Here is a 72089-nt window from a genome sequence, read left to right on the forward strand (position 1 = left end):
AACGGTCTTCCAGGTTAGGAACTGTAAAGAAGCCTGATTAAGGGGTTCATAGGGAGCTTTAATAAGCGATCCAAGAACACAAGCCAAATTCCATTTGGGGGTAAGAGAACGAGACACAGGACGTTTAAGTTCCATGGCTCGGATCAGTTCCGAAATGGCTGGGTCAGCACAGACTTGTGCTGACTTACGAAAAGCCAAGGTATGCGAAAGCACAGATCTGTATCCTTTGATGGAGCTAAGAGAAAGTTTCTTATCATCAAAGAGATAGATTAGAAAATACGCTATGCGTCTAGCAGAGGGATTGAGGGGATCAATTTTCCCTCGAACACACCAATTAGAGAAGAGTTTCCAGCGAGCATCATAGACTGCTCTGGTGGACTTTCTTCTTGCAGAGGCAACGAGCGCTGAAGCCCTGACAGAAAAGCGTTTCTTCTGCAGGGATTGCCTGATAACGGCCAGACGTGTAAGTAGAACATGTCTGGATCCAAGTGAAGTCTGCCTCTCTGAGATAGGAGATCTGACCTGTGCGGGAGTTCCCTGGGAAATTCGCACATGAGACCGAGAATGTCGTTGAACCAGGATCTCCTGGGCCACCAAGGGGCTATCAGGAGGATCCGGCAAGAGCTCACACTGATTTTCCCTAAGATTTGGGGAATTAGAATGGGTGGGGGATAAGCGTAAGCGTCCAGTTGATCCCAATCGAACGAAAGCGCGTCTACCGCCCACGCTGCTGGTTCGTACACTGGACTCACATACAGAGGAAGTCTGTGGTTGTCTCTGGTCGCAAACAGGTCGACCAGTGGATAACCGAATGTGAGAAATATCTGATTGGCCACTTCCTAATGAAGTGTCCACTCCGATGGAAGTAACTGGTAATTGCGAGACAAACCGTCCGCCAGGGCGTTGAGACGACCTGGTATGTGTTTGGACAAGAGAGAGACGTTAAGGCTCTTGCAAAGAACAAGTAATTGCATTGTTTCCAGATACAGGGAGTGAGAGTGTGTCCCGCCCTGTTTCTGGATGTAAGCCACGACTGATGTGTTGTCTGTCGATACCATCACACAGGAGTCCCGAAGATGTGATTGGAATTGAGAAACAGCTAGAAAGACTGCTCGCATTTCAAGATTGTTTATGTGCAGGAGAGACTCCTGAGGAGACCACAATCCTGATAATGTCAGGCTGCGGGGTTCCAGGTGAGCGCCCCAACCTTCCATGCTCGCATCCGTTATGAGATGTAAAGACGGTTGCGGGGGAAGAAGCGGTACTCCTGCCAACAGGGTCTCCTCGTCTAGCCACCATAGAAGGTGGGGGACTAAGGACGGAAGGATGGGAATCTGTGTTAGCAGATTGTCTGGAGACCATCGAGCTGAGAGATAGTGCTGAAGAGGACGTAGGAAGAGACGTCCCAACTGCACGAAGTCTGCTACAGAGCTCAGGATACCGTTGAGTGAGAGAAAATCTTGAGCTGTGATATGAGATTAGGACAGCACCCATCTGACCTTCAAAAGGAGGTCTGATATACGTTGCGGTGAGACCCTGACCCGATTGATGTGGGTCAGAAAATTCATTACCACGAATATGAAATCCTGAGAGGGAATGAGGTCTGACTTGGCTACATTGAGAAGGAGTCCTAAAGAGAGGAGCTCCTTCCAAGAGCACTCTAGGTGTAGCAGAAGCAGTTGACGTGTAATCGGAGGTGGGCGCTCACTGCGGCCATGAGTTTGGTGAAAACTCGTGGAGTTGTGGCCAATCCAAAGGGCATCGCCCGAAACTGGTAGACCTGGCCTCGAAAGGAGAAGCGCAGGTACTTCCGGTAGTTGGGATAGATAGGAACATGGAAGTATGCATCTTCCAGGTCCAAGGAACCCCCCCCCCCCAGTGCATGGGTTTGATGGAGCGCCGAATGAAGGCAGGAGTCTCCATCTTGAAAGTAGGTTTGACTAGAAACGTGTTGAACACTTTTAAGTCTATGACTGGTCTCCAGGAGCCGCTTTTCTTTTGAACAAGGAAAAGGCGACTGTAAAATCCTGGAGAACAAGGGTCGTGAACCCTTTCTACCGCCTGTTTTTCCAGGAGTCCGAGAATGGAGTCTGGAAGTTGTGGATGCGGAGATACCAGATCTATTGGGACCCGAGAGAGTGGGGGCTTTTTTTTTTAATTGAAAAGTGAGGCCTTCTGTGACAAGAAAATGAACCCACCAGAGCTCCAGATATTTTTTTCAGCCGAGCGGTATTTCACTCATGAATTTTTTAATTGATGAGTAAAAATCAAAATCCGATAATTTTAAGGAGTATTTATGTTCAAAGGACCAGAATTAATAATAAATTGTACATGTAGTGTTAACTTGCTATTACAAGCAGTTGTGTACACAATAAAGCAATAACTTTTGTTTTATTTAATAAACTGTCAATAATAGGACGTACAATTTTTTCTGGTGTTACTAATGACGATGTCGACTTAATAGAGATCGACCATTTATAACTGGCTCGCCATTATTTTTTGTTTTATTTACATGACAGTAAAATTAAAACACAGACACATGCAGACGCTGCGGAACATGTCACAAAAAGAAAAGCGCTTTCGGGACAGGGACTGCCGGTCAGGGCGGCACAGATCGTGACGGTCATATGAAAAACAAGCAAGCAGCAAGTTTTCTCATTACATAATGATTCTAGTGGATTCATTGATTGCAAACCGGATTTTAATATATGTAACAGTTTAAACACGTGCTTAGTCACGTTATCTGAATGGTAAGCGGTTGGTATCAGTAAAACTTGTTTATTATATATGTTTATTTCGGCTGCCATTTAAACAGTGCTTTATAACGTTCCATTTTATTTATATTTCCTCTCTGATAGGCGTTTCTTGTTTGATTTAATTATTTTTATTTTTTTAGCAGTCACATAAACAACCAAGCTATGTAATATGGAATTTTTACACCCATTATTGCTGCTTCTTCCTGTATTCGCGCGATGATTATCTGAGATATTAACTCCATGATTCTATATTCTCAAATCTTTTCTATAAAGAAGGAATGTAGTTGACAATTGTTAATAGTTTTATTTGATCGTTCGTCAAAAAGTTGTAATTCTGTTACTCTTGTATCTTCAATGCAATTGAGTAATTAAATAGTAATTAAATTGAATGCGATTTAATTCCCTTTTATTATTGTTTAATTTGAGTTACAATGCTATGACGTTAAATTTTATTTACACTTAAATGTATTATGAATATTGCTGGGCTAAGTGTGAGGTTGAGCGCTCTATAACCAGGTTTAAACCCCCAATGCTTTGCATTGACCGTTCCAAGGCGGTGACCCCAGCTTTATTCATATTTTGTGTTTATGTTGGTTTGTATTGTTCTGTATTGTGCTGTTTTGTACTGTTTGGGCAATTGGTCACTTGCCTTAAATAAAGGACCAACTAATTGTTTTAATGAAAATTCAATACTGCTCCAGCAGCTGGAGTTTAACTTCTTTATATTGAAGGAAAAAAAAGGCCACACAAGAGATGAACTGATAGCAAAACTTACATGCTTGAAGTTGGGCGATTCGGTTTGTTTTTTTTTCGAATGTGATGTCAAATGTTTTCACCATTAGCGTATATCGATTCTCCACAATGCAGCGGAGAGTCCGGTGTGTCAACATCAGCCTTTATCGTGGGCCAAAATGAAATGATACCGTTCTGACTGAGGAGTAAATCAGGTCGGGAACCACATTCTGTACATAGAAGGTGATTTCACTACGTTTTTACTGGTGTGGACACAATGACGGGAATCAGTCATGATTACATGAACTTATTTTCATGTATAAACGGCTAATACGCATTGAAATTGCATACGATGCGTAATCCGAATTTAGCCAGGAGTTTTTTTACTCAACAAAATTTTAAGCCATGCGTATTTTCTGTTTTTTCATGCGTATTTTACGCAAATACGCATCTTATCTGGACCTCTGGAACCCACGCGTCCAAAGTTATTTGGAGCCATCGATTTGCGAAGTGCATAAGTCTGGCTCCGACTGGTACCTCCGGCATCAGAGGTTGTGGCGGTAGAAAGGGGTATGACCTAGGGCTGACCTTTTGGAGGTCCACCCTTGCCGGAAGAAGGATTAAATGACTTCTTGTCCGCATTGGGTTTGCCCTTACTCCAATTTTGGTTTACAGAAGGCTTCCGATAGGAAGATGTTCTGTTCTGAAAAGGAGGCCTATTTGTGGGCTGACGTAGAGCAGACGGACGCTTAGTAGGGAAACTGTCCCTTTTAGCGTTGTCAAATAATGATGAGAAATTGGGTGAAATATTTGGGTTTTCTTTATGTACGAAATATTGACAAGTATATCAGTAGCGAGTATGCATTAACAACAAAGGGGTTACAATGCTGTTGACACAAGCCTTAGGCTGTATTTGCATTATTTATTATTTGTACCACAACGCTCATTAACGTGTGCATACTTGAATAGTGACTTCTCCAGATTGTAATTCAGCCAATTAGAAATAAAGACACATAGAACACTGACCAATGGGATTCATAACTGAGTTTCACGGGCCAGATGTTAGAGGGAAACAAGACAGTTAGCGTTTAGACTTGGAGGTGTACGGATCGAGAAAGATACGATCATGTAGCTATCAGACTGTATTTGTATAACCGAAAATATTAAGTATGTTAGACATTAAACTGGACTAGAAACTGATACATGGTGTTGTTGAATATTTTATCCTACGTCGATATAATAGAGAGGGACCGACTTGTCCCATGCGCGACACGAGAAAATGGTAGTTAATGCAAATCTCGTCATCTTGGCAATTCGCGCATGACGAGATATCGAATGATAGGCTACACACCGGTAATTTAAGAGTAATGAACATTGTTAGTAACTATGTGTCGTCTATGAACTATGAACGACTACGTGACACAGGACGTTAAATGGTGCTCGTGAACCAAGGATTCGAACAAAGAAATACTACCACTTACGATTACGAAGCCATGAAAAACAACGCGAAGAAACTCCGTTTCGGCAACTTCTGTAACCAGTAACAACAACCGTGAGCCGGGAACAACGACATCAGACCGCACACATTCTGCAACTTCCGGTGAGTGACTGTTTTATTTCCTAACGCTTGTATCAAAATGGCAAATCAAATAATCCCTGAATTATTTCAAAATTTAAATGAACAAATTAAAGATGTTAAAACGGCCATAAGCACTCAGACTATTTCACAGGTTGTACAATCATTTGAGGGAAATTCAAAAGAATTTAAAAATTGGATTAAAAATGTAGAAAAATATGGAACACTTACCAATTTAGATGAGAATAAATTAAAATTTGTTGCTTACCAATCTAGTAAAGGGCTTGTTAGTGATTACATACATCGTTTTTTGACTGATGATCCGACAGGGACGTGGACAGATTTAAAGGAACAGCTTAAATTAAGATTCGCGGAAATTCAAGACCCACAATACGCTTTCTCATTATTAAAGACGACTAAACAAAAGACCGACGAAAATGTTCAAATATACGCTGAGCGACTTTTATCTCTTGCGACTGACGCATACGAAAATATTGAAGGAAATTTAGACTATAAAGAAAAACAGTTAGTAGAAATTTTTATTGACGGATTATCGCACGATTATTTGAGACTTAAATTAATGCGCGAAAATCATGCAACCCTATCGAATGCTTTAAAAAGCGCTATACATGAGCAAAGTGTCAGAGCTAGGTTTGAGTTACGATCGCAAATAAATGGACTTGATAACATTACGACCGATAATATTCAGACAGATATCGATTATATTAGGTCATCTATTGTTTGCACATATTGCAAGAAACACGGTCATTCTATTGAAATCTGTCGCCGTAGGCAACGCGAGATAAGTGCATATACGGTAGGGCGGAACGGTCATACGATAAATCAAAACGATAAAAGGCGCAAGAAAGAATATGACAAAAATTGGAAAGATAAAATTGATTGTTGGAATTGTGGTAAATTAGGACACTTTAGTAGAGAATGTACTCAAAGGAAAACGTACATTAATCGAAAAAACTAGGAAATTCTTACCAAAAAGGGGTCTATGGTAAGAATGAAAAAGTCGAGACATATAATATCGCTTTGTGTGGTAGTCCAAATTCTTGTGTTATTTCAACAGGTGGTTATCAATTTAGGAGCTTGGTAGACTCGGGCGCTCAAGTCAGCATCGTGAGTAAACGTACTTATGATATGTTAAAACAAAAACCCGCACTGATATTTCAAAAAGTAAATCTAAAGTCGGTAAATGGAAATTCATTACATGTCCACGGAAGTGTAAAATTGAGATTCAAAATAGGGAGCATATATAAAGAGCACATGTTTTTTGTAGTAAGTAACGTTAATAGAAATGTTATTTTAGGAAGAGACTTTTTACAAGATAATGGTGTCCGTTTATACTTTGATTTAGGATGTTTGAGGATTGATAACTGTTATGTACCTCTAGAAGAAGATGTACATCTTTCAACGATAGCGAGATTAACTAGGCATACTGTGTTAAAACCACAAACTGCATATAGACTCTTTGCTCAAGCTAAAAGAAACTGCATACGTTCAAATACGAATTATGAATTCAATGGAATAAGCAATTCTTTCTTTGATAATGAACCCTGTTTAACAATTGTTAATTCAGTCGTCAAGACAACGCGTGATAGACAATTTCCCATTTTAATTATAAACAATACGCACAAAACAATAAGGCTTAGACGACACTGTGCCATAGGGCGAATAAAATCGGTAAATGATAATGAAATATGCTCAGTACAAGAAGTTATTAAAAATAATCAGCCGAAATCAGGTTTATCTAAAGATGAAATCTTATCAGATTTACGTGTAGATGAAAATCAAAAAGAAAATATTCTACCGATACTCTTAAAACACAGAACTCTCTTCGCAAGAAATAATTTAGAATTAACACAAACTTCAGCAATAGAATTTACCATAGACACAGGGGATCATCCACCCATTAAATTAAGGCCGTATCGAACACCATTAAACAATAAGGTATTCATAGATAAAGCCATCGACGAAATGCTAGACGCAAACATAATAAGTCCGTCAAGAAGTCCGTGGAGCTTCCCTATTGTTTTAGTAGATAAAAAGAAAAATAACCATGACTCAAACAAAGATAATAAAGACGAGAAAAGGTTTTGTGTTGATTTTAGACAATTAAACAAAATTACAAAACATATTGCCTATCCATTACCATTAATAGATGATATATTGGCGTTATTAGGTAAAAGTAAATATTTCACCAGTTTAGATTTGATATCGGGATATTGGCAAATACCTATAAAGGAAGAAGACAGAGAAAAAACGGCTTTTGCTTCGGGATTCAGGGGTCTATTTCAATTTAATGTTATGCCCTTCGGTGCCTCCTCCGCCGGTGCTATATTTCAAGAATTGGCTAATAAAGTACTCAAAGGTTGTGAGAGCTTCGCTGTGGCGTATCTAGACGATATTCTAATATTTTCACCTGACTTGCAATCTCATTTATCACACGTAGATACAGTACTACAGAGTCTCAGTAAACATAACCTAAAGCTAAAACTATCAAAATGTCAATTCTTACAAAGAGAGACTAGATACCTAGGCTTCATCATAGATCAAAATGGTATAAGGCCGGATCCGTTAAAAGTAGAAGCGATCCGACAATTCCCCAGGCCAAAGTGCGTGCGCGATGTACGATCTATCTTAGGTGCAGCGGGATTTTATAGGAGATTCTGTCCGTCGTATTCAGAAGTAGTCGAGCCTCTCATTAATCTCACGAGAAAGAATGTCCCATTTAAATGGTCAAAACAATGCGAAGATAGTTTCCTACAATTAAAAGACTCATTTACGCAAATCCCTTATCTTTCATACCCTGATCCAAAAAAAGGTTATATTCTGTATACGGATGCATCTGATAAATGCGTCGGAGCCTGTTTGACTCAAAAATGCGACAGTAACGAGACCGGGGATTATGTGGACGAAAAGCCGATATTTTTCATATCGCACAGATTAAGCCCCACGCAATGCAAATATAGTACCATTGAAAAAGAATGTTACAGCATATTTTACAGTCTAAGTAAATTGCACCATTATTTACACAATGCTGAATTTGTTATAAAGAGTGATCACAAGCCGCTTAAGTATTTATTGGAAAGTCCGATGCAAAACAAGAAAATACAATTATGGGCCTTAAGTATAGCGGGTTACAACTGCAAAATTGAATATATACCGGGAAAAAAGAATATTATTGCTGACTTTCTAAGCCGACCTCCAAAAACCAAAATAAAGAATAATCAATGCGATCAAACAGAACTAGAATTAGATATTAACGATAAACATTTTACAATCAATTCGCAAATAAATAAACAAGACCAAACACGCGAAATTAACGTAATCGACTCTACAAACATTGACCACAAGCAAATAATCGATAATATTATTACCCCGCAGCCAATCCCAGTCGACGACACAGCGTCGAACAATAATATATCAGGGCTTAATATGCAAATAGAACAAGGAAAAGACCCTCATATATCTGAGATTAAAGCGAGATTAAGATTAGGGAAACAGAACAAGAGTGAAGATGATAGATATTTAACGGTTGATGACATACTGTACTACATATCAAACGTAGATGAGGAACCTACTCTCAGGCTGTTTGTACCTAAACACCTGACTGATTCAGTTGTCAAGCAATACCATGATGAAAACGGACATCCTGGGTCTCAAAGGCTTTTTCAGACACTAAAAGAGAAATATTACTGGCCTAAAATGTTCAAAGAATTGAATGATTATGTATCTAAGTGCATTATATGTCAAAGTAGAAACTTAAAAGCAATCAAAGCTCCCATTTCGTCGCATATTTCAATACCGCCCTTTCCGTTTTCAGTTGTTTCCATAGATATATGCGGTCCATATCCGAAAACGCTTTCCGGAAATAGATATATAATATGTTTCGTAGATCAATTCTCAGGATACATAGAAGCTTTCGCTTCGCCTGATAAGTCGTCTGATAGCGTAATACACCTGTTAATGAACGAGATTTATTGCCGTCATAGTTGTCCTATAAGAATTATAACTGATAACGGAAAAGAATTCACAAGCACAGCTTTCACTGAAACATTAAAATCAATGAACATTGACCACGTAAAGACGACAATATATCATCCCGCGTCTAATGGCATGAACGAGCGTTCTCATGGGACTATGAACAATATACTATCAAAACGGGTTCAAGAAAATGTACAACAATGGGACGTACATTTAAACATGTCTTTAGCGGCAATGAGATTTTGTACATCCGAGACTTCGAAGCACACACCGTTCTTCTTACTTTTTAATAGAGACCCTATTCTTCCAATAGACAACTTGTTAAAGCCTAGACGTAAATATCACGGTGAAGATTATCATAAAATAATATTAGAAGAACAACACAAATCATTTAAAAAGGTATGTGCCCAAATTCAAAAATCGAAACGTAGACAAGCTGATTATGCGAATAAAAATACGAAAGATATTAAGTTCGAAATCAATGACCCCGTTTACTACAAAAACTTTCAACGTACGAATAAATTAGACAGTAAATGGAGGCCATATTATCGTATAATCGAACAAAAGTCGCCGTTAACATACGTAATAAAGAATCAGTTAGACAACTCAACTATTAAAGTTCACGCTGATCAAATAAGGCACGCAAATATCGATGAATGGCCAATGATAGATAAACCACTAGCGCGCCCGATTAGAAAAGCAAATTTAGCCTTTGCGGACGACACATTATCTTCTGATAGCGATTCAAATACGTCAGTACATGGGTTACCTGTAATTACGCAACAGACCCGACAGATTAGAGATAACACGGATGACGAGGAAAACATACCGCTCGCTGAATTGCAAAAACATTTGAGAAACAAACAATTCACGGATATACAGTCAAGCTCCAGTGAATCAGATACGATGCATTACAATAACGGTAATTCACAAAACTCACCTGTACGTAGGTTTGAAAATGATTCTTCAGACGATCAGATGCAAATTGACGCGGTAGCGTTAAAACACAAAAAACGAAAATTGACAAAAAAGACTTCACGTTCAAATAACGCAATGAAGAAAGCAATTTTCACGTGCTTTCAGACAATGGCTGAACACATGTAAATGAATGGACTACAAAATAAAGCGAGATAGATGTCGAGACTTAAAGACCCCAAAAATTGTGTATATAGAGAAATATGTTTTGAATGTATATGTAGTATATATGTAAAACAGGATTATAGAGGACGGTATCGTCCGATTTTGATAATGTATCGTCATTAGTATTGATTTACGGGTTTAGAATGAAATAAAAATGTCATATTTAAGTCAACGGGTGATATAATAAATATATTTCAGTAATATGTAACAAACAGAAAATATAAGAATCGTGACTCGCAAAATGCACATAAACAATTAATAGGTACATTAAAAAAAAAAAAACGCGACATTCCGATGCGTAAAATATAAGAATCGTGACTCGCAAAATGCATACAATCAATTAGTAAGTACATTATCTGTCTATCAACGACAAGATACACACGTTTGACGCCCATTACTTGATGACAGGCGTGGGTCACGAATTAGACGAGTACGTAACGAAATTGGTATAAATAACCCTCAAAATAGGCGGACTCACTAAGTACGTTCGATTACATGACAAGCTTATGACAACGCACTTGACAACGACATTAACCAACGCTAGCTTATGCCCTACAGCGCTCAGGTAAACAACATTTTAGGCATAAATAAATACAGTTTGTAAATATCATTAAAAGCAAAGCAGTGTACCTTTTATTAGTATAATGTAAAAGATACAACTATATTGCTATGATTCATTACATTGATGCTGATCGAACATGTAGTTTATTCTTTTTCGTTTCTTTATAAGAATAACTACATTAAGACAAGGGATTTTGTTTGTAAATTTTTGTTCTCAAAGTAAATAAAACATAATAAAGCGCAATACATTTCATTGAATAGACAAACGCGTATAGTTTAAATAAAACATCATAAATTTGCGTCATGAGAATCGCGTTCCTTTAGCACATTAATTTTATTTGGGTATATCTTATCATAGGTGTGAATAGTAATCTGAATGCTTATATAGCAAATTCCATTAATATGTAAATAAAAGGCCCGTTTATCATTTCATGTAATTGACCCTATAAGATTTGCCAATGCGATACAAGTTAAGGAGAAAAGCAGCGCTCCTGACATCGTTGGCGTGGTTTGCCTGCAGCAACATGCGTTCATAACGCATTTGAGATCGTGATCAGATCTTAACACCCCGACAAAGAAGAAGAAAATGTCATCGACATACCGATATCTTCGACGACGATATATCCGTCGAGAATCAGATGACGTAACAGACGACTTCAATTATGATCCAACATTGTCGACATGGATCCAAATTGTGAACCAGCATCAGTACCATACAACGAGTGGACTGTTAATGGACATTTCACGCGTCGTCGAAAATGATTTTTAAAGATACGATGATATGATATGAAAGGACTTGATGATGAAAATCGCGCGTACTTTGTACATATATTAGGTGAACATTTTATCGTCTATGAACTTATATATATATGTGTGTGTTACCTTTATTACATGTACATAAACACTAATTATAATACTACAGTCATGAATGCAGACATTCTCCAGAACTATATATAATAAACGTTTGAAGTATTCTAAATCGTGCAACAGCCGAGGACCAACAGCTTCTCCGACCGACCATCATCGTCTTCAATCGACTGCATGTTACCATCTACAACCAGATGTCACATACCGGACGTCTCATCTCTTCACCTAGACGCCACATCGCCTCCAGCAAAGATGTCAAAAATGGACACTATTCGTATTTGATTTCCCAAACCAGTGACACATTCCACTTCATTGTGATTGACATTGACTATTTAAATATTCCGACGTTTTATTATTTCAGCAGAAACATTCGATAAAAATTTCATTAATAATATGCAGATTTTCATCATATATATGTTTTAGTCACTGATGTTTTCATGTTTGCGTGTTTGATTTTCTACATCGTATGTATTAATATGTTTTCGTTTACTTCCATGCTTACATTCTTAAAGATTTTTCTGTATCCTAAAATACATAAAAATCAAATTGAGAGGATAAGTTGTGTCAAATAATGATGAGAAATTGGGTGAAATATTTGGGTTTTCTTTATGTACGAAATATTGACAAGTATATCAGTAGCGAGTATGCATTAACAACAAAGGGGTTACAATGCTGTTGACACAAGCCTTAGGCTGTATTTGCATTATTTATTATTTGTACCACAACGCTCATTAACGTGTGCATACTTGAATAGTGACTTCTCCAGATTGTAATTCAGCCAATTAGAAATAAAGACACATAGAACACTGACCAATGGGATTCATAACTGAGTTTCACGGGCCAGATGTTAGAGGGAAACAAGACAGTTAGCGTTTAGACTTGGAGGTGTACGGATCGAGAAAGATACGATCATGTAGCTATCAGACTGTATTTGTATAACCGAAAATATTAAGTATGTTAGACATTAAACTGGACTAGAAACTGATACATGGTGTTGTTGAATATTTTATCCTACGTCGATATAATAGAGAGGGACCGACTTGTCCCATGCGCGACACGAGAAAATGGTAGTTAATGCAAATCTCGTCATCTTGGCAATTCGCGCATGACGAGATATCGAATGATAGGCTACACACCGGTAATTTAAGAGTAATGAACATTGTTAGTAACTATGTGTCGTCTATGAACTATGAACGACTACGTGACAGCGTTCTTGGCCGGTGGGGCTCCTGGGGGCTTAGAAGCAGGGCGCTTAAAAACCACAGGGCGCAGGCCAGAGTTGCTCCTAGCTAAGGAGGCATGTATCTGATCTTCACGATCAGCAGTAAGTGCCGACTGTATCCTCCCTCCGAAAAGAGAATCTGCTGTTAGTGGAGCAGTTCGAAGGGAGTTTACGCCTGTTTCCAAAAGGAAATTATTGGGCAAAGAAGAGAAGATGAGGTCTCTCCGAAGCCTTAACATCTCAGACATAGACGACGCAGCATTGTGAGATAAACACTGCGTAGTACGTGAAAGATGTATCAACAAGGCCCGGAGCTCCTCTGGGATTGAATCAGAGAGCTCCCAAACCAAGTCTAAGGCTGTGGCTGCCATGAGATCTAGCTGGTTAGCCAGACCTATGGAACGGCGTTCTCTCAGCTCCCAATTTTCCAACAGGGAAAGAGGGACTGCTGTATGGGTAGATGATGAAGGCATTGTAAGTGACAGCTTACTAATGGCAGCATCAGGAACCGGAAGTTTGGAAAGGTCCAAACCGGTAGCAGGGTCGGGTACCGGGGCCTTATAACTTTTCCCGCCGTCCATCTGTTTAGGCTCCGTCAGCTCCTTAGGGGCTTTCCATGGAGATGGCGAAGGCTTATTGGCTGGTTCAAGTGACTGGAAAACAGCCATTGTGGAAGAGCCAATAGGAAGGCGTAGATCCACTCGGGAAGTAGCCTTACTTATCCTGCCGGGCTCTCGTCTGCGTGCTACCTGTTCTGTAACGGTAACCGCAGATCCTGTGAGAGACAAGGAAGGGCGGGGGCAGAAGTCCTCATCTAAGGTATTGAACATTAGTTCGTATACCTGATTGATGAAGGCCAAATAATAAAGTTCGGCCTCAGAAGACTCCAAACCCGCCTCAATCGAACCGTCTGCGGGAGCATTGGATTGATTGAAACCGGTGGATATAGAAGTAGGAATAATAGATTCATTCGCTTCTATCATGAGAGAATCGTTTTCCGGCACCATCAAAGATATAGCTGGTGAGTTAGGTCTCTCAGAGATCAAGTCAGCAGACTCACTTTGAATACCAGAGGTCGCTGGTAAAGGATCAGTCGAAAAAGGGACAAAGATTCCCGGCGACTGTTGGATCCACAAAGTATTGGGATTTGATGGTGTAGCGGCAGCCCGGGGTATACTTCTATGCAATGTGGAAGAGACCCGTGGGGCTGAAAACGCAGCCGAAGTGGTTAGATTAACCCCTGTACCTTGAGCCTGATATGTATGCAAACTAGTGTTTGAATACAAATTATGCTCAGTGGTTGTAGGAACGGCTGAAGTGTGTGTTGAGGCCAAAATAGAGGCCGACACACGTGGAAGGGTGTCAATAGATTCCTCAGAGAAGGATCGACTAGGGGACCTAGGAGTCCGAGAGCGCCTAATAGAGGAAGGTCTATGTCCCTTATCCCTTCGATGCCGAGACACTGTTCGGCGGCGCTGGGAATGATGTTTCCTGATCGAACGTCTCCCCGAGCGCTGGCGTGATCGCTCTTTACGAGGCAATCTACGCCGAGAAACACTCGGTGATCGTGAACGACGTCCCCTCCGATAATGATGAGGGCTATTTGAAGTAGACGATGAGTCATACGACGACGAGCCCGAGGTGGAGGAGTAACCGGAAACATCAGACACTACACGTTTACGTCTGTGACTCACAGGAGAAACGCGGCTGCGTCTACCTTTGTGGAGTACTGACAAGGTAGTGTCAACATCTACGGTGACCGGAACGGTCTGTGGCACAGACCGGTACCCGGTGACCGGATCGGTCATTACATGACCGGTGACCGGACCGGTCAATGACCGGACCGGTCATAGCATGACCGGTGAGCTATGACCGGTGACCGGACCGGTCAATGACCGGTGACCGGACCGGTCATAGCATGACCGGTGACCGGACCGGTCAGTGACCGATGACCGGTGACCGGTCATAGCATGACCGGTGACCAGACCGGTCAATGTTGACCGGTGACCGGTGAAGTCTCCGGACCGGTCAACTGGTCATTCCCGATGAACGGACCGGGCAAATTTTGTCCGGTGTCGTCACGGGGTAAGGACCGATGCCTGGCAGCTACTGGTGGCATATTGTCAAGATCGTGTGGTGAAAAGTCCCGACACACGGAACTTTTCCTACTTTGATCTGAACTATTCTTGTTGCGTCGACGACTCTTGAAGGGTCGACGCTTGATGGCCCAGGTATCTGCAGACCAATGCTCACAGAAAGGGCAGCAGTTATCCTGGGTACATCCTGAACACGACAGGCAGCTACCATGGTTGTCCCATGCAGCCCTTATGTGTCCACATGAGCCACGTGTTTGAGGGGTACTTTGCCTTGAACAAACAAACAAATACACAAAACAATACAGAAATACACGGATATATATACGGAGAAAGTTTTAACGCAATACAAAAACTTCTCTATTCTGTTAAACAGAAGAATCCAGCGAAACAGAAGCAACAATTAAGTCAATAACAAAAATGTCGGCCTTTGTATATCGCATCCGGAATAAGAGTGAATTCTGGGTAATGTCCCGTTTTGGTTGTACGGCTACACCGCACTATGTGACCGTTCTGACCTACCTGACGGGTTTATGAAAAGTGTGGGATTCCTCGGACAGAATATTCCGGATGAATTACGATCCTTTCGGAGTAAATAGCATATGATATCAGGTAACGTAATTAAGCTATTAAAATGACTGTTAATCAAATAACATTTGTTGATCAATTTGAGGAAATAATAATATAGCAGGAATATTTAACTTTGAAAATTAACTCTGCTATCACGAAATCAGGAATGGATATTTGAAAAGGCATGAAACCAAGAGAGGAGAGAGGGGTTCACATACCAGATACATAGAAAGAACGGTGATGAGATTCCTGGACACTTTTACCGCCAGCTGCTGCCACCGCGACCACCACCACGACCATAACCTGCAATGAAATCATGGTATTTATAACAGAAGTTTACTATTTAAGATCAACAAAGCTGTACTCTTTTACTTAATTTTAAGCATAAATCATCAGCATTGAAATATTATTTTTAAGAATTTTAGAGCTCACACATTTACATATTTTTGCACAGCACTCTTCATTACAGTGGCCTACTTAGGACACAATTTACTTAGTTGTAAAACATCGAGATAATGGAAAATCTTTATTTGACACTTAACCAAATATGTGCAAATAAACTTAACATGGGACAAATCTCAATATAAATCAAATAACTATTCATGCAGACATCAATTTTCCAAACATCATAAATTACCAAATAACAGGGAAAAATGCTCAAAGTTTAAAAAGTCTACCCACCCTGGCCATATGATCCAGATCCTCTCTGTGAGTAACCTGATCCCCTCATTGGCCCCCATCCATAGGCCCCTTGATCACCATACCCTGAAACACAGGTAGCAAACACGGTGGTGAAAGAAACTGGCCCATGACTGGGAAATGAAAGAGAGGGGAATGTAGATGTCATGTTTGCATAGTATTGATACAAACTGGCCACTTTATTCACATAACTTGGATATTAATGGGAAATTAATGTGAAACAAACTGATGCTAATCTTGCATTACTGGAAAATGAATGAAAAGGGAAAAGATAGAATTCAGCTTTTTTCCTCGAAGCACATTGAAAGGTACCAAAAATGTGTTGAACTTAATAGTGAAACAAACTGGCCACATAATTCACTTGACTGGATAAAAACTAAAAAACTTCCCTAAAATGTTTATTTGCACAACACAATCAAGAGTGAGATGACATTTATAAACATAATTGCATGCCTTGACACCTTTTAACAGTTAAACAAATTCACAACGTCATAAACATAAAGAAAATGTGGAACTATGCTCATTCAATTTTGCCATTTAATACCAAATTATAAACCCACTTCTCTCATCAATGACACAAGTTGGCAACAACATTATTTTAACAGTCTTTTATAACCATTATAGCAGGGGTTTTCTTAAAACCAGCCCCTCCATGTACTGAGGAAAAGAGCACAGGTTTTAAGAGGGTTATAATTGCATATTAAGCTTAATGGACTTCAAAGACCTAAAAGCAAAGGTGAAGAAAACAGGTATTGCAAAACTAGTGATAAGAGTGCACATTTCATGAGGAACCACTTTCATTTAAAAGAAATGCATATATATTATATTCCCACTTGTCTATCATTTAGAAAGATTTAATAAATGTTTATAAAAATAATCCATTCAAATAAGACTATTATGTTTAGCATTCCCACTTGTCTATTATTTAGAAAGATTTAATAAAATGTTTATAAAAATAATCCATTCAAATAAGAGTAGACTATTATGTTTAGTATCTTTAATGCATCAGACAGCAACACTCACACATAAGTGTTATTTAAGCACAAATAAAAAAAATCATTTAAAAACCCTACAGTAAGCACATAAACTTGCTAAAGAGAAGTGCGGATAAAATATATTCATTTAAAAAACTCTTAACAAGGAAGAAATGGAAACTGCAGATTACAAAAATGGGAATTTACATTAAAATTATTTTTTCGCACAAAAATCTGAAATATTCCATCACTGCATTTCTCATTGGCTTTTAAAGCCCTTTCTTGGCAAAAAAACATGGAAACAAGGCAAACAATAACCTACCTTGTCCAAACCCAGAACCACCGTAACCTGCAATACAGCATAAAAGCTGTCTGTGAGTTACCTAGGCTACATCAGCGTTACCTATAGCCAAAATAGCGAATGAATTATCTAATTGGCTGCTCAAATGCTTTTTTTTAATAGCAGAATATAACACTTAGAGAGAAAACACTGTATATTTTAAGTATTTTGGCTATAAAATTCAGATTTCATGGCGACAAATAAAGAAAGTCAGGTTATTTGTTAGCAACACTCCAACAATTGACAGACTATGTCTATTTGATCTATCAGTTCATTTCAAGAATTAGAAAACTGCTTATTATGACGTCTGCAAGTCGCCAAATGATAACTAATGCCACTAGAATCTTACATTTTAAATACTTGCATATTCATTCTTGATTTCTGCCCTTAATTAAGAAAAGTCATTTTTGCAAGACTCAATGTCCAAATTCAACATAATTTTTATTGATTTCAATAATGTCCCAAAAACTTAATTTTTTCCTATATACTCTGCATATATTGCAATGATTCATTCTGCTATTTCCCCACTGAAGCCCAACGCCTTACCTCCACCCCTGCCGCCACCACCACCTCCACGAACTCCCCAGCCGCCGCCTGCAAAGCATCGGAGACAAAAAAAATGTGGCAGTCGAATTCTCAAGGAATTTTGAGTTTTTTTTTTCCAACTGTCTCGTGGACTGTTCACAGGACCCAACCCTCTAATTGTTGTGTGCAAAATGCGAATTAACAATAACAAAATACTTTATATCTTATAAACATTACACTTCTTGGTAAATCATGTTACTACTAGAAATGATCATAAGATAACTCCCAACAAAATTTCAAATTTAATGACCCATTCCCAAGAAAAAGAGGAAAACCCTAGACTTCTACTATTTTTAAGTATCTTTCCAGAGTATGATAAATGCAGCCACATGTTTATAGTCAATTTCTTTTCCATCATGAACTGGTATATATTTGTCCTTCACAAAAGCTCAATTGATATTTTCATGTGTTTACCTCAACCACCAGCCTGCTGGTTCTTTTCTTCGGCTTTCTTTACCTGTACCAAGTGGTCATTCACCTCAAACTCGTATTTCACTGAAACAGATTTTCATATCTTATAATTAATTCGAGATTGTTGAAGTTTTTTTGTTAAACTACTAGTTGAGAGTTCAATATAATACAGTAAAAAAATTCCTAGTAACACCACAAAAACTTAACTAGAGCATATTGACTAGATGCAATTATTGTTCTTCCAAGCTAAGCCATTTGATAACTGATGTTTGTATTGAAAATTAAATATTTGGATTTGTTTTCAAACAGCTAAAAAGGTTAAAATACTGACTATCACTCGTGTTCTCGCACATTGATTCATTATTTTGACACTTTTTATACTGTATTTTTGAACACGTGACTTTTAAGTGTACTGCTTTATCCCTTTATCCCTTATCACATTATCTTTCACGCTAATTCAACAGAAACTATTTTCTTTAAAAATGCGCTATACTTACAGACGCATTTGTCTGTGGCATCAGTGTCCACAAAGGTGATAAAGCAGAAGGGTTTCTGTTTGCCCGTGTCCTTGTCTGTGACCATGTTGACCTTCTCCACCTCACCCTCCTGACTGAACAGGTTCATGTAGTCATCCTCTGTGTCTCCGTCCTTCACTCCACCCACAAACAGCTTCTTGGTCGCCTTGGATGACTCTGTCGTGCCGTCAGACTGTGAAACACAAAACTCAGTGAATGCAAGGAATTTCAAAACATTGTGTCAAAGCTCTTGCTGGAAGTTTCCATGGGTTTAATTGGTGTAGTTTCATACTATTCAACACTTGCACTTGATCATTCAAGGCAGAAACTATGGAACAGAATAAATTGACAAAGATGGGACATGCTTGCATACAAAAAAATGATAAGATTCTGCTTTGAAAAAAAAAATGTGGTTGAACAAATGATCACCATTAAACACACAAGTGCTTACCTTTCTTGGCATGGCTCGCTTGGATTCCACTTCTCTGCCATCAACATTGTGTGGTCTGTGAGCCTGGGCATCTTCTATGCTTTGTGCCTCTTTGTATGTAATAAAACCAAATCCCCTGGACCTGAAAAATATTTTATTTTTAACGATAAAAGTGAACAGTTGTCACAAGCTTAAAGTTTCAAATAACCTTTGAGAGCAAAACACAGACTATTGTTTCAAGTTTATGAAAGATATAATTTAAATGGTTACATTTTGAAACAACAGTAGTCTCTACTAAGCCCAACAACCATAATTTCTTATAAATCATGCATAAAAATGTCTATGTTAAATACATAAATCAAACAATATTCCTTTTTCCCCTTTTGGAGTCAATTTAAACTCCCAACACAGAGAGAAAAGGCCATTCTTACATCTGTAAGTTATTGCATAATTTCCTCTCAGATTCAAAGAAATGGTTAAATAAGTAAAGACTTAAAGAGAACAACAACTTGACAAAAAAAAGTTACCCTGTGACCTAGTTTTTGACCCCCGCATGGCCCATGTTGGAAATTTATCCACACATCATCTAGATACAACTTCTGGCCAAGTCTGGTGAAGCTCCAATGAAAAATAATTGAATTAGAGAGCAGACAAAATGCGCAATGTTTAAAATGTACTAAGTGACCCTGTGACCTAGTTTTTGACTCGGCATGACCCATATTCGAACTTGACCAAGACATCATCTAGATACAACATCTGACCAAGTTTGGTGAAGATCAGATGAAAACAAATTGGATGAGAGAGCGAACACTTTATATGGACCGATAGTCAGACAGACCGACCAACTGACAGACCAACCGTTATCCGTCCGTCCGGCTTTCCGTCTGTCCAGAGCCATATCTTGGAAGTGCTTTGGCGGATTTCATTGAAACTTAGTATCAGTATATATATATATGGATAAGAGGAGGATGCACTAAAAATGACATTGTACACCATCTGTTAATTACTGAGTTTAATATGGCCGTTTGTATCTTGATAAAATGCTTTTTTTGTCCGGAGCCATATTTTGGAAATGCTTTTGCGGATTTTATTGAAGCCTGGTATGAGTATATGTATGGATAAGAGGATAATGCAGGCCAAATGGCATTGTACCTCATCTGTTAATAACGGAGTTATGGCCCTTTGTATCTTGAAAAAAATGTTTTTTTAAGTGTCAAATATAACATTTTGTGTCCAGAAATATATTGGCGGGGGATATCAATTCAACGAATTTACTTGTTTTTACTTGAAGTCAATGAATCAATTATTATAACATAAATATGCGTGTCCAATGCTAGCAGGTATTTTTAATGAATCATGTATGCCTCATTCAAAAACAATGTTGGGCATATTGATGTTTTTGTATGTACCGTAACAGGTTTACTTAGTTTTGGTAATTCACTCGTTAATATTATGTAAATTGCATAAAAATATTTCAAGCACACATTTGTTGCTGTTTTTTTTTACAGATTTTGTTACAAAAACAAAAATATGCAACTATGTTTAATGAATCATGAATGCCACATTTAGATGCAATACTGATGTTTTTGTGTGTAACAGGTTTAATAGTTTTGGCATTTCACGCACCCATATTACGTGAGTTGCATTAATTGAATACCATTTCAAGCACTTATAATATGTTGCTGTGGATTGATTTACAAATTTCAACTTTGTAAATAATATGAAAAACAAATCAAGCTCAACCCTAGCTTTACTCAAAACCAACGATATAATTGTTTGAATATTTGCTCTTAAGAGTAGCAGTCTCTTCAAAAACTCATGTGCATAAATTGCATAACCTAACAACTTAAGTATACATTATGTTAATTATATAAAATCAAACTAACCTGGTAGGGCACAAATGGAGTAACAACACTGGTTGGTTTGCTCTTAGCTGGCTGATTGGCTGTCTGCTGAGCGTATGGCACACTTTCAGCTTTGTTTCCTTCATTCTGATTGGCTGATCCAGACTGGTCCTGACCATGATTGGCTGTATGCCACTGGTTGTTAAAGCCCTGCTGCCTGGCTGCTGGTAAGCTGCAGAATGATTGGCTGCTTGAGGTTTACTCTGGGGCCTTCCCCTGTAGTTCTGCTGGTGACTTTAATTCCCATAATGAGGCCTTTGCTTATGAAATCCTTGAAAATGCCCCATGTGTCCATACATTCCTGAAAATTGGACATATTTAAAACAGTGCAAATATTTAGAATAACCTATTCAGATTTAATTCACAGAATGAATGAAACTGTAATAATAATGTCCAATTTAAAAATGTGATGGCGACCCTAATGATTATTTTGACACAAACATAGATTAGCCTGGCAATGTTAAAGCATAGCATTCATTTAAACATATTAATTGATTTCATCCAAAGCTCTAGACACCCTTTAACTGGTTTTATGACTAGAACCAGTTCTATGTTATCAGAGAAGATATTGATAATGCCTAAAGGCCTGAGATCAACCTAGGAAATCTTTATGGCTAGGACGCTATACCCACAACGCCACTGAGACCTTAATACCACAAAGATGTTGATATGAGCAATGCGCTGGGAAAATGGGGCTTAATGCTTCTGCTTTAAGTGTTCTCTTAGATAAGCCTGTGCACTCTGCAAATGCTCAGGAACATGCTTTTATGGTAGTTTTCGTTTGAAGGAAGTACTTTCTTAGTGAAAATTCAATTCATGCGAATAGTGTCAATCCCTGATTAGTTTGTGTAGTCATTTTATGCATATGCAGTGAATCCAGTTTCCCCAAATGCAGCTCACATATACTGGATATGTGTCATTTATATACTGAATAAGTGTTTGCTTACCAGGCGGCTGGCTGACAGGACTAAAGGCTGAGTTAGCAAAAGAGAACTGATGACCTTGCTGTGGGAGGCATGTCTGTCTGAACCCTGGCATGGACATCATGGCAGCCAGCTGGGTGCTACCACGCTGGGGACACACACAATAGAGGGGGTCAATATGAAGAGGCAAATCAACTTGTAACAAATCCTTCTAAATTACACTTGGCTACAAATACCTGAGTCTTATTTTACAAACAAGAATCGTGCGTACACACTCTCCAATGAATGCCACTGCACACATAACAAATGTAAGGTTGACAGTCATTATTTCAGTTTAATTTTAAACAAGAGCTGTCTCCATCTGAAGACATATGCCCCCAAAAACGCTTTTTCGAAACCTTAACGCAGATTTCGAAACCAAAACGTGGAACATGAGTTCAAGGTCAAGGTCAAAGGGGTCAAAATTGGTGTGCGTATGGAAATGCCTCGTCCATATACACATGCATACCAAATATGAGGGTTACATCTGAAGCGACATAGAAAATATGAGCATTTTTCAAAACCTAAACGCAAAAGTGTGACGGACAGATAGACGGACAGTGCGATCACTAAATACCCACCTTCAGGGGCATAAAAATTGAACATACAAAGCAACAAATGGCATTAACTTAAATTATGTATGAGCAGATTTACGACTTTTGTGCATTGGGGCAATTATAACAGATATTTTAATATTGCATACTCCTGTGACCTTGAACTTCTATCAGTTGATTTGCAAATTCAGTCTTCTAGCTTTCATGAAAAAGCAGCATAAGAGTTTATATGATCAAAGATTTCAAGTGTTTCCCTCTTATTTCTATTTCTTTGCACTTCAGAATTTTCCCTTTTCTTTCTCTGTGTTGGTGTTTAACTCTCATTTCTTTTTCTTCGCACTTCAGAATCTTCCATTTTCTTTCTCTTGGCTGGTGTTTCCCTCTAATTGTTTTTCCTTCGCACTTCAAAATCTTCCATTTTCTTTCTCTGTGCTGGTGTTTCCCTCTCATTTTGTTTTCGCACTTCAGAATCTTACCTTTTCCCTTCGTTGTGCCCTTTCTTTTTCATTCCTCCTTTTACGTTCTTCAGGATCTTCCATTTTCATTCTTTTTGCTTTTGCTTATCTTTCTTTTATACTTAATCTTGCCTTCTGATTCATACACTGCTGTCCACTTAAATATTTTATTTTTATTTGCTGTTAAAATGTCTTCATGAAAACGTCTTTTTCTCACTATTCTGCCATGTATTATTTTCTGGTTTTGTCCTTTAGGAGTAGAATTAATGACTGCTGTTCTCTGTCTACGAGCTTGATCCTCTAAGTAGTTATCAAGATATGTGCTACCAGAAATATAATTCCTGTGAGGAAAGTCAGTTATTGTTTGAGTTAGCAAGAATTGCATTAAGTGGTCTTAAAGTTCATTGATTCAAAGTTAACTGGCACAGACATTTACCTTTTAATAAAAAAAGCATTGGCTGCAGCAAAAAATCCGCAATCCACAGTTGTACCTTGAGATTGTAGCATTACATAGTTTATGTTCATATAGTCTAATCACAATATACAAGATTAAGTTGAGGGGTGATCATCTTTATTCGATTATAATTTTTCAGAGAGTCATAGATGGTGATTGTTTTGTTTGATTTAGAATCAAGTGATTTAGAATATTGATCATTTATAAAGTGTATCTAAACACAATCACTGTTTTCTGGTACCAGTTGACCTTCATAAGGTTGTTCATTCATAATTTCCTGATGGTATATTACAGATGGTGGAATAAGTCCATGTATTTGTCCAAATTGAGCTTTAAGGAGAGCAGAGAAATAATCCCAAACTGATATTTTAATTGACCCACTGAGAACTTGTCTGGTTTTAATCCCTGAAACATAAGATTTTAGAAAATGTGCCCACAGGTTCTGTGGATATGTGCATTAGTCTTTTGAAAGCAAGACGAGAAAGGGAAGGAGTTAATATGACTCAAAAGTTGACACTACCCAAAGGGAAGGAATAAATATGACAAACATTGAAACTAAACAAACACTAAATAGAAACATTACCACAGACCCCATTCACAAAGTTAATGCAAACAAGGGCTGTTTGTAAAACATGCATGCCCTCCATATGGGCTGTCGGTTGTAGTGGCAGCCATTGTGTGAATACGTTTTTTGGCACTGTGACCTTGACCTTTGACCTAGTGACCTGAAAATCAATAGGGGTCATCTGCGAGTTTTGATCAATGTAGCTATGAAGTTTCATGATCCTAGGCGTAAGCTTTCTTGAGTTATCATCCAGAAACCATTTTACTTTGTCAAGTCACCGTGACTTTGACCTTTGACCTAGTGACCTAAAAATTAATAGGGGTCATCTGTGAGTCATGATCAATGTACCTACGAAGTTTCATGATCCTAGACATAAGTGTTCTTGAGTTATCAGCCGTAAACCATTTTACTATTTCGGGTCACCGTGACCTTGACCTAGTGACCTGAAAATCAATAGGGGTCATCTGAGAGTCATAATCAATGTACCTATGAAGTTTCATGATCCTAGGCATAAGCGTTCTCGAGTTATCATCCGGAAACCATTTTACTAATTCGGGTCACCGTGGCCTTGACCTTTGGCCTCTTGACCTGAAAATCAATAGGGGTCATCTGCGAGTCATGATCAATGTACCTATGAAGTTTCATGATCCTAGGCATAAGCGTTCTTGAGTAATCATCCGGAAACCATTTTACTATTTCGGGTCACCGTAACCTTGACCTTAGACCTAGTGACCTCAAAATCTATAGGGGTCATCTGCGAGTCATGATCAATGTACCTATGAAGTTTCATGATCCTAGGCCTAAGCGTTCTTGAGTTATCATCCGGAAACCGTCTGGTGGACGGACGGACATACGGACCGACATGTGCAAAACAATATACCCCCTCTTCGATTATAACACCCATAAATGTTGATTGAAATGATATTCAATATTATAAAGTATATATGTATTGTATTTGTTATGGAGGCTCCTCCTAGACATACATAAATATTCTGATGTGCTGTTCAAAAATGAAATAAATTATAACCAAACTCCACCAATAGAAGTAGGATGAATACTGCTGTAGTCTTTATACTGTAAGTTAACATGACGCTTGTAGTATAATCGAATAAGTACATGTTTTTTATTACTCCAATAGTAATTGTAATATGAAAATATGTTGAATGTTATTTTTTTCAATAATGCAACTGTAACATGAATTGTTAATACCGGTAGTATAATTTCACAATATCCTTAATATTTTTCTCAATTACGTAAGCACAGAATCCTCTGTTTACATCTTATACATTTGTTTCCAAACCCCATGTCTACCGAAACATGAAAGCTCAACACTTATCGAGGTACCCGTAGACCCGCGTTAGTTTCTCTTTCTTGCACCTGTTGTTGTGCTTCTTCCACGTTTGCCTGCTACACAAGTCTGGCTCTCTGCTCTAGATAACTGGGTACCAGGCTTGTCAATGTTCACACAAAAAAACCTATCCAAACTAATTCCTTTTTGGTGTTGAAAAATATTTAACGGAACACACTAGTATTTGTCATTTTTAATATTGTATACGTATTTTTACTTTCAAATACCAATTTTCAAAAGTATGTTATATTTATATGTGCATCTTTTTTTTTATTCCGTTTTTCAAATAAATATTTATATATCTGAACTTGTTTAATGATTTATAAGTTTCTAAATTTTCACTAGAACTAACAATTAATTAAAAAAAAACACTGGCAACAACACAAGAAATTTTAGATTTTATTAAATAATGGCCAGATTTCAGAAATGTAGCTGATTGTCATAAGGGCTCCTTAATTTAATTTATGGAATGAGTGATGTATTGGACGTCATCATTGATGACGTTCAATCGAACGAATGATAAAGGGGGCTAAGTTTCGTTAAGCTCCAGGGTATAGCCGCGATTTGTGGGCCATGAAAACTGGCCCAACACTGTGCCTGAAATTTGACCTGTATATGGACCAGAACGCGATCTAGACGATGGCGTATTCGTCATGTCTGGAAAAAGTCCAGTTTTTGATAAAATGACGAAAAAGTGGTGTTTTTTATTGCGCAATCGCTATAAAATGAGTTCTCGCCGGAAGCTTTAATAGCGTTAATAGCAACCCAAACACAATTCACCCCCAGGAGACAATTCACGCGCTTGGCAATTCAAATTTGATTTTAAATAATACATAATGCGATTTTATTCCAAAATTAATTAATAATTTCATCTTGCGTTTAACATACGTTTAAGAAAATATTAACATAACAAACAAAAACAAACAACCGTTAAATTTTATTGTTGTAAATATGGTAACCTGATTACATATCCACTAGCGTCTATGCATATTTACACATAAAAAATAGTTCGTAAGTAAGCAACAAACAATCACATTTAAACTCAAATTATTGAACAAAATATATAAATTTAAGCTAGAAATCGAAACTTAAATACAATGTCTGCACTAAAAACACAATACCAATAGTTTTTACAATAACACATTCGACATGTACATGTACTTCCAACAACACGCCAACCGCTATTTTCAAAGCGAATGTGTAGAGTAGCATTTCAACAATAAAGACAAAATGGAACTGGATTTTAACGTAGTGCGCAAATTGGAAGTGATTACAGTAATTTATTTTTCAACTTGTCAATCTCCGTAGTATACGTTTAGTTGTGAGATGTTAACGGTTTCCCAAAAAAAACATGCCTTCGCTGCGAAGTCAAAGTTGGTGGGGAACGAGACTGCTTGTGGATTTCGAGTTGCTGGAAGTTTGTAACGAAGCTGCTTTTGTGCAATATTCAGCGATTTTGCAAGCTGTGTGTTTGAAGTCGGAGATATATATTGCTGACATTAATGATGTGTACGTTCTTGTGACCACTGATCTGCATATGATGCCAGTGGGAGAGCATCCCGAATCCCACATAGTCTGCAACAGATGTTTCCTGGTCGAGTGGTTGGTAAGTTTCATCGTTATACATGCATATTACACATTTTACATTATTTGTGCTATTTTTGACACCCATTTTTCATGCTGATGAACCAACGGTCAGTGCCAGTAGTCCTACTGTCATTGGTCTGTGTGCTTGTTGAAAGTACATGTAGAAAGGGTTGTTTAGCTTCAATAAGCCATGTTGCTATTTTTTGGATAAAATTTATTGCAGTGGGCTTTTTATCTTTGTGCAGCAACCTCGGCCGCCTCATTTTTTGAAAACATTAGTCGCACACTGTTCATATTGTGGAAAAATGAGTCCCGCACTGTTCACAGTGAGAAAAATGGGTGGTGACTATTCAGTGATTTTTTTTGCTTTAATTTGTTACAGCCTGTGCCTTTTGAATTGGGAAAATAAGCGCGATAAACCGTGAAATTGGGAAAAATAGCGCGATAAACCATGAACTTGGGAAAAATTAACATTATAAATAGGATTATAAGTAACAGAAGTGATATTGTGATATTGTTTTTAAGTGCATGTTCAGGGAGTTTTCTAGAAAAGGAGTCTGGTCAAATTGTTGTTTTTTTAATCAATAAAAGTGGCAAGTTTGGGAATGATTTATGGACAAAAATGACTAAATTCAAGTTATATATTTTGTAAGTTTTATGAGACTTCTTTCTAAAAAAAAAAAAAAAAATGTTTTTTTTTTTTTGGAAGTTGGGCTTTTTTGGGGAAATTTTGGTCAGAATTTTGGGAAAAAACGTGTATTTTTGCGATTGGGAAGCAGCCGAAATTCGGCTGTAAATTTGAGCAAAAAAAATCACTGACTATTCAACAATGTGAAAAAATGAGTCGCGCATTGTTTAAAATTCTTAAAATATCAGTCGCAAACATTAGAAAATTGTAAAAAAAAATGTCTCACAATGTTGGAAATTGTGAAATATGAGTCGCACAATGTTGAAGGTTGTAAAAAATGAGCCTCGCGATCTAGACAATTATGGAAAAATAAGTCAGGGGACAAAAATTCCACTCGTCCGCTCATATTGACGAGTGAAAACTTTATAAGGACAAGTGAATTTCCCTAAAGCGCTCGTCCTACAGGACAAGAGGAAAAGCAGATGTTAAAATATGTATTTTAGGACCCGTAAATAATTAAATAAAATCATTTTCTTAAAGCATATCTATTCCGAAAGTAGAACGAGAATGAACTGGAAATAGTAATTGTAAATTTCATACAACAGGTGCGCATTGTTATGCGAGACTAAGTCCCGAGTACATGTAAATGTTGGTGTCAATGTTGACAGGGAACCATCCAACTGCATTCACTGTAAGTGTTGATTTTTAAAGAATTATTTAACTGCAGAGTACAGTTTATAACTAGTCTGAATTTCGTCCGAAAAATATCTGACATTTGAGCGTTCTTTAAAGGGATGGGGGGGGTTGATGTTCAAACGTCCGAAACAGAAATCACGCAAGCATTAGAAAAAGTAAAACAGCAGTCTTCATTAATTTATTTTGTGTTCCTCATAAAGAACTTATTTCACTGCTTAACATTTCTTTTTTGATCAGCTGGCATGAATAACTGAGTAAGCAGCATTTTAGCAGTGATATAGGCAATTTTATTAGTCATATGAGCCCTTTGAAAAATTTATTTCACACATATTCAAGGACGAGTGCATGTGTTTGCAGGACGAGTGCAAATTTAAATGCACTCGTCCTGCAAGACGAGTGCAGTTTAGAAATATTTTTGTCCCCTATAAGTTGCACACTGTTCAAAATTGTGAACAAATTTGACTTGTGACTGTTGGAAATTGTGAAAATAATTTATTGAGCATTGTTCAAATTTGTGAAAATATGAGTCTCAAACTGTTCAAATTTGTGAGAAAAAAAAAGTCGCTAACTGTTCAAAAATGTGAAAAAATGAGTTGCACACTTTTTTAAATACTGACCATTTGCATTGCAAATTCCTCTAATTAAAATACTGACCATTTGCATTGCAAATTCCTCTAATTTGTGACAAAACAGCTATCGCTAGTAATGATTGAGGAAAAAAACAAGTCTATTATAAAAAAGGTTTCAGTTTAAAGATATTCGTAATTATTTTTTATTTAAAGTTGATTACGGCCATATCATATGCCTATATTATCTAGGGCTGTAACCAATACACTAGGTGACGAATACGATACGTATCAGGAATACAGGGTAGCGAATATGAATATTTATTCGTGAATATGAATTTCAATGAACAAAAGTAATACTGACAACTTGACATGACATTATATAGTATGAAACTATGTGTATTTGTCAATTTGATTAATTGAGTATCATTGCATACTGAAAATATGACATATAACACTTTGAAATAACAAAACACTGCAAATTGTCATCGTCTCATCGTCTTTTTTGGGGAAACCAAAGTAGCGCCAGACAAACAACGTGTATTTGGCAGGCATGTCAACGATACCAATAGCATTCCTTGTGCAAGGCTCCATGTTTGTTGATAAGTTGCACAATCATTGTCGTAAAGATAAACAAAAAAGAAATTGCATCTGCTTATCCTTTGTGTATATGTTTAAGCATCAAATCATTCGTATTTACCTAAATAAACATTAAACAACTACGAAAGATTTTTCAATTCATTTCAATGTCGTAAATATTTAACCGGTTCCCGCCATTTTTGTTGATAATCTCACTGTGTAACATAGTGGGTGGGGTAAACATGATGAAAAACACCGGAATTAGGAGAAGAACATTTAAATATAGGGGTTAATTGTATGAACATTCATTTGTAAGGTAAGATGATTAAACTTTCAAACTCGAACCACGTTGTTTGTATTCGTCAAATATTCGGTTCGGGAGGTGGCGAATAACGAATACGAATCATCCACAGCCGTATTCGAGTAATTCGAATGTATTTTTACAGTCCTAATATTATCATTTTTTTATAATGATATTGTGTGACAGTGGTCCTTCTATAATATAAGGACAACTCTTGTGTTTTAACTGTTTAACAAATTAACAGTATATGTAAAGACTCACACTGGACAAATTAATCATTAAATCTAAATTGAATGAATGAATGGGAAGAAAACATTTGTCCCTCTATTTACCTTTTTTTTTTCATTATTGAGTTTTTTTTTCTCTGACTCATGATATCAAATGGAAAAGATGAAACTGATCAAACAGCGAAGCTCTCGTATGGTATGAAATTACTGAGGAGGTATATCCCATACACCATCACTCACTTACTATGGCTTGATTGGTCATTTTCGGCTCGGGTTCTACTTACATGTACCCCAAGTACTCTAAAGTATACTTACATGTACTCCGGGTATGGTAAATATACTTAAACGTACCCGGTGATGTTAGACTGTACCCTAGTTGTATATCTGCCCAAAATCTGATGTCGTAAAACACGCTACTGATTACCGTAAAATGATATTGTTTACCTTAAACAAACTTCTTTTTCAAAATATCTGCATCATGTTGCTTTTTGAGTATGCGTTTAGATACTATAAAGGCTGTTTAGCAGAAAATTGACATAAATGTGAACATAATTAATTTTTACAAATTTGCCAACAACAACCGATTTAGCGTTACAATTCACCAGTACGTTGTAGTATATTTATTGAACCCAGGGTACATGTCAGTGTACTTAAGAGTACCTGAGGTGCATGTAAGTACATGTAGTACCCGAGGCGAAAATGACCAATGGAGCCTTACTAACTGTATAATGATTATATCTCACAAACTACCTTTACCTTGTTGTGTTTATCAACCATAAATTTATGTAAATTCTGGCTTTTTTACTTTAATTTTCCATTCCATTGATAGCGCAATTTTTGTCTTATCTCGTATGATATTATTTTACTCTTTGGATTTCAATGAAGACAAGCTAAAAGTGTCATTTTATTTTACAAACAAATCTAAGATGTATTTTAATATTTAGTGTTTGTCATGCATAATTCAGTGTTTTCCAAAAAAAATTGAGTAGCCAGTTATATGGCCAGCAACTATGCAGTAAAACTAAAGCATTTGTGACATTTTACTTGATATACTTTGGGAAAATAGTTGGCGTCTAGAGTAAATGTAACCGGCGAAATGGCCCGCTGCCGGTCTTACAGAGAACACTGATAATGGTAAACTAAACTAGAAATGGCGCGGCAGAGGCCGACGCGTATCCCCACGCCGAATGTTTGACCTAGGTGTGCCCCAGGGTTGGTAATGGGGCCATGCATAGCTGAGATTGACCGTATTGTCATAAGAGAAGTTCATCATCAATTAGAAGTGAATTGGTGTAGAAATGAAGAAGTTATAGTAAAAGGCAATTTTGGGTGGGTGTGACATATGTGGGCAGGGCGCCCCAGGGTTGGTAATTGTGCCATGCATAGTTGAGATTGACCGTATTGTCATAAGAGAAGTTCAGTATCAATTTGAAATGAATCGGTGTAGAAATGAAGAAATTATAGTAAAAGGCAATTTTGGGCGGGTGTGGTCTATGTGGGCGGGGCCCCAGGGTTGGTAATGGGGCCATGCATAGTTGAGATTGACCGTATTGTCATAAGAGAGGTTCAGTATCAATTTGAAGTGAATCGGTGTAGAAATGAAGAAATTATAGTAAAAGGCAATTTTGGGTGGGTGTGGTCTATGTGGGCGGGGCGCCCCAGGGTTGGTAATGGGGCCATGCATAGTTGAGATTGACCGTATTGTCATAAGAGAAGTTCAATATCAATTTGAAGTGAATCGGTGTAGAAATGAAGAAATTATAGTAAAAGGCAATTTTGGGTGGGTGTGGTCTATGTGGGCGGGGCGCCCCAGGGTTGGTAATGGGGCCATGCATAGTTGAGATTGACTGTATTGTCATAAGAGAAGTTCAATATCAATTTGAAGTGAATCGGTGTAGAAATGAAGAAATTATAGTAAAGGCAATTTTGGGTGGGTGTGGTCTATGTGGGCGGTGCCCCAGGGTTGGTTATGGGGCCATGCATAGTTGAGATTGATCCTAATGTCATAAGAGAAGTACAGTATCAATTTGAAGTGAATCCGTGTAGAAATGAAAAAATTATAGTAAATGGAATTTTTTTGGTGGGTGTGGCCTATGTGGGCGGGCGCCCCAGGGTTGGGATTGGGGCCATGCATAGTTGAGATTGACCCTAATGTCATAACAAAAGTTCAGTATCAATTTGAAGTGAATCCGTGTAGAAATGAAAAAATTATAGTAAATGGAAATTTTTGGTGGGTGTGGCGCCCCAGGGTTGGGAATGGGGCCATGCATGGTTGAGATTGACCGTATTGTCATAAGAGAGGTCCAGTATCAATTTGAAGTGAATCGGTGTAGAAATAAAGAAGTAAATGTAAAATAACCTAAAAAAATGAGTGATAATTTCTGACGCGGCCCCACCCCAACCGCTATAACTTTTGACCCAGGGGTCAGATCAAAATTCCAAATAGTGCAGGGTCGCACATATGCTCATAGCTACCATGTGTGTAAGTTTCAAGGTTCTAGTGCTTTTAGTGTAGGAGGAGATAGTGGCCAGGACGGACGGACAGACGGACGGACAGACGGACGGACGGACGGCGGAGATAACCACAATATCCCCACCTTTTTTTCAAAAAGTGTGGGGATAATAAAAAAACTCGCTGCGACTGGATTATGGGTTTGTAAAATTGTTTTTTGGGTCATAATATGGTCAGCATTCAATACAAATGTTATTATAAAGTATTGTGGTTTAAAATTCATTTTGAGAATGGGATGGAAGAACAGAAAATGAAAGGGTATACAGGGATGAAAATTAGTGGTTTCCCGTGAGCCCAGGGCAAGTAGCTTTGGCCTGGGCAACTCAATTTCCAAAGTTGATAGTCCGGCCGGGCAACTTTTTTTTTTTTAAAGCTTAAAACAATTCAGTGCAATAAAAATTGAATAACAATTGACCACCATGGATCAATACTAGTTAAATAACATTCATTATTTAGGAATAGGAAATGATCAAATTCAGGCTCATAATAAAACATCAAACATTGAGTAGTGCAATGTCAGCAAATTTATTTAATTATCTATTATTTTATTAAAAGAAAGTATAATATACACATGTACATATTTCTGGGCTCGTTATTTTTTATCTGGGCAACCAAAATACTAAAGATGGTTGCCAGTGCGGGCAACCAATAGTAATAAGTTAGTTTTAATCAATGAAATATCATTGTAACTTTATTGTTATAAGCATTGCATTAAAGTTGTGATTGAGGTAAGCTTGTTTTTATTAATATAGTATAATTATTTACTTTTTAGCTCGACTATTATATATGAAATATATAAAGTGGAGCTATCCTACTGACCCCGGCAAATGTTATAGTTTGCGTACCACCCCAAATATTTCCTATGTCCCTTGACGTATTGCTTCCATATTTTGCATATTTCTTAACCAACATGTCCCCAACCTAAATACAAGAGCAGACAACTGTTTCACTTGCATTTCGTAAGAATTATGACACTTTTTCCATGTAGAATATGCATATTATTGATAACTCTACAGTGTTTGAAATTCACACTAGCCCGGGGCTAGTTGATCTTGTTTCGGGCTACTGAATTTCCATGGGTACTAGCCCGATTGGGCTATTGATTTTTCGAACCATACCTTAGAGGGTTTATTTAGCTTCGTATCGCGTTTCCTCACCCTTCCGATTATGTTGACATGACAGAGTTTGAATGACATTTTTTTTTGATACCGTGCGAATAAAATGCGGATCTACCCAGCTTGTTCAATTTGCTGTACTTTCAGAAAACCATACAAGTCTACAAATGTTTTAAATGTCCGCCATCTTGGATTTGTAATGATCTATTGACGAATTAACACATTGCAATATCATATTTTAATAGAATATGTCAACCAAATTATATATTGATAGCGTAGTTGCTTGGTTACTTTTTACTGATTTTCAGTTTGGCAGTCAAACGATATGCATATTTTATTTCACGTGCAAAGACTGACATTGATATGTTTCTGGACAGTTGTTTCCAGATACGGTATTATCTGTCGATTTTAATTTATTTTCGACATTCTTGATAAAAAAATATCTAGAATGATGAATACACATGCGATGTTACGGATGGTCTGGTTGATAATTTTTCACCAGAATTGGACCTAGAAAGACTATAAAAAGAACAGTAAGCTAGGGGGAGGAGACACTGCCCTCTATTCGCTTTATCATACGGCCTCAGACTTTCGGCTAAATGTTTCGGATTTCAAATTTGGGACAATTGACATCTAAAATTATTTACAGACTGGATATATACCTTTGCATCTTGACTGCATGTAAGGTATTGATTGACGAATATCCTCATACATAAATATTATAATCGTATTGTGTCATTGAAATATTATAATAACATTTCCAGTTAATTGGGATCAACTGTTAGTTGCAATCCCTATCAATTACACCCTACCTGCAATAAAATCTATCCAGAACCGCAAAAATATCAACTTATTTTAAAAACTTGTGATAAACAGTTCGGGCTAGTAAACTTTGGTTCGGGCTAGTGAAAAATTCCATCTGGTAGCCCGAACGGGCTAGTGGTTTCAAAAGTGAAATTTGCACACTGACTCTATGTTAAAGTGTGCGTACCACCCCAAATATTTCCTATATCCCTTGATATATTGCTTTCATATCTTGAATAATGTTAACGTGCATATTTTGTATTAACGTCTTGTTATTGTAGTGTACATATTTTTCGGATTTCAGCCAGCCCATTCATCGAGTATTATTGTTGTGGTTTTGTGAGTACTCTTCATGTAAAATACTGCTGTTTAGATGTTCATTTTTAGTCGTATATATATCAGGATTCAATACCTATACCTTAGTGAAAATGGCATCGGAAGAACATTTGTTCATTGTACTAGATAGAATTAAACATTAAGATAGAATTAAACATTATATCTATCCATCTTATTGTTTATTGCAGTTTCAGTAATATTCTGTCTAAAAATGATTTCAACATGATATAATTTTAAATCATGGCTAGGAAATGTGTTTATATGAAGCAAAAATAAAAAATAGACGGTTCATTTTTTCCCCATTTACATGTATGTATATTTATCTATGTATACATCTTTTGTTGTAAACAGTTATGCGACAATGTCCGAAAACGCCCAGGACAAATATATCGACGTAATGATTTTTTCACTTATGTGGGCGTATGTTGGCTCCACTTCACACGATACAGTCATTGTAGTTTAATTGAAAAATGCATCTTACAATGTGAGATGAGTTCTGGGTTCAAGCCCCAGCAGTGGCCTATCAAGTGTGAAATACGGAGCCATTATGATTAAATATACACAGTTATCTTTTTAAACAATACAATTAAATATAAGGAATAATGTTAAAGGGGAATTGCTGCTTAGCTATTTTTGACATTGAATAACAGGGTTTATATACACCCCAAGGATAAATGCTTCTAAATTTGTAAAAAAAAACAAACAAGTCGAAGTGTGCAGATTATGAAACATTTGAACTTTCTGATGTCTTAAAGTCATTAAATGCCACTTAAAGTTTACTCTTTTTTTTTACAAAATGACCCATTTTGTGCTGTTCGTTATCGGTTAATTTTTTACGCTGTCAGGTCCAGAAGCGCTCATTCTGTAGCTTGTTTGGACCATAATCTATAATGCGACCAAGTTTCAGCAGATTCGGCCCAGTGGTTCTGATTTTATACGCTGTGCCTAGCTTTTATTGAGTATAAGTACTATTACTCACTGATTTATGCATATGAGCTCGGCTGTTTTCGGACAAAAGGTTTTGTCATAGCAAGCTCATTGTGTCATGAAGTGTCTTTTCGCCACCGGCGTCTGCCATGCTAAAACCTTAACATGAACCCATTGTACCCAGAATTTTTTTTCGTACCCATTTTTTTCGTACCCAAATATTTTTCTTAATCAAATGTTTTTCGTACCCAAATGTTTTTGTACCCATTTTTTTCCTTCTAAATTTTTTTTGTACCCAAATTTTTGTTTCGTACCCATTTTTTTCGTACCCAAATTTTTTCGTACCCAATTTTTTTTTTCGGACCCATTTATTTCGTACCCAATTTTTTTTCGTACCCAATTTTTTTTCGTACCCACATGTTTTCGTACCCAATTTTTTTTTCGTACCCATTTATTTCGTACCCAATTTTTTTTCGTACCCAAACTTTTTCGTACCCACTCTTTTTTTTTACCCAAAATTTTTTGTACCCAATTTTTTTTCGTACCCAAATTTTTTCGTTCCCATTTTTTTTCTACCCAAATTTTTCGTACCCAAATTTTTTCGTACTCAATTATTTTTTCGTTCCCATTTTTTTCGTACCCAATTTTTTTTTCGTATCCAAACGTTTTCGTACCCACATTTTTTTATTCTTACCCATTTATTTTTTTCGTACCCAAATGTTTTTCGTACCCAATTTTTTGGTAGAAATAATCGGTTTACAATTTGATTTGATCTCCCCACTCATTCCATCCTGCGAAACCCTTAAGGTGTCGCAACTCTGGTAAGAATATGGAATGAGTGATGTATTGGACGTCATCATTGATGACGTTCAATCGAACGAATGATAAAGGGGGCTAAGTTTCGTTAAGCTCCAGGGTATAGCCGCGATTTGTGGGCCATGAAAACTGGCCCAACACTGTGCCTGAAATTTGACCTGTATATGGACCAGAACGCGATCTAGACGATGGCGTATTCGTCATGTCTGGGAAAAGTCCAGTTTTTGATAAAATGACGAAAAAGTGGTGTTTTTTATTGCGCAATCGCTATAAAATGAGTTCTCGCCGGAAGCTTTAATAGCGTTAATAGCAACCCAAACACAATTCACCCCCAGGAGACAATTCACGCGCTTGGCAATTCAAATTTGATTTTAAATAATACATAATGCGATTTTATTCCAAAATTAATTAATAATTTCATCTTGCGTTTAACATACGTTTAAGAAAATATTAACATAACAAACAAAAACAAACAACCGTTAAATTTTATTGTTGTAAATATGGTAACCTGATTACATATCCACTAGCGTCTATGCATATTTACACATAAAAAATAGTTCGTAAGTAAGCAACAAACAATCACATTTAAACTCAAATTATTGAACAAAATATATAAATTTAAGCTAGAAATCGAAACTTAAATACAATGTCTGCACTAAAAACACAATACCAATAGTTTTTACAATAACACATTCGACATGTACATGTACTTCCAACAACACGCCAACCGCTATTTTCAAAGCGAATGTGTAGAGTAGCATTTCAACAATAAAGACAAAATGGAACTGGATTTTAACGTAGTGCGCAAATTGGAAGTGATTACAGTAATTTATTTTTCAACTTGTCAATCTCCGTAGTATACGTTTAGTTGTGAGATGTTAACGGTTTCCCAAAAAAAACATGCCTTCGCTGCGAAGTCAAAGTTGGTGGGGAACGAGACTGCTTGTGGATTTCGAGTTGCTGGAAGTTTGTAACGAAGCTGCTTTTGTGCAATATTCAGCGATTTTGCAAGCTGTGTGTTTGAAGTCGGAGATATATATTGCTGACATTAATGATGTGTACGTTCTTGTGACCACTGATCTGCATATGATGCCAGTGGGAGAGCATCCCGAATCCCACATAGTCTGCAACAGATGTTTCCTGGTCGAGTGGTTGGTAAGTTTCATCGTTATACATGCATATTACACATTTTACATTATTTGTGCTATTTTTGACACCCATTTTTCATGCTGATGAACCAACGGTCAGTGCCAGTAGTCCTACTGTCATTGGTCTGTGTGCTTGTTGAAAGTACATGTAGAAAGGGTTGTTTAGCTTCAATAAGCCATGTTGCTATTTTTTGGATAAAATTTATTGCAGTGGGCTTTTTATCTTTGTGCAGCAACCTCGGCCGCCTCATTTTTTGAAAACATTAGTCGCACACTGTTCATATTGTGGAAAAATGAGTCGCGCACTGTTCACAGTGAGAAAAATGGGTGGTGACTATTCAGTGATTTTTTTTGCTTTAATTTGTTACAGCCTGTGCCTTTTGAATTGGGAAAATAAGCGCGATAAACCGTGAAATTGGGAAAAATAGCGCGATAAACCATGAACTTGGGAAAAATTAACATTATAAATAGGATTATAAGTAACAGAAGTGATATTGTGATATTGTTTTTAAGTGCATGTTCAGGGAGTTTTCTAGAAAAGGAGTCTGGTCAAATTGTTGTTTTTTTAATCAATAAAAGTGGCAAGTTTGGGAATGATTTATGGACAAAAATGACTAAATTCAAGTTATATATTTTGTAAGTTTTATGAGACTTCTTTCTAAAAAAAAAAAAAAAAAATGTTTTTTTTTTTTTTGGAAGTTGGGCTTTTTTGGGGAAATTTTGGTCAGAATTTTGGGAAAAAACGTGTATTTTTGCGATTGGGAAGCAGCCGAAATTCGGCTGTAAATTTGAGCAAAAAAAATCACTGACTATTCAACAATGTGAAAAAATGAGTCGCGCATTGTTTAAAATTCTTAAAATATCAGTCGCAAACATTAGAAAATTGTAAAAAAAAATGTCTCACAATGTTGGAAATTGTGAAATATGAGTCGCACAATGTTGAAGGTTGTAAAAAATGAGCCTCGCGATCTAGACAATTATGGAAAAATAAGTCAGGGGACAAAAATTCCACTCGTCCGCTCATATTGACGAGTGAAAACTTTATAAGGACAAGTGAATTTCCCTAAAGCGCTCGTCCTACAGGACAAGAGGAAAAGCAGATGTTAAAATATGTATTTTAGGACCCGTAAATAATTAAATAAAATCATTTTCTTAAAGCATATCTATTCCGAAAGTAGAACGAGAATGAACTGGAAATAGTAATTGTAAATTTCATACAACAGGTGCGCATTGTTATGCGAGACTAAGTCCCGAGTACATGTAAATGTTGGTGTCAATGTTGACAGGGAACCATCCAACTGCATTCACTGTAAGTGTTGATTTTTAAAGAATTATTTAACTGCAGAGTACAGTTTATAACTAGTCTGAATTTCGTCCGAAAAATATCTGACATTTGAGCGTTCTTTAAAGGGATGGGGGGGGGGTTGATGTTCAAACGTCCGAAACAGAAATCACGCAAGCATTAGAAAAAGTAAAACAGCAGTCTTCATTAATTTATTTTGTGTTCCTCATAAAGAACTTATTTCACTGCTTAACATTTCTTTTTTGATCAGCTGGCATGAATAACTGAGTAAGCAGCATTTTAGCAGTGATATAGGCAATTTTATTAGTCATATGAGCCCTTTGAAAAATTTATTTCACACATATTCAAGGACGAGTGCATGTGTTTGCAGGACGAGTGCAAATTTAAATGCACTCGTCCTGCAAGACGAGTGCAGTTTAGAAATATTTTTGTCCCCTATAAGTTGCACACTGTTCAAAATTGTGAACAAATTTGACTTGTGACTGTTGGAAATTGTGAAAATAATTTATTGAGCATTGTTCAAATTTGTGAAAATATGAGTCTCAAACTGTTCAAATTTGTGAGAAAAAAAAAGTCGCTAACTGTTCAAAAATGTGAAAAAATGAGTTGCACACTTTTTTAAATACTGACCATTTGCATTGCAAATTCCTCTAATTAAAATACTGACCATTTGCATTGCAAATTCCTCTAATTTGTGACAAAACAGCTATCGCTAGTAATGATTGAGGAAAAAAACAAGTCTATTATAAAAAAGGTTTCAGTTTAAAGATATTCGTAATTATTTTTTATTTAAAGTTGATTACGGCCATATCATATGCCTATATTATCTAGGGCTGTAACCAATACACTAGGTGACGAATACGATACGTATCAGGAATACAGGGTAGCGAATATGAATATTTATTCGTGAATATGAATTTCAATGAACAAAAGTAATACTGACAACTTGACATGACATTATATAGTATGAAACTATGTGTATTTGTCAATTTGATTAATTGAGTATCATTGCATACTGAAAATATGACATATAACACTTTGAAATAACAAAACACTGCAAATTGTCATCGTCTCATCGTCTTTTTTGGGGAAACCAAAGTAGCGCCAGACAAACAACGTGTATTTGGCAGGCATGTCAACGATACCAATAGCATTCCTTGTGCAAGGCTCCATGTTTGTTGATAAGTTGCACAATCATTGTCGTAAAGATAAACAAAAAAGAAATTGCATCTGCTTATCCTTTGTGTATATGTTTAAGCATCAAATCATTCGTATTTACCTAAATAAACATTAAACAACTACGAAAGATTTTTCAATTCATTTCAATGTCGTAAATATTTAACCGGTTCCCGCCATTTTTGTTGATAATCTCACTGTGTAACATAGTGGGTGGGGTAAACATGATGAAAAACACCGGAATTAGGAGAAGAACATTTAAATATAGGGGTTAATTGTATGAACATTCATTTGTAAGGTAAGATGATTAAACTTTCAAACTCGAACCACGTTGTTTGTATTCGTCAAATATTCGGTTCGGGAGGTGGCGAATAACGAATACGAATCATCCACAGCCGTATTCGAGTAATTCGAATGTATTTTTACAGTCCTAATATTATCATTTTTTTATAATGATATTGTGTGACAGTGGTCCTTATATAATATAAGGACAACTCTTGTGTTTTAACTGTTTAACAAATTAACAGTATACAGGGGTTTTTTTTACTAAGAAAGTGACACCGATATTCGGCGTCTTCCCCTACCAGAATTTTTCCCCTTAAAATACAATTTCCCCACCAAAAATATCATTTTTCACCAAAATATAATATTTTCTCTCAAAGAAATGTTTATTTTTCCTTGGGGCATTCGACAATTATCCAATTTGCACCATGTACAACGAATTCGCGCTCTCTCTCTCCAGACGAACACACAACATCTGGGAATCCCAGTTATTCTAAATATAGCTCTTAAATAACGTCATGTAAACTGGGCAACTAATCGTAATTATCATGTGACTATTTTACTGGATACCGGTCTTGCGCGAGAAGGGTGTTTCGTCAATTAATTACCGGAAACCAGTCGAATTTTCATCCGGGCTATGTGCAAGCCGAGGTATAAACGTGAAAACAGAAAAAAATGTCTCACAATTAGCGTTCTTACACAAACACAATAAAACATTCGAACTCAAAAGATACTGAACGCATCGAGGCATTTTTTAAGTAAGAATCATCGAAAACCGTTATAACCCAGCAGGATTCTGAGGTAATCAACATCGAACATTGTGAAAGTGAAAGTAGACAATCGGCAGCTGCCGCTCCTTTCCCTTCCAATACTGTAGCAAATCAAGATCGTCAACCCATTCATCATGAAATTGAAATCACAAAATTGACATCGTCCCCCGGCCCCAGTACAAAAATATAGTTGAAAACATTTCCCATTATTAGATCTACACCTGCAACTTTATTAAGGACTTTGACTTTAATACCTGTTAAATGTGTTTAAGAACAAAAAGGACAGAGACAAGTCTCTTTTGATGAGTTATAGACATTGAAATGAACAGTTTTTATTTTTTCCCTTAATATCTCTCTTTCGCACTCTTTTTTTCCCCTTTCACCCAGCGTCCAGCGTCTTCCCCTTTCTCTAAAAAAAACCCCTGGTATATGTAAAGACTCACACTGGACAAATTAATCATTAAATCTAAATTGAATGAATGAATGGGAAGAAAACATTTGTCCCTCTATTTACCTTTTTTTTTTTCATTATTGAGTTTTTTTTCTCTGACTCATGATATCAAATGGAAAAGATGAAACTGATCAAACAGCGAAGCTCTCGTATGGTATGAAATTACTGAGGAGGTATATCCCATACACCATCACTCACTTACTATGGCTTGATTGGTCATTTTCGGCTCGGGTTCTACTTACATGTACCCCAAGTACTCTAAAGTATACTTACATGTACTCCGGGTATGGTAAATATACTTAAACGTACCCGGTGATGTTAGACTGTACCCTAGTTGTATATCTGCCCAAAATCTGATGTCGTAAAACACGCTACTGATTACCGTAAAATGATATTGTTTACCTTAAACAAACTTCTTTTTCAAAATATCTGCATCATGTTGCTTTTTGAGTATGCGTTTAGATACTATAAAGGCTGTTTAGCAGAAAATTGACATAAATGTGAACATAATTAATTTTTACAAATTTGCCAACAACAACCGATTTAGCGTTAAAATTCACCAGTACGTTGTAGTATATTTATTGAACCCAGGGTACATGTCAGTGTACTTAAGAGTACCTGAGGTGCATGTAAGTACATGTAGTACCCGAGGCGAAAATGACCAATGGAGCCTTACTAACTGTATAATGATTATATCTCACAAACTACCTTTACCTTGTTGTGTTTATCAACCATAAATTTATGTAAATTCTGGCTTTTTTACTTTAATTTTCCATTCCATTGATAGCGCAATTTTTGTCTTATCTCGTATGATATTATTTTACTCTTTGGATTTCAATGAAGACAAGCTAAAAGTGTCATTTTATTTTACAAACAAATCTAAGATGTATTTTAATATTTAGTGTTTGTCATGCATAATTCAGTGTTTTCCAAAAAAAATTGAGTAGCCAGTTATATGGCCAGCAACTATGCAGTAAAACTAAAGCATTTGTGACATTTTACTTGATATACTTTGGGAAAATAGTTGGCGTCTAGAGTAAATGTAACCGGCGAAATGGCCCGCTGCCGGTCTTACAGAGAACACTGATAATGGTAAACTAAACTAGAAATGGCGCGGCAGAGGCCGACGCGTATCCCCACGCCGAATGTTTGACCTAGGTGTGCACCAGGGTTGGTAATGGGGCCATGCATAGCTGAGATTGACCGTATTGTCATAAGAGAAGTTCATCATCAATTAGAAGTGAATTGGTGTAGAAATGAAGAAGTTATAGTAAAAGGCAATTTTGGGTGGGTGTGACATATGTGGGCAGGGCGCCCCAGGGTTGGTAATTGTGCCATGCATAGTTGAGATTGACCGTATTGTCATAAGAGAAGTTCAGTATCAATTTGAAATGAATCGGTGTAGAAATGAAGAAATTATAGTAAAAGGCAATTTTGGGCGGGTGTGGTCTATGTGGGCGGGGCCCCAGGGTTGGTAATGGGGCCATGCATAGTTGAGATTGACCGTATTGTCATAAGAGAGGTTCAGTATCAATTTGAAGTGAATCGGTGTAGAAATGAAGAAATTATAGTAAAAGGCAATTTTGGGTGGGTGTGGTCTATGTGGGCGGGGCGCCCCAGGGTTGGTAATGGGGCCATGCATAGTTGAGATTGACCGTATTGTCATAAGAGAAGTTCAATATCAATTTGAAGTGAATCGGTGTAGAAATGAAGAAATTATAGTAAAAGGCAATTTTGGGTGGGTGTGGTCTATGTGGGCGGGGCGCCCCAGGGTTGGTAATGGGGCCATGCATAGTTGAGATTGACTGTATTGTCATAAGAGAAGTTCAATATCAATTTGAAGTGAATCGGTGTAGAAATGAAGAAATTATAGTAAAGGCAATTTTGGGTGGGTGTGGTCTATGTGGGCGGTGCCCCAGGGTTGGTTATGGGGCCATGCATAGTTGAGATTGATCCTAATGTCATAAGAGAAGTACAGTATCAATTTGAAGTGAATCCGTGTAGAAATGAAAAAATTATAGTAAATGGAATTTTTTTGGTGGGTGTGGCCTATGTGGGCGGGCGCCCCAGGGTTGGGATTGGGGCCATGCATAGTTGAGATTGACCCTAATGTCATAACAAAAGTTCAGTATCAATTTGAAGTGAATCCGTGTAGAAATGAAAAAATTATAGTAAATGGAAATTTTTGGTGGGTGTGGCGCCCCAGGGTTGGGAATGGGGCCATGCATGGTTGAGATTGACCGTATTGTCATAAGAGAGGTCCAGTATCAATTTGAAGTGAATCGGTTGTAGAAATAAAGAAGTAAATGTAAAATAACCTAAAAAAATGAGTGATAATTTCTGACGCGGCCCCACCCCAACCGCTATAACTTTTGACCCAGGGGTCAGATCAAAATTCCAAATAGTGCAGGGTCGCACATATGCTCATAGCTACCATGTGTGTAAGTTTCAAGGTTCTAGTGCTTTTAGTGTAGGAGGAGATAGTGGCCAGGACGGACGGACAGACGGACGGACGGACGGCGGAGATAACCACAATATCCCCACCTTTTTTTCAAAAAGTGTGGGGATAATAAAAAAACTCGCTGCGACTGGATTATGGGTTTGTAAAATTGTTTTTTGGGTCATAATATGGTCAGCATTCAATACAAATGTTATTATAAAGTATTGTGGTTTAAAATTCATTTTGAGAATGGGATGGAAGAACAGAAAATGAAAGGGTATACAGGGATGAAAATTAGTGGTTTCCCGTGAGCCCAGGGCAAGTAGCTTTGGCCTGGGCAACTCAATTTCCAAAGTTGATAGTCCGGCCGGGCAACTTTTTTTTTTTTAAAGCTTAAAACAATTCAGTGCAATAAAAATTGAATAACAATTGACCACCATGGATCAATACTAGTTAAATAACATTCATTATTTAGGAATAGGAAATGATCAAATTCAGGCTCATAATAAAACATCAAACATTGAGTAGTGCAATGTCAGCAAATTTATTTAATTATCTATTATTTTATTAAAAGAAAGTATAATATACACATGTACATATTTCTGGGCTCGTTATTTTTTATCTGGGCAACCAAAATACTAAAGATGGTTGCCAGTGCGGGCAACCAATAGTAATAAGTTAGTTTTAATCAATGAAATATCATTGTAACTTTATTGTTATAAGCATTGCATTAAAGTTGTGATTGAGGTAAGCTTGTTTTTATTAATATAGTATAATTATTTACTTTTTAGCTCGACTATTATATATGAAATATATAAAGTGGAGCTATCCTACTGACCCCGGCAAATGTTATAGTTTGCGTACCACCCCAAATATTTCCTATGTCCCTTGACGTATTGCTTCCATATTTTGCATATTTCTTAACCAACATGTCCCCAACCTAAATACAAGAGCAGACAACTGTTTCACTTGCATTTCGTAAGAATTATGACACTTTTTCCATGTAGAATATGCATATTATTGATAACTCTACAGTGTTTGAAATTCACACTAGCCCGGGGCTAGTTGATCTTGTTTCGGGCTACTGAATTTCCATGGGTACTAGCCCGATTGGGCTATTGATTTTTCGAACCATACCTTAGAGGGTTTATTTAGCTTCGTATCGCGTTTCCTCACCCTTCCGATTATGTTGACATGACAGAGTTTGAATGACATTTTTTTTTGATACCGTGCGAATAAAATGCGGATCTACCCAGCTTGTTCAATTTGCTGTACTTTCAGAAAACCATACAAGTCTACAAATGTTTTAAATGTCCGCCATCTTGGATTTGTAATGATCTATTGACGAATTAACACATTGCAATATCATATTTTAATAGAATATGTCAACCAAATTATATATTGATAGCGTAGTTGCTTGGTTACTTTTTACTGATTTTCAGTTTGGCAGTCAAACGATATGCATATTTTATTTCACGTGCAAAGACTGACATTGATATGTTTCTGGACAGTTGTTTCCAGATACGGTATTATCTGTCGATTTTAATTTATTTTCGACATTCTTGATAAAAAAATATCTAGAATGATGAATACACATGCGATGTTACGGATGGTCTGGTTGATAATTTTTCACCAGAATTGGACCTAGAAAGACTATAAAAAAGAACAGTAAGCTAGGGGGAGGAGACACTGCCCTCTATTCGCTTTATCATACGGCCTCAGACTTTCGGCTAAATGTTTCGGATTTCAAATTTGGGACAATTGACATCTAAAATTATTTACAGACTGGATATATACCTTTGCATCTTGACTGCATGTAAGGTATTGATTGACGAATATCCTCATACATAAATATTATAATCGTATTGTGTCATTGAAATATTATAATAACATTTCCAGTTAATTGGGATCAACTGTTAGTTGCAATCCCTATCAATTACACCCTACCTGCAATAAAATCTATCCAGAACCGCAAAAATATCAACTTATTTTAAAAACTTGTGATAAACAGTTCGGGCTAGTAAACTTTGGTTCGGGCTAGTGAAAAATTCCATCTGGTAGCCCGAACGGGCTAGTGGTTTCAAAAGTGAAATTTGCACACTGACTCTATGTTAAAGTGTGCGTACCACCCCAAATATTTCCTATATCCCTTGATATATTGCTTTCATATCTTGAATAATGTTAACGTGCATATTTTGTATTAACGTCTTGTTATTGTAGTGTACATATTTTTCGGATTTCAGCCAGCCCATTCATCGAGTATTATTGTTGTGGTTTTGTGAGTACTCTTCATGTAAAATACTGCTGTTTAGATGTTCATTTTTAGTCGTATATATATCAGGATTCAATACCTATACCTTAGTGAAAATGGCATCGGAAGAACATTTGTTCATTGTACTAGATAGAATTAAACATTAAGATAGAATTAAACATTATATCTATCCATCTTATTGTTTATTGCAGTTTCAGTAATATTCTGTCTAAAAATGATTTCAACATGATATAATTTTAAATCATGGCTAGGAAATGTGTTTATATGAAGCAAAAATAAAAAATAGACGGTTCATTTTTTCCCCATTTACATGTATGTATATTTATCTATGTATACATCTTTTGTTGTAAACAGTTATGCGACAATGTCCGAAAACGCCCAGGACAAATATATCGACGTAATGATTTTTTCACTTATGTGGGCGTATGTTGGCTCCACTTCACACGATACAGTCATTGTAGTTTAATTGAAAAATGCATCTTACAATGTGAGATGAGTTCTGGGTTCAAGCCCCAGCAGTGGCCTATCAAGTGTGAAATACGGAGCCATTATGATTAAATATACACAGTTATCTTTTTAAACAATACAATTAAATATAAGGAATAATGTTAAAGGGGAATTGCTGCTTAGCTATTTTTGACATTGAATAACAGGGTTTATATACACCCCAAGGATAAATGCTTCTAAATTTGTAAAAAAAACAAACAAGTCGAAGTGTGCAGATTATGAAACATTTGAACTTTCTGATGTCTTAAAGTCATTAAATGCCACTTAAAGTTTACTCTTTTTTTTTACAAAATGACCCATTTTGTGCTGTCCGTTATCGGTTAATTTTTTACGCTGTCAGGTCCAGAAGCGCTCATTCTGTAGCTTGTTTGGACCATAATCTATAATGCGACCAAGTTTCAGCAGATTCGGCCCAGTGGTTCTGATTTTATACGCTGTGCCTAGCTTTTATTGAGTATAAGTACTATTACTCACTGATTTATGCATATGAGCTCGGCTGTTTTCGGACAAAAGGTTTTGTCATAGCAAGCTCATTGTGTCATGAAGTGTCTTTTCGCCACCGGCGTCTGCCATGCTAAAACCTTAACATGAACCCATTGTACCCAGAATTTTTTTTCGTACCCATTTTTTTCGTACCCAAATATTTTTCTTAATCAAATGTTTTTCGTACCCAAATGTTTTTGTACCCATTTTTTTCCTTCTAAATTTTTTTTGTACCCAAATTTTTGTTTCGTACCCATTTTTTTCGTACCCAAATTTTTTCGTACCCAATTTTTTTTTTCGGACCCATTTATTTCGTACCCAATTTTTTTTCGTACCCAATTTTTTTTCGTACCCACATGTTTTCGTACCCAATTTTTTTTTCGTACCCATTTATTTCGTACCCAATTTTTTTTCGTACCCAAACTTTTTCGTACCCACTCTTTTTTTTTACCCAAAATTTTTTGTACCCAATTTTTTTTCGTACCCAAATTTTTTCGTTCCCATTTTTTTTCTACCCAAATTTTTCGTACCCAAATTTTTTCGTACTCAATTATTTTTTCGTTCCCATTTTTTTCGTACCCAATTTTTTTTTCGTATCCAAACGTTTTCGTACCAACATTTTTTTATTCTTACCCATTTATTTTTTTCGTACCCAAATGTTTTTCGTACCCAATTTTTTGGTAGAAATAATCGGTTTACAATTTGATTTGATCTCCCCACTCATTCCATCCTGCGAAACCCTTAAGGTGTCGCAACTCTGGTAAAAAGATATATAATTAATTCTTCAGCACATACTCTCAAAATACACGAGAGGGCCAAAGGTCCCAAGGTCTCAATTGTCTGAGCAGAAAGTGCTCATAAGATTTCACAATAGACTTACATGAAAAACTGCCCTGACACTTTGCTGCCATGTTTTTTAACAACAAACATTTCCAAACAAATCTCTTATTTGTGTTTGTTCTGAGCAAATAGCACAACGAGTGGATCAAACATGTGATTTCTTAACTGTAACTTCTGGTAATCCATATATGGAAAACTGTGCCATCGTGTTGTGGTCATGTCTTTCATTAGACAGGAACCATAATTCACACATCAGGGAAATCATGACATCAAATGGTCAAAGCAAGGCCATTTAGTTTTGTGAACAGTGTACACAAGCTTTTCTTCAATTTGGCCAAGTGATATAGATTCTGACGCAATATGACCCAGTTTCAAACAAATTTTAGATTAAATAGAGAAAAATGATATGCCTTAAGTTTCATGAACATTGGGAAAAAAGTATCATGTTCAATAGCGTTTTCTTTGATCTTACTTAGTGACTAATTTATTCACCCGATGCGACCCATTTTTTAAATTCACCAAGATATCATAGGAACACGTGTTCTGACCAGGTTTTATGGAGATTTGGCAATAATCGTATCCTCTTGTGTGTTCACAAGCTTTTTCTGTAATTTGACATATCAGCGTTTTTTATGTCCAATTGGGAAAAGTACCCGTATCATTCCAATTGGGAAAAATTGAGTCGTGAAAACCTGAAAATTGGGAAAATCGAGTCGTGAAAACCTCAAATTGGGAAATTTGTGTATTTCATTGTACGCTCCCAAATACTTTAAAATCTATAACTAAGTGTTTTCAAGCTGGCAATAATATATTTACGTAGGTTTAAGCCATAGAGCTGCATAGGGAAATTAACAAAATGTTGCATTTAATTACAAAAAAAAATTACCTTAAATTGGGAATTTTTTGGACAACAATTGGGAAATTTGTAGTTTTTTTTGTAATTGGGAAAGTGCCGTTTACCGTTACTTTATAAAGAAGGAAAAAAAATCGCTGCATATTGTCATATATTTTCATCCCACATGACCCAGTGTTTGACTCAGCCAAGATTTCATTGGGAAGAATATTTTTTGTGCCAAGGTGATATATGAAAAAAATCTATATGTACTACATTTTGGTTATTTTGGTTATTTAAACAAACTCTTATCATGTATGTATACAATTATCACTTACCTTTCTAAAGAAATCTGCATCAATCTTGCTGGGCGGCAGTGGCTTTGTGTTGTCTGATGACCCCGGCTGGTCCCGACTGCCAGCAGGGCCTGTCTTGACTGGTCTCCTTTATTCAAACTTGCTGAACGCCTCTGAGTCCACATCCGGGGATGGGTGGCAGTACAGCAGCTTGCCCTGTGGAGTTTGAATATCCAAAGAATTTACTTCAGAAGCTTCGTTGAGAGTTTTTAACAGTTTTGATATTATCATAAGACATAATAATCTACGATAAAATTGTCACAGGAAATATATGAGTAAAGTTTTTCTGTTTACTTTCATATCATGTTTCACGAAATGTAGTGTTATTATTTTTTCGTATCAATTGTCAATTATATTGATAACTAGGCCATTTACTACATTGAAAAGATGAGTGGACCTCAGGCAAAAGTATTGAATATTTGAAGCATTTTTTTAAAGTGTGATCATGTGACAAAATTGAGGAGTATACTACTTACTCCCAAACTTATTTTATCAAAAATCCTAAAAAAGATGACCCATATACCGCTGCCAGTGTTAGATCCCATGTGAAGGATGCATAAATTTTCTTCCAAAGCCATCTTTCTGTCATAACTTAATGACTGGATGGTCCAACAACAATGCATGCTTTTATTACTCAGAAAGCTGTGGCAATCTTGTTTTATTTACATCTCCTAGTAAACATATACCATAACTGTCAGCAATTTTTGATGGGCTTTAACCATAACAAGTTTTTTCCATCTTTGTGTAGTGGGCTCGGCATTTGAAAAATTACTAGAAAATATTAAAAATTGTGAAACAACGGGGCCTGAAAGGCCCAAAGTTGCTCACCTTAGATACGAAGGAACTGACATGTTCTGTGCAGGGCCATGATATCATTAGAAAAAATGTTCTGACCAAGTTTCATGAAGAGTGAACTATAAATGTAACTTATAGAGTGCTAACAATGTTTTGCTTTAGCCAAAAAAGTATAAATTCCCCTCCCCCTAGAGGCTATGTTTTTCAACAGACCTGCATTTTTCAATCTCATCAAATATATCATTAAAACAAGTGTTTTCTGAGCAAGTTTTATGAAGATTGGATTATACATGTGACTTTAAGAGTGTTAATAAGTTTTTACTAAAGCCATTTTTGGAAGAAATGCCTCCCGCCTCTTGTGGCCATGTTTATTAACCAACCATAACCATTTTCTAACTCATCCAAGATATAACTAGAGCTTTGTCACAGAAGTGACGAATACCCCTACACGCCGCATTGACACAGAATATGTTGCATGTTGTCTTCACAAAAAACAGCAGACCACATGCTCAATGTTTAAAACGCACTAAGTGACCCCGTGATCTAGTATTTGACCCGGCATGGCCCATGTTCGAACTTGAATACACATCGTCTAGATACAACTTCTGACCAAGTTTGGTGAAGCTCTGGTGAAAACTACTTGAATTAGAGAGCGGAACCCATGTTCAATGTTTAAAACGCACCACGTGACCCCGTGACCTAGTTTTTGACCCGGCATGACCCATATTCAAACTTGACCTAGACATCCTCTAGATAAAATTGTGTACACACCAGTCTTACTTACCTGTGTACTAACGCGAAAGGAATTGTGGGTAGCACTTCTTTTACGAGTGAAAAGTGAAAGCGAAAGTAGGTCAGGTACTCGTGCTTATGATAATCGCTATCAGTCTTAAAACTCTTAATAGAGATTCAAAATCACGTCTCAACATAATAAAATAACATTTCTTTTAACAAAATTCCGTTTTAAACACACAATAAAAAACGATATTTATTTAATTATTAACATTTTCATTCCTACGCAGAACTACTTTGGCGGAAGCATAATTCCCCAAACCAGGGGAATGTGATGCATCTTAGTATAGAGGTGACAATAACGTAGTGACGTCACCATCTATGTAAAGAATGACAATAGAGAACATTTTCTGTCATAAAACCTTGCATGTCTTATATAGGAAACAATTTGTGAACTATGAAGTGAAGAGTAGTCTTAAACTACGAAGGGCTGAATTCAATGTCAATTATTTAGTTACATTGAATTATTGACCAGGTGTTAATTTTTTAATCAGGAGCACACATTATGGAAAGACATGTGTTTTGATTCATAACTTCACCACATACATCAATTGTTGAAGATTTGACCTGATGATTTCATTTTTGATTCCCCTTTACAGAGATTCAAACATGACCTTATATTGTCAAGATTAATATTCCTTCAATCAACAGGGCATTTGCTAGATTACCATAACTTCAACCACAAGATAAAAGATAGCAATACTAACCTTACAAAAAGAGATTTGAGTCAATACATGAACGTGTTCTACCTCAATATGTATTACGCAGCTCGTACACTCTGGAGGGTCTGTGGGGGTCCTCCCCCTCTCCAGGGGCCGGTAGGTTGAAACCGTACGTGGTCTCAAGCACCCAGCGGGGCAGCCTCTCACCCAGCTAGGGTAAAAAGCGTCAGCGTTATAAAAGACAAATGTTGAAATATACCTTTCAAGTCCCTTTCAAAATCACATTTAATTTAAGGCTTATCTTACTATATTTAAGTTGTTAAGGCTTCATTTCAAACCATTAGGTACTGCTGAGCAGCAAACGGCATAAAACCTGAACAGTCTCACTCGTAGTCTATTCTGGTTTTATGCTGGTAGCATATCGCCATTTCAGCCACATACACTGTATTTGATCAACACTTTCTTCATATGTTTATACTTCAAAGTCCATTTTAATTCAATTGAACTTGCAAATACATATTTGATTAAGGTTACTACGAGATGGGTGTAATTATATGCATTGTTGAAGCTAGACAAAACAATTAAACTATTAAGGATGGATAAACAAAATAATCACTAAAATCCTCTTAAATCAATAGATACCAGGACATACCATTATCAGCACAAATATTGATATTGTGCTGAATTATTATGTGAAACATTACCATTGATTTTATTTGAGAAAGAAAACAGTAAAAACCAGAAGTGACAGAATAACCTTGTCCATTATAGAAGACATTTTTGTACCAACATTTTGGACAAAAAAGCCTAAAAGAAAGGACTGCTTTAATCTGTAAATTATGTACAGCTTTAATAGTTGTCCCAAAATATCTTGTCACACATGAAAATGTGAACTTGTTATACAGAGTGAAAAATAGACATCTTAACATCTAAACTAGCTACACCAGTGACAAATACACTCTGAACTAACACTACCATGCAGTGACAAATTGTAATCTAGCTACTAAAACATCAAAACAAAACTAGCTACCGCAGTGAAAAAATAAATTCTGAGCTATATTTATACATGTATGTGACAAATGAAAATCTGAACAAACTACACCAGTCAAAATAAAAATCTAAATACGCTATACAAGTAAAAAAATTTAATTCTGAACAAGCAATACTGTTGCCAATGAAAGTCTGAATAAGCTACACTAGTGAAAAATGAAAATCTTAATTAGCAATAGCAATGACTATTCGACCAAGGTATACCAATTGTGATGGAGGTATGTAGTCTCTCATCTGATCTTTAGGCAGGATCCCACTGACCACGAGGTCAGCCTTGGTGGTGACAAACGAAGGAAGCACCAGACCTGGGCAGTCACACAGCATCAACTCTGGGTCCACGTACAGAGTCTACACCAGAAATGGCATATACCATCAATTATTAAAAATATCTTCACGTACATGTCTCACTTACAAGGTGTTAAAGAGTAATGGCATAAACTGTAAGTTATGAGGAATGCATCTACGCACGTCTAAAAGAGCAATTGCATAAACCATTAGTTATTATCGATTAATCAGCTTACAAGTAGAAAATAAGAAATGGCATGTACATAATTTATTATGAATTTATTGAAAGCATCCACATACAATGTCTAAAAGAGAAATTGCATAAACCTTAAAATATACATGCATCCATACAATAACAGAGTTTACAAATTTAAAACAAGAGGACCCGAAAGGCCCAAAGTCGCTCACCTGAGATTAAAGAAGATAAATATTGGAAAATAAGTGTGGCCCCTAGAGTGTTTACAAGGTTTTACTATAGCCATATAAGGAAAAATGCCCCACCCCCTAGCAGCCATGTTTTTCAACCAACCGGCATCATTTTTGAACTCGTCCAAGATATTATCGGGATTGAATCTTCTGAACAAGTTTCATGAAGATCGGACAGTAAATGTGGCCTCTAGAGTGTTAACAAAATTTCACTCTTGCATTATAAGGAAAAAATGCCCCGCCCCTGGTGGCCATGTTTTTACAGGAACCATTTTCTAACTCATCCAAGATATCATTGTGAACAATCTTTTGACCAAGTTTCATGAAGATCGGAAAATAAATGTGACCTCTAGAGTGTTAACAAGGTTTTACTATACCCATATAAGGAAAAATGCCCCGCCCCCGTGGCGGCCATGTTTTCAACCAACCGGTATCATTTTTTAACTCGTCAAAGATATTATTCTGATGAATCTTCTGCGCCAGTTTCATGATAATCAGACTATAAATGCCTCTAGAGTGAAAACAAGATTTTACTATAGCCATATCAGGAAAAATGCTACGCCCCTTGGCAGCCATGTTTTTTAAGCAAATGTAAACGTATTCGAAGTTATCCAAGATATCAATAAAACCAATCTTCTGACTAAATTGCATAAAGATTGGAAATAAATGTGGCCTCTAGAGTGTTAACAAGGTGTTACTAAAGCCATATAAAGCCTCAAAAGGAAAAATTCCCCACCCCCTGGTGGCCATGTTTTTAAAGAAACAAAAACCAGTTTAGAACTCGTCCAAGATATCATTGGGAAAAATCTTCTGACCATGTTTCATGAAGATCGGAAAATAGATGTGGCCTCTAGAGCGCTAACAAGGTTTTACTAAAGCCATATTAGAAAAAATGCCCCGCCACCTGGCGGCCATTGGGCCGTCTATTAAGTATGTCACGCTTTTTTACCATTTTTAATCCCCCCCTACCCCCACGTCACAAACTGTCACAAAATATCCCCCCCCCCTAAAGTACGTTAAAACTCACACTTTCGAACAAATTTTTTTTTTTTAAACCTATTTCAAATTTAATCTTAAACACGATTCACTATCGTTTAAAAATTTCACTTAAAAGAACTTCCACATTATTAAAATGGATTTAAATACTAGAATAGTTAATTGTCAACAGTTGTCACAGTTTTTCATTGAATAACATGTTAATTAAAAAAAAATGTTCACTGTGGACATCATCCATTCATGGTGAAGTGTTTATCCATAGTTACGACTGGCATCAATGAAAAATTTCCATTTGTAAACCTTTAATAAAAACGAAATTATAATTTAGATATTCTTTCAACGCTTTACTTTCTAAAAAATGGAACAGTCCAATATATTATTTCGTCATTTACTAATGAAATCTTTGTGAAGGTTTTGCCAAGGTGCCTCTTTAAAATTCTAACAACACATGCAGGAGATACGCAATTCGTCTTATTTTGATATAAAATCAATTCAAATGTTTCACAATTTTAGCTCCACTGGCCAGAGGCCAGCGGCGCTTATGTCATGGTCCTGTGTCCGTCGTGCGTGCGTGCTTGCGGCCGTCCGTGCGTTAACTTTTTCTTTAAATTTCTCAGAAATGTTCCTGGGGTGAACCTCTTTCAAATTTGTTCAAATTATGCCCCTGAGGTCAAATTTGACCTTGCCCCGGGTCGTCAAAAAATTGAAAATTTGCTTATATAAGGCCTATTTTGTGAAAACTTTAAAAAATCTTCTCGTCCATAATCATTGGGCCTAGGGCTACCAAATTTGGTATGTAGTGACATCTTATAGTCCTCTACCATGTTTCTTCAAATTATGCCCATGGGGTCAAATTTGACCCTGCCCTGGGGGTCAGAAAATTGAAAATGTGCTTATATAAGGCCTATTTTGTGAAAACTTAAAAATCTTCTCGTCCATAACCATTGGGTCTAGGGCTACAAAATTTGGTATGTTGTGACATCTTATAGTCCTCTACCAAGTTTCTTCAAATTATGCCCCTGGGGTCAAATTTGACCCTGCCCCGGGGGGGTCAAAAAATTGAAAATTTGCTTATATAAGGCCTATTTTTTTGCAAACTTTAAAAATCTTCTCATCCATAACCATTGGGCCTAGGGCTACCAAATGTGGTATGTAGTGACATCTTATAGTCCTCTACCAAGTGTCTTCAAATTATGCCCCTGGGGTCAAATTTGACCTTGCCCCAGGGGGTCAAAAAATTTAAAATTTGCTTATATAAGGCCTATTATGTGCAAACTTTAAAAATCGTCTTGTCCATAACCGTATGGCATAGGCCTTCTAAATTTGGTATGTAATGGCATCTAATAGTCCTCTACCAAGTTTGTTTAAATTAAGTCCCTCGGATCAAATTTGATCGTTCCCCAGGAGTAACACAATTGAACATATGCTTATATTAGGCCCATTTTGTGCAAACTTTAAAATTCTATTTGTCCATAACCATTGGGCCTTTTTCTACCAAATTCGGTATTTAGTGACATCTAATAGTTTTCTACCTGGTTTGTTCAAATTATGCTCCTGGGGACAAATTTGACCCTGCCCTGGGGGTCACAAAAATGAAAAAATGTTTAAATAAAGCCTATTTTGTGCAAACTTTAAAAATCTTCTTGTTCATAATTACAGAGCCTAGGGATACTAAATTTGGTGTGAAGTGATATCTAATAGGCCTCTTCCAAATTTGTTCAAATTATTCCCCTAGGGCTCAAATTTGACCCTGCCCCGAGGGTCACAAAACTGAACATATGACGTTTACCAGGGGAGATAACTGTGGCCGTGTGTCTGTGACCAACAACAACAACAACATCTTGTAAACATGAGATAAAACCCTGTCATTTAGTGCCATTTTAGATCAGATGGTGACTGCTTACAAAGGAATTAAAGTAAAAAAAAGTGTTATGAATGTTTTTCTTATAAACTGAAAAAGTCGGATTTTATTTAAATATGTCGAAAGTGAACATATAATCGGATAAAAATATTGTCATGACCCCATGTTGACATTTTTATTAAATAGGTCACGAGTGCATGTTTGTTTTTATGACCATGTTTTACATTTTAACTCTATGTCAAGTGTAATTTCTTATTGCATTCAAAACTAAACATCAATATCTACTATGCTTAATTTACCGTTTGTATGGTTCATATCCGTGTAAAATCCATTTTTGTTGGTCACTACAATCACATGTTTGGATAAACGCCATATTTAAAGGAAGTGACTTTTGACCTTTTTGTTGAATTATGGGTAGTGTACATGAACGACCTCTGTCAAACTTTCAGCAGACGGTTTTATCTTGCATTTTCGCAGTACATTTCTTCATCATGCGGAGGTTTGATTTTTATCAAAAAATTACAGTCATGTGTATTTATATGTTCTTAACCTTATTATTATACTTAAAGAAACATTTCCAGTCATTTTAAAGAAGTTTTTATTGTTTAAACATAAGGCGGTAACTCTGTTTATTTTTGAGGTGATCGGTTACACTCGGAAGATGCGCGGATGGTGCGCAGCTGAGTTATTGCTCGGATTAATGTTATGACCGCGCAAGGCTCGGACCTGCTCGGAGCCTTAGTATATAAACCCTGCTAATTTCACAGTCAAGGACTCTGATTTTTTTATGGAATTAAAGACACATTCTCATTACTAAATTTTTCTCTAATAAATATTATTTTTTAGGCATTTTCATTAAAAGTAAGTTAGAAACATTTTCCATATTTTTGCATATAATAGAGTTTTTGAATAAGATGTAAGACTAAGGTATAGGGATATTTTATCGTACAGTTTTAAGACTGATTGAGCATTGTAAATGTGAGTTTGAGGATTGTATTATTTATGATAACTGTTGAATGGATTGATGTTGTATTCTTGATTCAAGTTAGTTAATAATAAAAATTTGCTGAACTTTATTTGGTTGTTTATTATAATTATTATTTGAGATGCTTATTATATAAAATGTCGGTTTGACATCAAAGTAGGCCCACTACCACATTGCATTAAGGAAAAGAAAAAGAAGAATCGCTCGGCTCGTTACAATATTTCAGATGACATGTTCATTTCATGTCTTTTTGTAGTGTTTAAACTAGTTTAACAATATCTTATTGATTTTTTTAAACACAACTTCCATGAACATAATTATTTAAAGAAAAGTCAATATATGATACTGCATGGTAAACTATAACTTTGTATCCAAGAGAAGGTGTTGGAATTAATGAAGTGCAATGTTCTTAACTATCGTATATGCTGCTTTTTAATAACTAATGATTCATTGTTTCATTTTTGAATCGTGACTCATGAATACACCGTCAAACAAATAAGCACTGCGCATGCGCGAAGCCTTACTCCGCACAAAGTTAGCTCCCTTGATATTTCGAGTAAAAACAAAGCAAACAAAGAAAAAATGGCGTACACTTGTGCAGTAAATTCATGTTCCAACGGTACCTACATATTAAAGAAATGAAAAGCGCAGTTATGCGACGTTTGTGGTTGTCACCATAGTGATGTTGAATGTACATGTGAACCACCGTTAAGGTACGTATATTTTGTTTCTTACAAAACATTTGTAGTTGTCAAAATTAGACCCGACGGTGTAAACAAACAAAAAAAACGTACATGTGTCGCGACTCACATTGCTTCGCAGTGTCGTGTTTGATTGTTATGATATAGAATTATGGTTCATACCAAATATTATTGAAAGAACAGTACAAACCAGGCCAGGTATGCATGATACATGTAAACATGTACACTAAACTTGAACAGTCACCTGGTCCCTAGACACTATAGGATCTATGCAGTATGCCTACATACCGTCAGTCCGTCAGTAGCTAGCTTTACAGTTTTTTTAAGATAAATGATAATAAAGATTTTGGTATATAATGATCAACTGGTGACATAGCTATGCCTATTTTATTTATTAAGCCATGTTCAGCTGGTAACCTATGCATATTTTCTTTATTAAATACCGTCTGAGCCATGATCAGTGTAACCTATGCACGTATTTATTTTTAAATAAATACTGTTTGAGCCATGATCAGCGGATATCCTATGCCCATTTTTTTTTTTAAATTAAATACTTATGGAGCCATGATCAGAGGGTAACCTTTGCCCATTTTGTTTATTGAATACCGTCTTAGTCGTTATAAGTGGGTTAACTATGCCTAATTTTTTATTGCATAATATGTACCAAGTCGTGGCTTTCATTTAGCTAAAATTGTGAGCACTTTTTGTTTCTAAATACATTAAAGAGCTTTTTATTTTCTACTTTTCAGGTTATACCCATTCCCTACCACAAAGAGAGATCAGGATGGTAGAACTAAGTGGAAACAACTTGTTGGTCGAAGTGATGGAACGAAGTTATGGTCACCATCGAAGGACAGCAGAGTGTGTTCCCTGCATTTCGTGGACGGTAAACCTACAGCAGAAAACCCGCTACCAACTGTGAAGATGGGATATGAGGGAGCTGACAAATGTGTAAAGCGCATGGTACGGTTTCAGTCGACAACGCACACGCCAAGTCCAAAAAGGGGAAGAAAACTGTCGCAGTCTGTGATTGTTAGTGACGAATCTTATGACATTCCCTCAGTCTATGTTGCACCTAGTCCTGAGCCAGAGGATATTGAGTTGCCAAAAGTGAAGCCTTATGTTCCATGGATTTTAACATTACTTGCTCTGTTCACAGCTTTGTGTTAGACTGTGGTGAATCAGAAAGAAGAGATAAAGAAACTTAAGACAGAAATAGTTATTTTGAAGGCGAGAAATAGGAAACTGATGAACACCGAGAAGATTCTTCAGAATGACTCTAACGTGAATTTTATGACTGGAATCGCAACTAAATCCATGTTTGATATACTGCATTCACAGATTTTACAGTTTGTGACTAGGAAGTGGCGAGGAGTTGTGTCAATAACAAAAAACATTAGAAAATTCAAGAAACTGCGTTGTGATCCAGAAAGGAAATTAACTTCTAAAAGTGAGTTCTTGTTAATGCTGATGAAATTGAGGCTAGGACTGACCAACAAAGATCTTGCAAAGCGTTTTGATATATCTGTCACTTTGTGTTCCCGTATTTTTTTTACTTGGCTGAAAGCATCAAGTGAAGTCTTGAAGTCATTGTTTGTTACAGACCAGGAAAGTTTAATCGCCTCAAAACCGCAGCGTTATAGAAAACTGTCCAATTTACATAATTTACTGCACAGAAATTTTCATAGTAACTCCTAAAGATACCCACCTACAGAGTGCCACATGGAGTGAGTATAAGCATCATAACACTTTAAAAGTCCATGTGCGCCCAACAGCTCGATTCTCTTTGTAAGCCAAGCATATCCTGGAAGACTGTCTGACAAAGTCATAACTGTAGAGAGTGGTTTTCTCGATTCAGTGCCAATGAATTGGATGGTAATGGCCGACAAGGATTTAACATTTTAGAAGAGTGCGAGAAACGAAGCATCCATTTGTACGTCCCTCTTGGAAAACGTGGTCTTTCTCAAATGACTAGTTTCAGTGTTGAACGGACAAAGGATATAGCAAATCTTAGGATTTTTATCAAACAGGTGATCCGTAGACTGAAAACATTCAGAATATTGGCGGCCGAACTACCAATCCAAATGATCCAACACATTGACGACATTTTGACTGTTTGTGGGGGACTGTGTAACTTGAAAGGGCCAATCTATAAAGTTTGAGTTTTGAAATACAGGGACTGTGATAATGTATATAGCATAACGTAGACATGAATAGAAAAATTGGAATACAATCAATGACTATATTATAATTCTGACGACAATGATCTTGTTTTTTGTTATAAAATATTCAGGTTGTTATTGATTGCAAAAGATTATAGCAATAATTATAAAATGTGGCATCTACATATATTGTGTTTCTATTTTCTATGATAATGACAAGATGAAATATTTCTCATAGGACATAAATTCCAACAAGACGCAATCAAACCAAGCTCACATGATTGCCATCTTGTTGCCGGTGAGCAAATAGAGCTAATAATATTTGGTTGGAGATTAAAAAAATATTAAACGGCTAATACCATGTAGCATTGATTCTCTGCTCGTTCAGACAGGGAGCAGACAGACTGTCGCTGTGATCAATTATCATTTTATTTACTACTCAACCACACAGGTCAACCAACAAAAAATAAGATTAAAACAGGCAATCAACAGACTGTTCAGCTTCAGTGAGCGGGACTTCAGCAACATCGAAGCCACACACACCACATAAATATACAGGTTGTTTCGGTACAGATTGTCTCTGTCGCTTACTAGGAGGCTTACATGTCTGAATACTTGATACTGTCGCCATTGGCATCAATGCTCTGCAGGCTTTTGATTTCACAATACAGTTATCAGACTGATTACACACTGGTTTTTTTACTGGTGTTTCTGTGTTATATAGTTGAGGTGGATTATTTTCATCAGTGAGTAGTGTTGGCAAAACATGGTTCATCCAGAACCAAGTTAGACTGGTTTCAGCCTCATTCCAAAACTGCTCACCAAATGGCACACGGACGGTCAAATTTCCATGGCAACTACATATAAATAAGTCACAAAATGTTCTGTTTAGGATTTTCATTTGCCCCTGAATTTGACAGTAGTACCCGTATGGCTGTTTTCTACTCAGTACCACCTCACCATTTCTCAGTTCTAAATATGAAAAATTATCTACACTAGGTATCTGGTCTTTGATAGATTCAGGGCACTTTATTTCGCAGAGGCCTTCACCGCAACATTCGCACATGGTCTCAAGGTCAGCACTTGCTGCCAGAAAGGGTTTTTCCTGAAACACACAAAGGCCGGAATCTGTTTGCTTGAATTTCTTATGAGAAGCTTTCATTTTCTTGGCATACGCACGTTTTGCCTCCGGTTCCAATGAAATGCCGTGTTTCATGGCTGACGATTGGAAGTTTTTCTTTCTCCCTAAAAGCGTTTCAACAAGGGCAGATGGATCAGCAGAATTGTCCTCCCTTAGCGTCTTTACACGACTGACCACACGGTGAAACCTGCTTGCTGTAATTCTCCCTTTCCGCTGATCAACCCAAGTAGCATTTGATGCCTGGTTCACTGTAGCATTCTTCAACTCAGTACATTGCTCAGCACTGACCTGAATGCCTCGCAACAGTTCGTCTACCATTGAGTCTCTAACACATTCCTTTAATTTGTCTGCAACTTCTACGACAGAAGGCGGTAAGTTCAGCGGCGCGGGGTTGTACCTCTTTTTCTCCATTAGTTCAACAAAGCAAGAGTTTGGAATGTCATCCTTCAAGAGTTCGTACAACGTGTTACTCATGGTCCTCTTGTTGTCAAGCTTCTCAGTTTGGTTTTTGCGATAAGGTGTAAAGCTCCTTTTAATACTGTTTTTCAAATCACTGTCACTAGGAACTTTACCATACCGTGCCTTAGTCCATTTTAAGTCCACTGCCTTTACCACCTGTAACACTGGCTTTCCTTTTGGCACATTCCACGTTGATAGCTTGCTGGTTTTTGGAACTGTCGTCCCAGTCTTAACAGCATGCTCGATCCTAAACAACAGTCCGGCTACATGATTACAAGTGCCAAACATACCAGCTGTACATGTACAATATGCAGACAGCACTTTTCCACCCGATCTGCCTGGAACGTTCTTTTCGATCACAGCCCATACATCGTATTACTTGCTGTTTATTGACATAGATGGTGTGACCTTACACTTCATGACACACTTGTCACTGTTCTCTCTAATGGTGTGATAAAACACTTCCCTTACCCAGCCGCTTTTAAAGTACCTGTACGATTTCCCTTCTTTATACTCGTTGAGAAGCCTGTCCACGATGCTTGTTGATGTGTTGTTGCATCTAAGATGATCTGATATGTCAGAGATATAGACTGAAGGCCAATAGTTAAGTCCCTTTTTCTCCCCTAACCATCCTGAAGACAATGTATAAGGATCAGGAACAACATCTTCTCCAATGACGAGTTTATCATTGTACTCCCTTAGTAGTCTCTGTTCGGCTACCTCAGCATTTAAATCAACAGCCGGATTTTCTTCCCATACTGTGAAGGCTCTGGAAAAAAAAGAGATGGTATAACATATGGCTCGGAAGGTTCCAATAAAAGAAATGGGCAACATGGCTCTGAAGGTATGCAACAAAAATGGGCATATATGTTAACAGCTCATCATGTTCTGAAAGGTTTTGAAGAAATTGGGCATAGGTTACCCACATCTCATGGCTAGGCAGTTATTCAATAAAAAAATGGGCATAGGTTACCCGCTTTTCATGACCGGGCAGGTATTCAGTAAAACATTTGCCCTAGATAACATGTAGTTGTACAGTATCTAAATATTTTGTTTACATCCCACAGGACTGCTTCATCCAGAGCTGTTCATATTTATTTTTGTACATGCATCCACAGTATTTTGAAATTCTATCCATAAAGCTAATAGCTAAATAAAAAAATAAAAACCTATATAGTATAAAGACTAGTCTTTATACTATATAGGGGTATATTTATTTATGTAGCCATTAGATAAGCTTTATGGATAAAATTTGAAACTCCTGTGATGCCTAGTCTAGGGTTAGGCTTTCACATTTTCATGTCAAATTATCTATGTCAAAGTGCATTTAACTATTATTAACCACTTACTGACAATTATTTTACACAACAACGATAACATTTATAAAGAAAAACATTCACGGCCGTAGACGAAAAAAACAAACAAAAAATAAACACGGTACCTTGCCACAAGCTCCTCAAAATCGTCATTTACAGATCGATTCCTGCGTGAAAGATACACTTTTAATGCTTTAACAGACCACAGTTTAAACTTAGACAAACTCATGTCACTTAAATCATCCATTGTTGTTGTATTTTGACAGTTTGTTACGCTCTAATAAATTTATTGTGTCAACACTCGATGAACGACGCCATTTTTCACATTTCTTACTCGAAAATGCAGGTGCGCGGACTTTTTTTACCACGACACCGGTTGTTATTTCTTTGACGGTGTATTGTGGATATGATTGTCAATTGCTCAACGATCCATAGATCTATATATTTCTGACCATTTTATAATTTTCTTAAAAAAAGTTATGACTTGATATTAGAAGTCAAATGTATTACTTAATTATATACATTTACAAACATTAAGAAATAATCTTTAGATTATTATACTATTCTCAGGCCTGTTGGTCTTAGGGATGTGTGGGTTGTTAAGTATATTTTGAGATGATTCTTTACAAAGAAAGATGCTACTATTGTATTTGTTATAAATGTGTGAAAGGCTCTAAGAAGGGACCAGAGATTATTAAGCCTTTACCAAACACTAACAGGATTTTACAGGTTTGTAGCTGACAACTTTATAAATAATTGTGATAAAAGGAGAAATTGCTCAAGATGAGCAATTTCTCCTTTTATCACAATTATTTCTACCCTACCTGATCATTTCCTTCATATTCCATTACAATTTAATTGTCGTCTGGTCTGCAACCTCTTTCAAATTGGGAGAGTCCAAAATGTGTCGGTTGGTAAAGGGTTAAGACATTTTGATTCCTATGGGTCTTGTGACTCTGTTTCAAATCAAATGCGTAGATTTGATCTTCAGCATTTAAAAATATGTGAAATAGAAAGAACGACAATATCTTTTGGCGAGATAAATGTACCTACGTTATAAGCAAAGGACATGTGCAACAATTCCCGGGCTTTTTAGTCTGTTTAGTTAACACGGTAGTAACTTTTTCCATATATAAAAAAGCTCACCCTTCCAACTTTTAAGCGCCCAGTGGGACGAGGGATAGAAAGAGAATGTCACATGCTTGAGTACATTTCAATTGTTTTTAAATTCTACTAAAGAAATAATAAATAAATTAGTTTTTTTTGTCAATTCAATGTGTGACATCACACATGGCCTGACCCACCCCCTCCCCTATGTCACAAACTGTCACACCTTTTTACATCCCCTCCCCCCACCTGGAGCTTGACATACTTTATAGACGGCCCCCATGTTTTTCAACCAACCGGCATCATTTTTTAATTCATCCAAGATATTATTAGGATGAATCTTCTGACCAAGTTTCATGAAGATCGAAAAATGTGACCTTTAGAGTGTTAACAAGGTTTAACTATAGCGATATATAGCCATATAAGGAAAAATGTTCCGCCCCTTGGCAGCCATGTCTTTCAATCAAACGTAATAATTTTCGAACTCATTCAAGATATCATTAGGACCAATCTTCTGATCAAATTTCATGAAGATTGGACAATGCATGTGGCCTCTAGAGTTTTAACAATGTTTTACTAAAACCATATAAAGCCATATAAGGAAAAATGCCCTGCCCCCTGGTGGCCATGTTTTAAAAGCAACCAAAACCATTTTGGAACTCACCCAAGATATCATTTGGACAAATCTTCTGACCAGGGTTTGTGAAGATCGGAAAAATAAATGTGGCCTCTAGAGTGTCAACAAGGTTTTACTATAGCCATATAAGGAAAAATGCTCGCCCCCCCCCCCCTGGCGGCCATGTCTTTTAACCAACCGGCATCATTTTTGAACTCGTCCAATATATTGTCGGGATGAATCTTCTGACTTAGTTTCATGAAGATCGAATAAAAAATGTGGCCCATACAGTGTTAACAAGATTTTACTAAAGCCATTTAAGGAAAAATGCCCCGCCCCTTGGCAGCCATGTTTTTCAAGCAAACGCAACCATTTTCGAACTCGTCCAATATATAATTGGGATGAATATTCTGACCAAGTTTCTAAAAGATCGGTCAATAAATGTAGCCTCTAGTGTGTTAACAAGGTTTTACTAAAGCCATATATGACCCTTTAAGGGAAAATGCCCCGCTCCCTGGTGGCCATATTTTTCAAAAAAAAATATACCATTTTCGAACTCATCCAAGATATCATTTGGACAAATCTTCTGACCAAGTTTCATGAAGATCGGAAAATAAATGTGGCCGCTAGACTATTAACAAGGTTTTGCTATAGCAATGTTAGGAAAAATGCCCCTCCCCCTGGCAGCCATGTTTTTCAACCAGCCCGCAACCTTTTTGGTACTCGTATTATTGGGATGAATCCTCTAACAAGGTTTTATGAAGATCGGACGATAAATGTGGCATCTTAAGTGTTAAAACGATTTGACTGTAGCCATATTTTGCCATATAAGGGGAAATGCCCCGCCCCTTGGCAGCCATGTTTTTCAGGCAAACGTAACCATTTTCGAAGTCATTCAAGATGTTATTAAGACCAATCTTCTGACCAAATTTCATGACGATTGGACAATAAATGTGGCATCTAGAGTGGTAACAAGGCAAATGTTGACGCCGCACAACGCACGACGGACAAAATACGATCACAAAAGCTCACCATGAGCACATTGTGCCCAGGTGAGCTAATAATGTGATTTGGGAAAAAAGTAGGTTTATCTTTAAAGAAAAGGGGCAAGATCTTAAACTATTTGTGGCAACACGTTAAACCAGAAACACACTATGAAGGCTATTTCACTGTTTGTTCAGTAAGATCTTTGGTAGTTTATCAGCAAAAGCCTTAAAACTTACATATAACACACATGAAATGGGAAAAATCTGCATACCAATGGAGTAAAAAAATTGTTTTCACTTGTACGTGATGCAGCTCTCTTTTTCAGGAAAAGAATGTCAGTTTCTAACTTTGGCAAAATAAACTGATTGCATGCAAAAGAATTAATCCAGAGTTAGGATCAGTTTATGTCGAAAACAGCAAGATGTATAAAACAGAATAGATTATGCCTTATATTGTGTAATTCAATATAAGGCATGAAACCTGCGAGTATAAGTTGCAAGATCACCTGAAAGTGTTTGGTTCTTCCAGGAGTTGCCGACACAGGAACCTTCTTCATCTTCAAGATGGCATGGATTGTGGAGCTCTTGCCATCATTTGGGTAGCCAACCTTAACAAAGTAGAAAAATTATTAAACTATATATACAAGCCAACCTAGAAGTACGTCTGAGACACTAAGCTTGATTTCTTTATTAACAAGAAAAATGCATGTTCACTATATGCGAATGCCGAACTGAATGTCGAGCTGGAATGCCGAGCCAGCTCGACATTCGAAAATAAGCATACAACACTATTTGCGAATGCCGAACTGAATGTCGAGCTGGAATGCCGAGCCAGCTCGACATTCAAAAAAAATTGTACAACACTATATCCGAATGTCGAACTGGATGTCGAGCTGGAATGTCGAGCCAGCTCGACATTCGAAAATAAGCATACACCGCTGTATGCGAATGCCGAACTGAATGTCGAGCTGGAATACCGAGCCAGCTCGACATACGAAAATAAGCATACAACACTATATGCGAATGCCGAACTGAATGTCGAGCTGGAATGCCGAGCCAGCTCGTCATTCGAAATAAGCATACAACACTATATGCGAATGCCGAACTGAATGTCGAGCTGGAATGCCGAGCCAGCTCGACATTCGAAAATAAGCATACAACACTATACGCGAATGCCGAACTGAATGTCGAGCTGGAATGCCGAGCCAGCTCGACATTCGGTAATTTGAATATTGAACTAATGTCGAACGTCGAACGGCGAGCCTACTTCACGCACCAACTTTCAATTTGTACGTAGACACCTTTTCATGCTTGATGGCACTTATTTACATCTTGCCTGATGACCAATGCCAAATTACATTCTGCTAAATGGTATCATTCATGTGTACAGACGCAACATTCTTGTTCGTAAATTGCATGCTGGTTATGTGTATGTTGGTTTGTGCAGACTTGTGCAATTTGCGCAGTGCATAATGGAATCAAACATTGATGCGTTAAATAAATAAACGCGATGGCAAGATGTGAGTTTAACCCAAGCACCAAGCAACATACAATCATGCATGATACAATTATGTCATTTGACAGTCGTTCCGAAATGCTACGACTACGGAAATTTACGGCGTATAACGGATATTTTATGTTATAGCAGAAGTTGCGCCTCTTTGTGGGGTTTTTGCTATTGAACCGAAATTAAGGTAGTAGGTGTCTAGTGAGATCGGGAATAGTCGGTCGATATCGCCGTGTTCGGAAAACGTTTCGGTTATAAGCGGAGTCTGCCGTTTAGTCCGGAAATCATACTAAATACATGAACATTTTCGGAATCCACTTATAGCCAAAACGTTTTCCGAATACGGCGATATCGACCGACTATTCCCGATCTCATTAGGCACCTACTACCTTAACCGCGTGTTCGTAGGCGTAACTTTCTTGTTTGTTAATGAATAACCATAACTTTTGTACAGTAATTTACCTTCAATAACCAAAGAAACTCTATGGATATATTTCAATATATACTACTAAAACATGTATGCAGAGCTCCAGTTAAGACGCTTAAAGTCATAAAAACTTAAGTTCTGTGCGTACTGTTACACATGGAAAAAAAATAATTCAAAATGTGTGATCATGCGTAAACATCAATATCAATGCATATAATGTAAACATTTCATCAATGAGTTCTCACTCGTCTAGGTCCTCATTTAAATTATGAAATCAACAACATCACTTTAACGTTATTATGAATTTTAGACCATCTTTAAAACAGTCGAAAAGCCAAACGTTTTTCATTATCTGGTCCTTTTTTCGCAAAAAGTCTGCTGTAACCCGGCATTGGTCATGAGCTCTTCTTAGACTATAAACCTAAATGCTGGTTTGCCCAAAATTATACTTACCAGTTAAAAGGAATTAATAATCAGTGGCGTAGCCAGACCTAAATTGTAGCCGAGGCAGTATCTAAGGTCATCCTAGGGGCATGCACCCCCCCCCCCCGGAAAAATGTGTATGCCTAGAACGTCTCTGGTGCGTTTTAAAGGCTATTTAAACCACATTTTATACCTAAATTATTGGAATCGTGGACGCTACATATGACTGTTTAGTATCAATAAAGTTGACAAAAAATCTGCTACAAGTTTATTGTCAATTTTCGATTCCGTTACCATAAACGGTGTTTGAAGTGACCATGATGTAAAAACCTTTACTACAGAAAAATAGTCGTATAATTCATTTGAAGTCAGATAAAAAATTAAAAAAATCATACGCAGCTCTCTCATATAAGCCATAGTATGTATATGGATAATATAATGTACTTTATATATTTATTTTTGAAATACTAAGATAATATAGATCTACATTATGATATTAAGAAAACAGATTTATAAAACATTTTAGCGAAAAATGTTTCATATGTTATGACAAACTTTTTCACTATCTTAACATGTTGTATAATTCTTCAACTTTTAAATATCAATCTTATTGAACTCTAATTCAACTCTCCTGTCTCCGGTCGAATCCCACATTTGAAGAATTTGTTTTCGATCAACTGTAATGTGTTTATGCACAAACATTAAAGCGATGCCATTGACATGCTACTACATATTAACATTAAATTTACTTAAGAAATTTTTTGTTATGAGTTTTTAAACATTTTATTTTTGAATTTACACCAAATCATCTTCCGCAAACTTGCTGTTGTAGGTCAGAAAAGTTCACTGTGAAAACAAAATCATGGACGATTTATTATCATTTAGAGCTTGAAAGCACCATACAGCTCTTTAAAAAAATGTTTAAATACATAAACACATATAAAAAGGATCATTGATGGAAAAGGTATTTGGACAAAAAAAACGGACCTACTGGGGTTCGAACCAACGAAGTGACAATATAATAGTAGTCAATGGATCCAGTGCTGACGCGTTACTGATTGCGTCACAGGGACGTATAAATTAAAATGAATAGTACAAATATTTAACTTAAATCAGTAAAGTTTTTGGCCATTTTTTTCAATTTTCTTGTGTAAAATTTTGTTTTAGCACTGCGCCAGGAAATATCATCAACTACATTGACTTATAAAAATAAAGACTTGAACTTCTTTATATCGAAAAAGTTTAATACACGGGATATCATAATTTACACATTCTTATGTAAACAAAGATTTAACTCGACGCCGGCAATAAAGAGGAGAATACCAATAATGCCGAAAACGCAAACCACCCGAAGTGTGTCTAGGTCCAATATAGACCCAGACTTGGCCGCAAAACACCCGATTCTAGCTCGGTACGTTCCGATGTCCACCATGATTATACCATCGAAGTGTACGGTGCGACGCTGTGTTTAATATACGGATTTTCCAAATCACTTTGCTGAGCCATTTTGGCATCAATTGAAGTTATTAAATTGAAATAATTATCTGCCTCAACATGAACCAATTGTACTCATGATAATATTTGTTTGTGAATATTATCGTGCCTAAAATTCATTAAATTGCCTCAATATCTTATATAGATTTTATTATTTGATATAAATTCTCCTTTGTTTTCCTTGTAATCTCAATATTGTTCTGCAAATTTTAGCCGAGGCAACTGCCTCGGTGGGCCTCAGCGTGGTTACGGCGCTGAAAATACACTTTAAAGCTGGATTTTTTAATAGAGTGTAAACCAAGATTTTCCTAAAAAAAGTTATTTTGAACTCTGCATGTATGTTGAGAGGAAATGCATTATATTATTTCAAATTTTCCAGGGTACACTTATATTGCACCACATAAAATGCTACAAAAATATAATATTGAAGTGCACGTATAAACTTTATTATAGATGAGTCGGTATTTCGTGTCAGTCTCTTTCACATATGAAAGAGAGGTTGGCCGTTTGGAAGTCATGCTATGCTGCCTAAAGTACATAAAGATGCATGACTTAATTTAGAATAAGCAAAATTAAACACTATGTATTTGCCAATATTCATAAGAGTCAAATATATACGAGAAGTAAGAGCGTAATCGTGCGCAGTGAGACTTGCTCATATAGAATTGAACCTCTTATTGCTTTCTTTCGAAATAATTTCATGTCCTCGACATATGCAATGCGCCCGGGTTTTTTTATATGCGGATTAATGCTCCGTTTTAGAACCATAATTAATGAACGCCTCAATATTTTCACAAATAAACACCGGATTTATGTTCACCGACATACAGATTTGATATGAATATTATAGAGCTGAACAAAAAAATACATTAAGCCCTGTTTTCTTGGCACACGCGCTGGGCATACACCTTTAAAAAACGCTATATCAATTTCAGTGCGTGTGCACCAAATTGATTGTAAACAATGACGGTTGAAATGTGTGCGTGGGAATTTTTTCTGGTAACCAAGAGCGACGTCAACGTTCATGAAGTCTTTCATTCATGAATTTATATGCGTCGCATAGGCGGATCCAAGGGGGGCGGACGCGGTGTACGCCCCCCCCCCCCCCTAAAATCGCCAAAGCAAAGTCAATTCATTTGATGTTTCAGACTTATCTAGATCTAAATCAAATATTTTAACTTGTCAAAGCCTTCAAAACCACTAAAATCGTGGAGCTTCTGGGGAACTTCGCCACCCTGGAACCCCAAAACTATAAACTATGCACTTTTTTGGCATTATAAAAAGGTACATTGATTAAAGTATATAAGGCGTTACTAGCTCGAGAAGTGGTTGTCAAAGCCTTCAAAATCATTAAAATCGTGAAGCTTCCGGGCAGCTTTGCCCCCTGGACCCCCTTAACGATTAACTATGCACTTTTTTGGCGTTATAAGAAGGTACTTTGATGAAAGTATATAAGGCGTGACATGCTCGAGAAGTGGTTGTCAAAGCCTTCAAAATCACTAAAATCGCGGAGCTTACAGGGAGCTTTGCTCCCCTGAACCCCCTAGCAGGGCTTTGCTAGACCCCAGGAAAATTTTCATATCCCCCCGTAACCAGAAATCCTGGATCCGCACCTGCGTCGTGTGTCAAAACTAGCATCACCAACTCATCAGTTCTCAGGTTTTGGGCACGTGGCCAAGTCACTTTAACACTATCAATTTGTCATAAAACAACATTTTTTATCATATTAACGAGAAAAATCTGAAAATATTTTGTATTGTACTAATGCGTATTATATTCGGTAGGTGTCGTGTTTCGATAGTTTTAATATTGTGAAATCGGCACTGAACTGTGTCAGATCGAAGCCGACCTAGGATTTCTACGAGTTCTAGAAGTATTTTCTTGTAGTTTACGTTTGCAAGTAGCCGTCTGTGGTCATTTTTCGTCAAAAGGCTACCTTTCCCAACAAAACGGAACATAGTTTACGAAAATCGACCACCATTTAGGCATTTAATAGCTTAAAATGTTGATGAAGGTGATTTTTCTGTGTCAAGAGATACCTGCCTTGTTTATATATTTTATATCAGAAAAAAAATCAGAATATTTTTTTGGTCAATATGATAAAAAATGTTGTTTTACAAAATGATAGTGTTAAAGTTACTTGGCTACGTGCCCAACACCTGTGGGAAGAATAGAAAATGGAAGTGGATATCGTTACGACTTTATTGTTATAAACATTGGATTAAGGTTGGCATT

At 36.8% G+C, this 72089-nt stretch overlaps 1 protein-coding gene and 1 long non-coding RNA gene across 2 annotated transcripts; both read right to left on the minus strand.

Annotated features, from left to right (window-relative positions):
* Nucleotides 1–18526: 18526 nt before the first annotated feature.
* LOC127839886 (heterogeneous nuclear ribonucleoprotein A1-like) lies at nucleotides 18527–19778 on the minus strand. The gene is made up of 4 exons (XM_052368278.1): nucleotides 19738–19778; nucleotides 19489–19609; nucleotides 19020–19230; nucleotides 18527–18606 (listed from the first exon to the last, which is right to left on the minus strand). Exons 1-4 carry the CDS (start codon nucleotides 19776–19778, stop codon nucleotides 18527–18529), a joined length of 453 nt encoding a protein of 150 aa, XP_052224238.1.
* A 1597-nt stretch (nucleotides 19779–21375) lies between these two features.
* Nucleotides 21376–52339, minus strand: LOC127838101 (uncharacterized). The gene is made up of 4 exons (XR_008029663.1): nucleotides 52000–52339; nucleotides 49646–49819; nucleotides 22319–22442; nucleotides 21376–21672 (listed from the first exon to the last, which is right to left on the minus strand). It is a non-coding gene; the product is annotated as an uncharacterized LOC127838101 (long non-coding RNA).
* Nucleotides 52340–72089: the final 19750 nt, after the last annotated feature.

This window comes from Dreissena polymorpha, chromosome 7 (genome assembly GCF_020536995.1).
Source record: "Dreissena polymorpha isolate Duluth1 chromosome 7, UMN_Dpol_1.0, whole genome shotgun sequence".
Taxonomy (NCBI): Eukaryota; Metazoa; Mollusca; class Bivalvia; order Myida; family Dreissenidae; genus Dreissena; species Dreissena polymorpha.

Coding starts and splice junctions, on each gene's coding strand:
- LOC127839886 (XM_052368278.1), bottom strand. CDS start 19,778: ATGGTTGTTGGGCTTAGTAGAGACTACTGTTGTTTCAAAAT. Junction 19,610..19,737: donor GACTACTGTTGTTTCAAAAT/GTAACCATTTAA, acceptor AATATTTTTCAG/GTCCAGGGGATTTGGTTTTA. Junction 18,607..19,019: donor TGCCACAGACAAATGCGTCT/GTAAGTATAGCG, acceptor AATCTGTTTCAG/TGAAATACGAGTTTGAGGTG.